This window comes from Anabrus simplex, chromosome 2 (genome assembly GCF_040414725.1).
Source record: "Anabrus simplex isolate iqAnaSimp1 chromosome 2, ASM4041472v1, whole genome shotgun sequence".
Taxonomy (NCBI): domain Eukaryota; kingdom Metazoa; phylum Arthropoda; class Insecta; order Orthoptera; family Tettigoniidae; genus Anabrus; species Anabrus simplex.
In genome coordinates this window covers 755,004,958-755,077,046 of record NC_090266.1, presented here as the reverse complement: position 1 = coordinate 755,077,046, position 72,089 = coordinate 755,004,958, and positions in this window count along the sequence as shown.

Here is a 72,089-nt window from a genome sequence, read left to right as displayed (position 1 = left end):
CATCAGATATCATTAGAAAATTGATGGCAGGGGCATCTCATCATCCGAGAAGAAAGTTTTAGGAAGTTCTTAGAAGTATGTGTTCACTGACATAGATGGCCATAGAAAAGGCGCGCATTTTAAATAGCCGGAGAAGGTGTACCCCTGGTATAATAATAATCATAATAATAATAATAATAATAATAATAATAATAATAATAATAATTCCTCTACGTCCCACTAACTACTTTTACGGTTTAAGGAGACGCCGAGGTGCCGGAACCATCATTTGAACCATCATTTCAAAATTCCGCATGCATTGGCCAGTATTCAGACTATAGGCATCTTAATGAGAAGAAATGGTACTCATCTATCATGCCACAGAAGATTTTCTAGCAAATTATTATTATTATTATTATTATTATTATTATTATTATTATTATTATTATTATTATTATTATTATTATTATTATTATTATTATTATTATACTTTTCTTTTATCCTCTACAGGGTCAACCTTCCTGGTAGTAAATCAAGAAACACATGGGACAATTACACCAACTCAGAAGGGTCATTTTCTGGTAAAGGCTTGTGATTTAATTTCCCCGAGCTATTTTAATGAATTCTATTTTTCGCTCTAGTCGTTGAGTGTACTTGGGCTAAAGCCTAACAGACGCTCATTGGCAACTACATGTAGACTAAAAATAAATTGAACATTTTCACTTGGAGATCGCGTGGGCACTAAGAATTCTAGACAGCAAGCCAGGATCTACAAAATACAAACGGAATGACGCATCATATTCTTGTTCTTACGGCCGACAGAGAGAATGTGAGATATACTTGACATCTTGCTTAAACACCAGGATCATGAGCCTTCTTTTTATAGTTCATTCAACTTCGGAGTCTGTTCCCGTGTATTTTAGCTTGTAGAAACTGTTCGAGTAACAGACGAAGCAGTTTACGACGTTTGGAGTACAGGTAGCGTCTCTTCCTTAGCACCAGGTTTGATTTGAAGCTCGGGAAAGTGAGGTTAGTAGAGGAGATTTCTGATATGGGATAAAACCAAGAAAACTAAGTACAGTACCAGCATTTGAGGGGCTGCCTGGACGAGGCGATAAAGGCGTGCTCGGTTCACCCGGAAGGACGTGGGTACGATTCCCCGCCAGGAAGACGAAAAATTTAAGAAACGAGATTTCCACTTCTGGAGGTGCATATGGTCCTGAGGTTCACTCAGCTTACACCAAAAATGAGTACCAGGTTAATTCCTGGGAGCAAAGGCGGCCGGGCGTAGAGCTAACCACTCTACCCCATCAAGTGCCGAGATAACGGATAGTGGAAGCCTTTATCTTCCACCCCTCCACGGAGCTTCATGACCTGACCAGCATTTGCCTGGTGTGAAAATGGGGAACCCGTAAAACCATCTTCAGGAGTGCCGACAGTGGAGTTCGAACCCACTATCTCCCGGGTGCAAGCTCACAGCTGCGCGACCCTAACCGCATGGCCAACTCGCCTGGTGGTTACAAAAGGTAGTCTTATACAATAATATACGAGGGTTGGGGCAAAAGTCATAGCAACATGTTTTTCTTGCAGATATGTGAGCGGATCAAAAACTGCTATTTGTCGCGTGGAAGCTATGCATCTATGTATTCATAATAACAGATGGCTCTGTGATTGCTGGTCGTAGCACAGAGAGAGCTTTGAAATCTCTTGTGTGGCGAGCGACATGCAATATGGAAGTAACCCGTGTTGAGCAGCGGGCATACATAAAAATAGTCGTTTTTCGAGGGGAGAAATGCGAGAAATTTTCACTGTGAATTGGTGGAAGCCCTTGGGAATAATGGCTTCCCATACCGTACAACAGGAAAGTTTCATCAAGGACGTGTGGCAACCAGTGATCACCAACGCTCGGGACAACCCCTCAGTGTGCGGACCGACGTGGCACGAGCCGTCATCGAGCAGCTCCTGAAGGAAGACGATGGACGGTACAGGAGTTAGAGAGAAAATTGCATTGAGAAACGCACCATCCACCGGATATTGCGGACAGATTTGCAACTACGCAAAATCGCATCGCGTTGGGTAACTCATGCACTGACGGTGGATGCGATATGCAACATGCACCGACAATCTGCAACGCTTGCAACGGGACGGTGACCACTTCCTTTCACGAATAATCGCCATCGCTGAACTCTGGGCCAGGGCATATGAACCAGAACTTAAATGTCAGTCGTTGGCAGCGTGTGGTGAACGTTGCAGAGGACTACTTTGAGGGCCTATACTCCCGGTTTTGTCATGTCAAATGTATGTGTGATCTGCTATGGTGTAGGAGGTGTGCTGGGCTGTAATTATTTTGCACCATGAAAGCAGTTTTGTCCTGTAGACTACCGTAATAAATACGTGAGGCACTATGTTCGCGTGTTCTTCAATGTTCACACATGTAGTTCCCACCTCGTCCTTTCATCTGTATATACTGTATCTCATTTTCCAACCGGGCTGGTATCCGCCAGAAAGGAAATGGTTGCAATGACTTTTGCCCCAACCCTCATATATTATCCCATTCCTGCCTAACGAAACAATGGACCTTGTGGCTACAAAGTACCATATGTTTTTCATTAGGCTTACTATATTAGAGCATCTAATCATTGTTTCGGCAGTTTTCTCTCACGATAGTTATAATCACTCCGTAAGAAGCAAACAATACTTAATAGCTCAGAAGTAGTTATACTTTTAACCACTCTCCCGAAATATAGCCAATAAAAGAATTATAAAATAGCATCTTAAACGATTCAAACTGTTGAATTAATTCATTTGGACGTAATTACTGTACAGTAGTACAGTAGTACCGAGTTAGTCTGCTGCGCTGTTGGGGTCAGGTAGTTGCGAGCTTGCATTAGGGAGATAGTGGGTCCGAAACCCACTGCCAACAATGCTGAAGGTGTTTTTCATTGTCTCCTTTTCACACCAGGCAGGCTGTACCGCTTCCTTCCCAGTTTTTATTTGTTTTTGTTTTTGTGCGTTTTTGTCGGTGGTTTTTCGTTTCACTAACACATCAAGCGACAGAAGGCTGGGAAAGTGCTAGGATTGGGAAGGTAGCGTTCGTGGTCTTAATTGAAGTACAGCCCCGCATTTGCCTGGTGTGAAAATGGGAAAACACGGAAAACCATCGTCATGGCTGCCGACGGTGGGATTCGAATTCAATATCTCCCGAGTGCAAGCTCACAGCTGCGCGACTCTAACCGCACGACCAACTCGCTCGGTCTTCCCAGTCCTAGCCTTACCGGGCGAGTTGGCCATGCGGTTTGGGGCGCGCGGCTGTGAGCTTGCATCTGGGAGATAGTGGGTTCGACCCCCACTGTCGGCAGCCCTGAAGATGGCTTTCCGTGGTTTTCCATTTTCACACCAGGCAAATAGTGGGGCGTACCTTAATTAAGGTCATTGCCGATTCCTTCCAACTCCTAGCCATTCCTATCCCATGGTCATCATAAGACCTATCTGTGTCGGTGCGACATAAAGCCACTAGCAAAAAAGGTCCTAGCCTTGTCCTAACCCACTGTCGTCATAAGACCAAAAACCAATAGCAAATGGAAAGCAGTTTTGAATAATATATACAACGGGAGCTCGTCAGTGGATTTATTGACATGTAAAAGAACTCCTTTGGGACAAAATTACAGCATCTCGGCGCCGCTCAAAACCATCAAAGTATTCACTGGGACGTATAACCATTAGGGTTACTGTAACAACGGTACGGCCTCTCCCTAGTTGTAGGCATCCCTTATAACGTCGGTAAATACTGAAGTCACATGGAGACAGACTGAACTGAATGATGTTTACCTAAATTTCATGCTCATTAAAAGATGTCACTACTATTATTGCTGAATGGCACCGTGGATCGTGGATTGTCTTCAATTAAGTTGAGAATTGCTCCTGTTTTGGATTTGGCACATACTGGCTTGAGTCATTTATTACAAAGTTTCCCCCCATTGTCTGTTCATTTCTAATCCAACCTGTCAGCACCCAGCTCGTCCCAATAAATAGCTTAACCTTGACGCTTATGTATCTATCTGGATCTGGGACTAGGCGACGTGAAGTGAGGTTCTCCTTCCAAGGAGGCGAAGAACGAGGCTTGGGCAGCAATAAGGTAGGCAGTAATTTAACCTAAAATGTGAACTTATCTGCGTGCGGCGAGGGGAATATATCAGCGTTCCCCTCTAGGATGTAACAGTTAGGGCGTGCTGCGATTACCTATAGTTTCTATATACGGTTCCTTGTTTTATTATGCAGATTCCTAGGCTGTCTGAGGACGGAGTGTAAACTCCTCGTTGGTAGTATATAATTTAAGGACGTACGAGTGAATACCCTCGCTTCCTTTGTACACTTTTGCTTTCTGGTGACTAAGTATTTCTAATCTCTAAATTTCTATCCCATTTACAGACTTTAACTTTCTTTCTGGTCTTAGTCACCACGTAGAATGGCTTATCCTTTGTGACACCGGGCCTTCTGCCCCATTAGGTTTAATAATGTTATTGCTTTTACGTCCCACTAACTACGTTTGGCAGTTTTCGGAGACGCCAAGGCACCGGAGTTTTCTCCCGCAGGAGTTCTTTTACGTGCCAGTAAATGTACCGACAAAAGGCTGGCGTACTTGAGCACCTTTAAATACCACCGGACTGAATCAGAATCGAGCCTGCCAAGTTTGGGTCAGAAGGCGAGTGCCTCAACCCTTTAGTTTTTATGACGAGTCATGTCACGAGATCGCTTGAGGTGTTCAGCATCCCATTTCATTTTGTTCTCGGCCTTTCGATCTAGTATGAGCATCGGCTCCTCCTTATCTGGATCCTTCGTTAATATCTTCTATTGCTTCACGTAAGTCAGAAGTCTTGCAGTGTCGATAAATTTGCAGAGCGTCAGCATAGAGTTGGTGTGTGTTGTTTCCTATCACAGATGTTTCGTCATTAATATCAACATAGAAATGCAAAGGGGCTATAATACTACTATGTGGGGCACCACTAATTTTGATGAGTTTTGTGAAATGTACATGTGTTTGTGAAAAGTGAATAGCCGAACGGACCAAGAATTTATATCAGGTACCTGTAATTCAGTAAACATTCCTTTTGAGCCATACCAAATTTCATCATTTTAAGCTTCATAGTTTTGTAGGAAAATACTTTTAAATATGGACAATTTAACATTGCCAAGATAGGGTGTACCACCTCCCCTTAGAGATCACTAGCACTTATACCACGTGGCATACGCTGCCCTTATATAATAGGGGACCCAAACACAAAATACGGACTGCTACATATGAAAAAAGAACTCTGATTAATAATTTACGTAATTACAATGAGTAAAATGCTGAAGAAATATATTTATTATGTGGTTGTACACTCATTTTAAAATAGAATTAATTTTAAGGTTACACTCGACTTTATGGTAGGAACTATAAAACACAATTTCTTATCTTTTGATTTTGCGAACAATCTGTAAGATGGAGCATTCTTTTCAAAAATGTTCCCTCTGTCAAAAATCAGGAATCATTGGATTCCCCCTTCGTTTCTTACGATTGTAACTACAAAATCTCTCGTTTTATGCGCTATTAAGGTGAGAAAAATTAATTTCATAGCAGCAGCTATTTCATACCATAAAGTCCATATTATGTACGGCCAAATGTGGGACTATGCCATCTTTAAGGATCAAGACCACTCTCTTCGCGTTCCCTGTTGAATTCCTACTGCTTTCCCGGTGTCCACAAAGTTCTCATTGGTCTTAGTGGATGAGGTAACATTCTCCCATTTCTGCCGCTTTTGCCATGCCATGCGTATTTCTGAGTTTGGTGTAGTGTTTGTGTGTGAATGATGAAGTGTGTATTAAACCGAAAACAAACAGCCAGGCCTCGAGTCAGAGGAATTAACCAGACGCGATTGAAATCCTCGGCGTGGCCAGGAATCAAACCCGCGATCCTCCGAATTCAAGGGCTCAGTACTGAGCATTTAACCAAGGAGCCGGTTAGTGAATGATGGGCTACAAACTGCACATCGTTCTGAAATCTGTCCGCAATCGAAAGTATGTGCTGTAAGTTGCTCGTCAGAGGTCACCGGTGAAAGGATGCCTTGGATGATTTAACGAAGAAGAAGAAAAGAAGACGTACTTCTACAGTAAACAAACTGAAAAAAGTAATTGTTTTCTAGTTATTTAATAATAATGGTATTGACTTTACGTCCCACTAACTAGTCTTACGGATTCCGGAGACGCCAAGGTGCCGGAATTTAGACCCGCACGAGTTATTTTACGTGCCAGTGTCTCTAACGACACGAGGCTGACGTATTTGAGCACCTTCAAATACCACCGGACTGAGCCAGGATCGAACCTGACAAGTTGGGTTCAGAAGGCCAGCGATCCAACCGTCTGAGTCACTCAGCTCGGATTTTCTAGTCGTTTAACGTCGCACTAATTCAGATATGTTTTCGGCGACGTTCGAATGGAAAAAGGCTTGGGTTGAGGAGGAAGCAGTCGTGAACTTAATGAAGGGTCGGTCCCAGCTTTTGCTGATGTGAAAATCGGAAACCATGGAAAACGATAACCAAAAAATATGGCTTCTGATTGACATAGCTAAAAATAAAATTCAGGAAACTCAATCGTCAAAAATCAGCAGTTGAGCCCAAGCCGCACTGTGGGCGAAACACTGGTAATTTTTGACGATTGAGTTTCCTGAATTTTATTCATGGAAATCGATATTCAGGGTTGCCGATAGTGGGACTCGAACCCACCATCTCCCGAATGCAGGAATACAGCTATGTGGCCCATACCATCCAGCCAACTCACTCGGTAAAATACTGTGAATTTGAATAAAGGTCACGAAAAACCTTATCTGAATAATGCCCGGCTGAGTGGCTCAGACGGTTGAGGCGCTGGCCTTCTGAACCCAATTTGACGGGTCCCATCGTGTCTCAGTCTGGTGGTATTTGGAGATGCTCAGATATGTCAGCCTCGTGTCAGTAGACTTGCTGGCACGTAAAGGAACTCCTGCGGGACTATATTCAGGCACCTCGGCATCTCCGAAAAGCCGTAAAAGTAGTTAGCGGGACGTAAGGTGAGTAACATTATAAATAACATAATACCTAATAGTAATAATAATGGCAAGGACGTTAATTTTTTGGATTATGGATATTTCTGTTGTACTTTATTACATTAATGGAATCGTTGTCCTCCCGATAACCTGCGTAAAAAGGAGCACAAAATACGGCTTTTTGTGAAGTCCGTGACTCTGTAATGCTGGTGGATAGAAGCGAGCCACACCTATGACATGAATATACTCATAAAAGGGAACTAAAATGAATTGCAGCATGTTTAAAGAGTGGAATTGCACGTGTGTAGAGCCGGTGACGTTGTGGTAATTATCATTCATATCTTCTTCCATAAGAACAAGATGAACTGCAGGTATTTCACCTAGCTTCATGTTTTTGTAGCCTTTGTAAATTACCTGAATATAGCAACGTGTTTTTGGTAAGAAGTCAGCTCAATTATTAAGCCGAAAACAATTGTAGGAAAGGACATTGTAGGGCAGCAAGCTGGGCGAGCAGGATTTATGTGTGGCTTAGGTAAGATTTGGCGTGCTGGTGTGTGGCCGTTGGTAGCAGTCATTACACTCCACCCGGTGTAAATAACTAGGATAGCTTTTGGAAACGGAAATTACAGTCAAGTTGGTGGACGCGAGCTTTGGGCGCGGAGATGTATACGTGGTCCAAACAACTCGTTTGATTAAACTGATCTCCCTACCCCCTCCTCAACCACCAAACAAGAGCAGCAGTATGATACAGAATGCGAGAACATTGCGCCACGATATATCGTCGCCATGTGCCTTGACAAATACAACGGGGCTCAGCACCCCCACCCCACTGCGCTCAGCTCGTATCCCTGCAGTCACCCGCCACCAGCCCTAAGTGAATTACACGCTTTCAGCCGCAATTAAAACGAAGGCACTTGTCACCGTAGAGTAGCCAGCTCTCTCTCCTCCACCAGCAACCCTTCCTGAGGACACCCTTAATCAGCTTGGATTTCAAACTGTGTTCACTCTTTTCTTTGTCAACAACAAATGAACATTTTTTACATTTCCATGACCTAAGAAATATGATCAATTTCGTTTCCAATGTAAAGTGACTGACGTACTACACACTGTAAGTCGTAAAGGTAAATTTACAATTTTCTATGATGCTATGATACTAAAACTACTTGAAGGGTGATCCAATTAAACAGATTTTCAAATACGAAACTTTTATCTTACCTAAGAATGAAGATCCATTTGGATCTTGGCGTCTACACCAGGTCTTTTTCTCTTTATGCTGCTACGCGTCACGAGATCGCCTTCCGAGTGTTCCCGGCGAAGATTGAAATCAGGTGAAAGAACTCGTGTATCTAAGACAGTGACAACCCACTAGCAAACAATTTCAAAATGGCCAAGTATAAATAACAATTTATCCAGCTTCACTGACAGGCGTACCGAAAAACATATTATGAGAGACAAAGTTTGTTAGTTCAGTTTTAAGACACAATGAGTTTCACACGACGTCGTGTTGTAGTTTCTCTTTCGATTCCTTCCTCACATATGAAGTAAATGCTTTGGTATTTCCACTTTTCCAAATCCCTGGAACTTTTTTTCAAATTTTAGCGCTATAAATTAAAAATACCACCTCCAAATTTATGCCGGTCGTGTCACTAGATGCACAAAACTTAATAAGACATCCGGAATGATAAACAATATATCCATAACCCTCACATTAAATAGTAATAAGTATTAAGGACAAATAAGAAAATAAGGAAATAAGAAAATGAAGAAATTAACAATTTTCTCTACGTCGTACCGGAACAGATATTGTCCCCGTACTAGGTCTGCCGGTGAACAAGAGACGCCCCAGGGGTGCTCAGTTCGACAGGACTTAATAAATGCAAGTGGCAGGATTGGCATAAGGTTCGGAAAATGAGAATGTTTTAAGTATAGAAAACATATCACACTTTTATTCAAATAAAATAAAATATTTGCTATCCTGACATCTATGATGATGAAAATGATCGCTACGTTACGCTAATTTACTACTGATCTTCATGTGAGAAAAAAAATACTAACAAATGGGATGGTACACGCAACTTAGTTTTCTCTACTATTCTAACAGAGTGTTCAATATAACATTATTTTTTCCTGTTTGAAAATCTTCATTTAGTAACTTAAAATTTAATATATTTGAAAAATGAGTCCTTGCGTAGAATTCCTCGAACAATCTGGAAAAGTGCATTAAATTTGAATGAAGTGTATAATAGAAAATATTCAAGATTAGCAAGTTTACTACTTTAACAAAATATTAGTGAAATTCTGTTCATCAAAATTTTATTAACATCTAAATGAAAATTTGAATTTGCCTTTGTTTTCTGAAAGTTAATTCGAGACGTCGAGTATATCTGTTCACGTCTTCCCACTTATCTCCTCGTGAGAACTAACAACAAAACTTATTGTCGTTTGGTCATTATAAGAACAAAAAATTAGCATCTAGACTCCTCGGAAAAATCAATAAATAGGAAAAAATATTTCCTCAACGTAGAAATCCTGTCCACACAATGAATTAACACCATCAAAGTGTCACACAACACCACAACAAAAATGCACAGAAAATAAATGTCTTAACACTAGAAAATCTATAAATCTACGACTAGCTACAGGAATATACCAAAGAAATAATATTTACAATATCTACAAGTCACATTCGGGTACTAATCAGTATCACCACTCTCCCATTAGCTCGTTTCAAAATATTAAAAGGTAAAGTCTCTACGTGAGTACGAAATATGACATCGAAAAGTGAGCTTGCCTGGTTCCGAACTGTAACCTTATTAGGATATTCAATTGAGGATCTATTTTCCATACCTAAGGCCCTCCAGTAAGATTGACACGTACCTTAAACATAGAATTCCTGACTTCCTTGAGCATTATTAGGATATTATCCTGAATTATGGAGTACATAGATCAACATGGACTTATCCTTATCATCAGAAGACATTACTACATTAACTACACCTTGTATAATCTCGAAGATGCATTATTTCCATCATACCGTGATCAATATCATGTATAAAAACATCACTACATTAACACGTGAAAATTCAATATCAAAAAGACTCATATCGGACGTACCAATTCCACATAAATAACACGTACAGTACAACATCATAATAACGACAATAACTCATCGTAACCACTTATCGTGCAATGTGTAGTCAGGAAAATTATAAGAACCTGTCATCGTCCCAAAGCAAGTCTTATCCTCATTCAATTTGTCTCGATGATTAAATAATCAATTTGTAATCATATACCACAACACCTGTACTCTAAATAAATCCATACACTCGATTCGAAATTAATATCCTGATGACATGCTATCGTAACCACGAGGTCCGGGTATCAGTCCAATTTATCATGAAAATGTTAAAAATATTGGAAAAATATCACCTCGATAAATTCACCTAACACAGATTAACTCACTATCATAATGAAATTCGTACTGTGAGAAAAGATGGTTCTGATAACACATGGATAACTTCAACTGATCCATCATCTTCGAACTCAACAACACGTGGTCATGAATCAAGCAAGTATGTAAATTAAGCTACAAGTCCTATCTCACATATAAGACATAACCAGTGGAATACCGTGAAAAATAAATCGACCAAATATTATTGACCAAATCTAAAGAAAGATTAAGAGTAGAAATAAAGAGCTACATAGAACAGATATAAATAAGACATTGTCGACTTAACGTATTTTGTTGTCTTCATGTCGAAGTTCTGGGGTCCTCAATCACACATTCTAAGGCTGAAGTCTTTACATTTCCCCGCTGCCGACGCTGGTCGACGAGCTTAGAATCTCATGATGGAATGTGTGGAGTCTCTGGCACGAACTTCCATCTTATGGCGATGATAATGTAGAGGTCCTCTTCCACGTTTACACTCTCGGAAGATTGCTGAAACTTGTATCAAATGAATTAAGAGAAATCCTGAGCACACTTGCAATTTACGATGAAAAGAAAACGTACATTTAAGATTTATCTGCTATTTCGACGTCTGTTTGTTGCACTAATTCAGGTCGTAGGTTTGCACAATCCGAAGAAAGCGTCGAACACAGGTATGAGTCCACTATCCCTGGTGATAGTATCCCCACTGACGTTCTGCGTTGATATCCAGCTAGCGAAGTGAACGAAGTGACTGCAGAGAGTAAACCATGAATATGTGAGAGCTTGTACTCTTATGACTTGCCTTAAATATCGTCGCGTAGCACTCGTTGTAGGAAGTGAAGTCAAACCAAGTACTGAATTCTTATGGGGTTTGATTTAATAATATCACCTTAATTTCTGCCGAAATACAATTGAAATCAAGTAAAAATTCAGTTATTAATTTTTATAATTCACACGTGACATTATTAACACGGTCCAGTCAAATATAATTCATGTGTACCTTCTTAATTATGCATATCACGCCACCAAAGATGTTATAAATATTTCCTTTATTATAAATCGATGTGATGCAGACGAACATATTCTGGCTATTTTCATCTCTCGCCCACTTTTTTTATATTTCCAGTCAGCCAGCTACCCCATCAAGTCAGAAACAGGTTATCACCTGGCCAAGGCCACGCGCGCCACGCCGACAAAGCTAGCCCAGTAACACACTGACGCATATTCACTCAGCCGAGACCTGTATACGGTCACAATATGTTTTGTGGCGACGATGGGATAGGAAAGGGCAAGGAATGGGAAGGAAGCGGCCGTTGCCTTAATTAAGGTACAGCTGCAGCATTTGCCTGGTGTGAAAATGGGAAACCATAGAAAACCATCTTCATGGTTGCCGACAGTGGGGTTCGAACCCACTATCTCCCAAATGCAAGCTCACGGCTGCGCGACCTGACCGTATGGCCAAATCGCTCGGTGAAGAAACTGACAAAGCCCACAAGTTCATTTCTTCAGGAGACATTAAGATATTGGGGAGACCATTTTGTCCTAGTGGCCAATGGATAAACTGGAAAGTAGAACGCGACATATTCTGGATATTTGTTTCAAGAAATTAGGGCCCCGACAGTGTTGTTCCTCAACCGAACTTCGTAATTTCGGCAGCTAATTCCTCGTATCATATTTAAAACCATGTGGTATGAGAAAAGTTAGAGATTGATATGGATTACATGTTTTCAAAGGATACTTATGGTATCTGATAATAAGAACTTTGTAATAATTGTCATAAATCATTACGATATACTTAATGGTAGTGTTCAGAAATATAGGTAAATGTATATTTGTAATACAGCCACATATTTCAATAAAAAATAATTACTTTTTATGCTAAATTAAGACAGGTGATGCACGCATTTTGTGCATATAGCCTATAAACAGATTTTGGACGCCTGTGCAAATTTCGATGTTAACAGCATATTTGCAATTTACTGACGTAAATATCCTTTTCAGGTTGTCTGAGCTTCGGTAAAACACATAAAATCTAGCGGATTATCTTTAATTGTAAGGCAGTAATATCGTGGTAATGTTTGAAGGGTCCAGGGGAATAACCATCATTTTACATATTTTACAGGAGAAGAAGGGCAGCATTTCACATGCCTTAGTATACTGGCAAATTAACGTAAATGCCTTTTAAACTAATAATTTTCTGGGTTGATACGTTGATTACATGTTTTCAAAGGATGCTTATGGTATCTAATAATAGTGTTGTAATAATGGTAATAAAAGCTTCAGTACATAATTTTCAATGGAAGAAGCATGTTAACTCCTAGACTTATACACAAGTTCTCCCATTTAAATCGATACTATTCGGAGTTCCACGGATACTTTGTGCAAGTGACTTGTGCCAGCTTCTATTCCGTGTGTGATGTATGGTATAATTATCGATGTTGACCACGGGGGAAGGATGCTGGCCCCACAGGAATTCGATTCCGGGATCTCTGTATTTCCGGCCGAGTGTTCCCACCACTAAGCTATGAAGCCAGGATATTTTACTCTGCTTAGTTAAGGTACTTGACACAGAGACAACAATGCCGTCTAGCTTCGAGTCCCGGTGGGATCGACATTGTTCCTCTGTGGTCGGCATTGAACCTGCTACACACGGAATAAAGAGTGGCACAGGTTATTTGTACGAGGTCTTCCTTTGTAGATTAAAGTTAATGCAAAGAAAATGCAATTTTTCTCCCATACGCACTGACCGGTAATCGAACCATGATCGCAGAGGTGAAAATTCACTTCACTGCCTCGTCACAAAAAGTTAATTGTTACCAATGTACGGTACATTATGAAACCCAATTATGGTATTTGTCACACCGTCGTTACATCCTAATGTGGAATCAGCTGCTCGGACGCTGCAGTGGTCTTTCAAACTCAGATGATCTTTGAATTTCTCAGAAGACACCGGCAATAAACCTGCAAGGGAGAAACATTATAATGAAGTAAAGGGTGAGATTTTTCCTAGAGACGTATATAAATAAGTAAAATAATGTAACAAAAGTTATATACAAATATATTATCCTACCAGCATCCAATGGTTCAGGTAAAGTGAAATGATCTTCTTGTAGCTCCGATCTCTACATCCTCTTACTTTTCGGTTGTAGTAATGTTGCTTCCAGCCATCCACCAATGGAAGTGGTTCAGAAGTAAAACACAGCAGTGTGTTGCAGCATTACTTCATGTTCTTTCAAGGTCTGGCTGGATATGAACGTGTCCAGCTGTCAATCATCTCTTGGGTTATTTCTTCAACATGAAAAAGAGAAGGTTTTTTACGTAAATTGCTAAACACACCCGTCCAGTCTCCTGGTATTTCTTCTATAGATTTCTTATCCATCAAATGGCGGGGAAATCTAAGTATAGTAATGTTTTTGTTTTATTCTCCATATGAGTCACAAAAGACTTCCGGTTCTGAAATATTTTGGTCCAAATAGTTATAAACAAAATGGTGCAAAAACGATGACACCTCATCACCCTCCACCCTTTTTACCTACAGTCTCGGGATGCATGTAAAAGTCACTATAACCACTGAATAAAGCATGTACATTTAAAGCATAAACATAAAATTGTCTTTTGTAATAAGCGTTATTGGTTGTTACGTTTTAACATGAGGTGATTTTAGTAAAATCGATATGCTGGGCATAGCTTCTTTACTTCCCCTCCGTCGGCTACTTCTCTTGGCAGATGTTTTTCTGTCGTAAAATGTCTTCGCTCTCCATGGATGTATTTCATGATATATATCAATGCTATGAAGACATTTCGGTACTTCTATCTTATTTCCATCATTTCCTTTCCCTGCAGTACGTACTTCCAGGTTCTTCTGCTGGACTGTAGGCTATATATATATTTGTTACATCAACTGCAAGAATGACTTTCCGGATATCCGAAGGAAATTGTGAAATCGCAATTGAAAATTGTGCGATAAGCTATGTTTCGTAACTAATACGTAGGTCGAGACATAAGTCATGGCAACCATTTCTTTTCTCGCGAACAGGAGACAACAAGGAAAATCTAAGATATGCATTTGGAAACGTATGGGTATGATGCCACTAGATGGTGTATGTAAACAACAGTGTGGGTCTAAGCATGCCCCCAAGTTCAGTGTGTGAGTGAGAGCGTCATAAAATGGAAGTCAACAAGCAGGAGCAACGGTCGTATATTAAAATAGCAGTTCTTCGCAGCATAAATGCACGCCAATGCCATGCAGAGCTGCGGGAAGCATTAGGTGTGCATGCCATGCCCTATAGAACAGTGGCGAGGTGGGTGGAGACGTTCAAACGGGGTAGAGTATCAACTGCCAATTTGCCTCGCCCACACATGCAGCGAATGGTATTCAGCGCCTGCCCACCGTTGGCAACGCACAGTGGAAACCATGGGTGATTATTTCGAAGTCTGTAACCAGTGGAGACCTGTCCTTTGTACGTAGTCTTGTGTATTTGCTGTCTATACCACAATAAAACAATGTTTACCGATGGCCTGTGTTCTGTCACTTTCCTACGAGGATCTCCTGAAGTCAGATTTTGTATTCAGGCACTATGCATACGTACATGCCCTGTATTTCCAAATGCATATCTTAGATTTTCCGTGTTGTCTCCTGTTCGCGAGAAAAAAATAGTTGCCATGACTTACGACTTGACCCTCGTATTATGGTCATATGGGTAGACTTCCTTAAAAATATGGAACCTTTTTTTAAATGTTTTGTTCATATGGTACCTGCATACACCCCAGCGTCAGGGGTAGGGTCTGACACATCCCACTCTGAAGAGTCTAGTGTCAGACCTAAGTCGAAGCGCTGGTTAATAGAGCAAACGCCTGAAAAGCCATACATCTAATTCTTGATCTGATTTATGGCAAGTATACTTCATTGTAATCGTTTAGGCTGTAGTGATTTCCATGACCATATGAACAGAATTTAGTGTTTCGTAACTTAACTTATGAGGTAGATTACGACCCTTACTTCTTCCATCGACAAGAGTTTGACCTGTACTTTTCGTTGCAGATAAAATATAATCAACTTCACCGCTACATCGATATGAAAGCAACTTTGAACACTTGCACTTCTGCTGTACTTACATCACGAACAAAACGGTTCCGATAAAAATAATTTTAATTCCTGAACTTTGCTTCGTCCTCATTTTTGATCCTTCTACGATTCACCGGTTGTATAGAAATAAGACCCGTTAAATATAAATTGAGTTCGTCATTAGTGATCATTCCATTTTATTTAAGGATTTCATTCCTGTCATTTTCAGCAACAGTTTTAAATCATTTCCTTAATCATTTAAACGAAACCCCCTGCTCTCGATTTTATAGATTTACCTTCTTCCTAACATAACTTAAAAGGCTCTGCTTTTTCTCTTCTTTGAAGTGGGCATAGTTGGAAGGTTATTCACTTCCTCATTGGACAATTGTTCGTTGAACATAGTGATGAAACAACACCAAACTATTAACGGGATTGCACTGTAATACAACTTGTCACTGAAGAAACACACACACTACAACATACAAGCAGCAGGTAAAGAAAGCAAACTGGCGGGCTACCGACTCAGTCAGCGATACCGTCGGGCACGAAGTAAAGGTATGAACAGAGTTATCCCATGCTGCATAGCAAGCTGTTGCGTTTACATCCACATAAAAGAAGCAAATGTACTGTTCCACCTCTGTCAATGCATAAACAAAGAAAGTAAGTACAGTAGAACTGTGGCACCGCGTAACACTAGTATTCTTAACTGAGCCAGCATCTATACAATAAAATAAAAATTTAAATAATATGAGTCTAATAATCCATGTCTCCAGGGATGGGACATACACTGGCCATTCCATTCACCAAAACATCCATAAATTTGTATCAACAATATTTCAATAAATAATGTAATATTTTAAACGTGCTTATACCAAAACTCCATAATATGAAACATTTGTCCAATAAAGTCCTATATACTGACTCCTACCTTTACCTTTATTAAGTAACTAGCAAGATACCTGTGCTTGGCTTTAAAATGAAAGTTACTATTCATAGTTTGACATTTTGGAGAGTCCACTGTCAACTGAGCCTGTAAAATACGTCCTCAGTTTTGGGGGAATGAGTATTTATTTTATAATCTACCACTAACTTGAACCTTGTATGGAAGAATTTGAATGTTTTAAACCATATCCGATTCAACATCTAGGATGTAAAAGCGACCGACCTGTAAAATTTTTATTTTGTACGTCGAACATTAATGGAGGAATGAATCCTTTTTTAAGCGGTAAATGCCTTTAAATATTTATGAACATCTAAGATATAGAAAACCACCGTTCGTAAAAAATGGCATGTTCGAACCTAAAACAGTTTCAGAAGAATGGATATTGTGTTTTTGAGAGTCAACTAATATCTAAACTTCTTAGGGGAGAAATGTTTTGAAGTATACGGTAGTTTACACCTAGAACATAAAAGAAGACCCTTCTCGTAAAATTACAACTTTGTACGCCGAACGGTTTTGGAGGAATGAATAATTTAGTTTACGGAGCTAACCGCATTTGACACTTTCGCGGTGGAGCGTTTAAAATATGTCCTATTTCACGCCTATGGTTTAAAACATATACGGCTATTTGTAATTATGTCTTCGTACGTTAAACCATTTCGGAGGAAGGAATTAATATATTCGTTTTCGGATCATAACCGCCATTTAAGTATCTTAGGAGTTAAATTTGTCTCGAACCTTCTGTTATTTAACAACTAGGATATCATTTCATGTTTCTACTTCGTAATTCATACGGTTTCATATAAACGTATATTCTTGTCCTCATTCCTCATCCCCCAGTCAAAATCCCTTAGTGGTGTATTGTTTTAAGTCCACTTTGTATTGTATCCTCATAAAAAAAATTCAACTCCTTTTATAACCACCTTAATTTGATTCCTTACACCCCACTCCCAACCACCACCAACAAACAATGCATGTCTCTTTTTAAGGAGATTCGAAATATCAATTTTAACGTCCGTAACATCCTTCTTTTATGTGATATAAGTATCCTCATACAAAGAATTAAACTAATTCTTCAACTCATTTACCCACTCTTAATTGGATTTTCCGAAAACAAAAGAATGCACGCTTCTTTATTTTTAAAGATAATCCAAACACAAATTTTCATGTCTGTAACATCATCAGTTTTGGAGATATAATTATCCTCATAAAAAGAATTCAGCCCTTTTCAGCCTTTTTATACCCCCTTTAAGTGGATTTTACGAAGAAAAATAGTACGTGTTTCTTTATTTTTAAGGTAGAGCCCAATTACTTATTTTCACATCTGTAATATCTTCAGATTTTGAGATACCAGTATCCTAATATAAATAAGTCTGTAACATGTTCCGTTTCTGAGATGTACTCATTTTAAAATTTCACCCCCTTTGTCAGTCCTGTTCACCAACACCCCCCCTCCCAACTAGGTTTTACAAAAACAAAAAGCAAATACGTGTTCTTTATTTCTAAAGGAGATTCCAAATAAAACTTTTCATGGCTGTAACATCTTCAGTTTTTGAGATATAAGTACACTCGAAAAGGAATTCAACTACTTTCCCACCTTTTTTCGCCCCCTTTAGAGGATTCTTCAGAAAACAAAAATACGTGTTTCCTTATTTTTAAAGAGGATTCCAAATACCATTTTTCACGTCTGTAACATCTTCAGTATTTGATGTATGAGTATCCACATAAAAATAATTCAACCCCTTCTTTCAGTCCTTTTAAAACGCCCTCCCCACTGAAGTGGTTGTTTTCGAAAAAGAAAAATACATGTTACGAGTACTATGATTTTAAAAAGTGATTAAAATTCCAATGTTCACGTCTGTAACGTGTTAAGTTTTTTATGCATACTCATTTTAATAATTTAAACCATTTGTCACCCCTGTTCACGACTCCTTAAGTAGATTTTCCAAAAACAAGGAATGCATGTTTCTTTATTCTTAAAGGAGATTCCAAATACCAATTTTCATGACTGTAACGTCTTCAGTTTTTGAGATATAAGTATCCACATAAAAGGCGTTCAATGCATTTTTCACATTTTTATACTCCGTTAATGGGATTTTCCGAAAACCAAAAAATAATTGTTTCCTTATTTTTAAAGGAGGTTCCAGGTACCAATGTTCATGTCATTAAACTGTTCAGTTTTCGAGATATAGATAGACTCATTTTAAAAATTCAACCCCTTTTTTACCATCTTAGTGACGGAATATCCAAAAATCCACCCTTAGTGAGCACCTTCATTATATTATGAATGTATCCCCAAAATTTTATTTCTTTATGTCCAGTAGTTTCGGCTCGGCGATGATGAATCAGTCAGTCAGTCAGTCAGGACAAGTTATTTTGTATATATAGACTAGCAGTTTCCCGCTGCTTCGCTCACATCGATTACGTAATTTGATAAAATTAATCGTTCCTCGGCACTGTAATAACAATAAGATATTATATGAAAATACCTAAAGTATAAAAACTCGCCGAAAAATAGAGTTTCATTTACCCCAGAAACTCTTTGTATATTACGTTTGAGGTATTGCTTTTTGGGGTTAAGGCGACCATGCGACACAGAACTGTACATGTGAGAAACAGTCTTGTTTGAAGTCGAAAAAATACACGTTTCTTTATTTTTAAAGGAGATAATTTTCATTTTTTGAGATATAAGTATCCTCATAAAAAAATAATTCAAATCACTTTTCAACTTCCTTTCACCCCTGTTAAGTGCCTTTTCGGAAAATAAAAACGTACCTGTTCCTATATTTTTAAAGGACTTCCCAAATACCAAGTTTTTTGTCTCTCGCATGTTAAGTTCTTGACATATTCTGTAGTTATACCGATACTTATTTTAAAAATTTACCCGCTTATTCAATTCATTTCAACCCCTTAAATGGATTTTCCGAAAGCAAAAAGGTACGCGTTTCATTATTTGTAAAGGAGATTCCAAATACCAGTTCTCACGTCTGTACGTCAGTAACACCTTCAGTATTTGAGATGTAAGTACTCTCATGAAAAGAAATCAAATTCTTCTTCACTTATTTCAAACCCTCTCCCCACTTAGGTGAACTTTTCGAAAACAAAAAGTACGTGTTTCCTTATTTTTAAAGGAAATTCAAAATACCCAACTATCACTGAATGACGGCTTCTGTGTTTAAGATATAAGTATCCTCATGCACGGAATTCAACTCCTTCTTTACTTATTTTCAAACCCCCCCCAGTCGATTTTCGAAAAACTATAAAACCGTGTTCCTTTATTTTTAAAGGAGATTCCAAATACCAATTTTCACGTCTGTAACATCGTTAGTTTTTGAGATATAAGTATACTCATACAAAGAAATCAACTCATTTCTTAATTCATTCACGCCCTCCCCCCGTAAGTGGATTTTTCGAAGACAAAAGAATAGGTACTTCTTTACTTTGAAGAAAGATTTCAAATACAGATTTTCATGTCTGTAACATCTTCTGTTTTTAATATGTAAGTATACTCATAAAAATAATCCAACTCTTTTTCATCCGCCCTCACCCTCGCCCGTTAATTTGATCAAACCCCTCCGCACTCAAAAATGAGTGTTTTCTTTATTTTTACAGGAAATTCTAAATACCACTTTTCACGTCTGTAACCTTCAATTTTGAGATAAGTTTCTCCATAAAAATACAGTAATTCAATTTCTTCACTTCATTTCATTCTTCCACTTAAGTGAATTTTCCGAAAACAAAAATATGTGTTCCTTTTAGGAGTTTCCAAATACCAATTATCACGGCTGTAACATCTTCAGTTTTTGAGATATATGTATCCTCATAAAAAGTACTGAACTCCTCTTTCAATCCCCCCCCCCCCCAAAAAAATTGATTTCCGCCACCTCTCAAAATGCGTGATTCTTTATCTTTAAAGGAGATTCCAAATACCAATTTTCACGTCTGTAACATTTTAGTTCTTGAGATATAAGCATCCTCATAAAAAGAATACAATTCATTTTCACCCCACCCCCGGCCGTTAACTTCACCCCCCACCCCCACAAAAATACGTGTTTCTTCATTTTTAAAGGAGATTCCAAATACCGATTTACATATCTGTAACCTTCAGTTTTTGAGATATAAATTTCTCCATAAAAGAATTAAGCGTTTTTCACTTCCTTTCACATTGCCCCTCCAGCGAATTTTCTGAAAACAAAAAATTCGTGTTTCTTTATTTATAAAGGATCTTCCAAATACCATTCATCACGACTGTAACATCTTCAGTTTTTGAGATATATTTATCCTCATAAAAATAATTCAACTCCTCCCCACCTCCCAAATTGATTGTCCACCAAAAATGGGTGATTCTTTATTTTTAAAAGATATTCCACTTACCTGTTTTAACGTCAGTAATACCGTATCTTCAGTTTTTAGATATAAGTACTCTCATACAAATAATTCAATTAATTTTTAAATTCTTTCCCCCCCTTAAGTGGACTTTCCGAAAACAAAACAATCCATCTTGTCTTTTTTATTTTTAAGGAGATTCCAAATACCAGTTATCACTTCTGCAACACCTTTAATTATTGAGATATAAGCATCCTGACACAAAGAATTCAACTCATTCTACAATTCCTTCGCCCCCTTTAAGTGGATTTTTTTTTTTTTGTCCGACTCGTTGGCTGAATGGTTAGCGTACTGGCCTTCGGTTCAGAGGGTCCCGGGTTCGATTCCCGGCCGGGTCGGGGATTTTAACCTTCATTGGTTAAGTCCAATGGCCCGGGGGCTGGGTGTTTGTGCCGTCTCCAACATCCCTGCAACTCACACACCACACATAACACTATCCTCCACCACAATAACACACAGTTACCTAAGCATGGCAGATGCCGCCCACCCTCATCGGAGGGTCTGCCTTACAAGGGCTGCACTCGGCTAGAAATAGCCACACGAAATTATTATAGTGGATTTTTTGAAAAAAAAAAAAAGAAATACGTATTTATTTATTTTTCAAGAAGACTCCAAATACCAATTTTTACGTCTGTAACATCTTCAGTTTTGAGATATCACTATCCTAATAAAAACATTCAACCCTATTTTCAGTCCTTTTTACCCCTTCCCCTTACGTGGTTTCTTACGAAAACCAAAAAATATATGTTGCATTATCTTTAAAAGATTAAAAATACCAATTTTCACAGCTGTAACATGTTAACCTTTTAAGATGTTCTGTAGATATGCCCATTTTAACAATTCACCCCCTTTTTCGGTTTCCCTTTAAGTGGATTTTCCGAAAACAAATTATCTATGTTTCCTTACTTTTACAGGAGATTCCATGTACCAGTTTTCAAGTCTGTAACATGTTAAGTGTCTGCGATATATTGTAGGCCTAGATATATATATTTTTTAAACTCCACACCCGTTGTCACTCTAGTTCACCCCCTATTCATTGGAGTTTCCCAAAACAGAAAAATACGTGTTTATTTTAAAGGAGATTACAAATACCAATTTTCATGTCTGTAACATCTTCAGTTTTTGACATATAAGTATCCTCATAAAAGGTATTGAACCAATTTTCCCCCTTTTTCACCCCCCCCCCCCCTTAATGGGATTTTGCGAAAACAAAAAAACACAACCTGGAAGGCACTGAATCGTTTGAGCAGTGGAGTAGGTAAATCCAAGGATAACCTAAAAAATGGGGTTATCTGAAAGATCAGTCAGACTTATGAGATTGTGGGGAGCAACAAACTACCCAACACCTGTATGGCTGTCAGTCCTGCCCTGTTCGTTGTACACTTCAAGACTTGATTCAATCCACCGAAGAGGGAATTTCTGTTGCCCATTTCTGGGCAGATATTGTGTGAAACATGTTTTGTGACATGTATTTTGTTTTATTTGTATATAATACCTTAATTATATTTTTATGTTTCTCAACACTCTGACACGAAATAAATAAATTAAAAAATTTCAGCCTCCTTTTCACCCCATTAGCAACTGAGTAACCGAAAATTCTTTCTTAGTGAGCACCTACACCCTAATATAAATGTATCCTAAAACTTTCATTTCTTTATGTCCAGTAGTTTTGGCTCGGCGATGATGAATCAGTCAGTCAGTCAGGACATGTTACTATATATATATGTGTGTGTGTGTGTGTGTATTCTCATACAAATAATTCAACTAATTTTTCAATTCTTTCGCCCCCCACCCCCCGTTAAAATTTTTTTTCCGAAAACCAAACATTACGTGTTTCCTTATTTTTAAAGGAGATTCCAAATACCAATTTTCACGTCTGCAACAGGTTAAGTTTTTGAGATATACTGTAGATACGCTAATTTAAAAATTCACCCCCCCTCTTTCAGTTCCCCTTAAGTGGATTTTCAGAAAAAGGTATGTATGTTTCTTTACTTTTACAGCAAATTCCAAATACCAGTTTTCATATCTATATTATGTAACGTGTCTGAGATAATTTTCAGATATAGTCTTTTTCAAAATTCACCCCGTTCGTCACTCCTATTCACCCCCTATTCACAGGATTATCCAAAAACTCAAAAATACGTGTTTCTTTATTTTCAAAGGAGATGCCAAGTACCAATTTTCATGTCTGTAACATCTTCAGTTTCTGAGATATGTCTCCTCATAAAAGGTGTTCAACCCCTTTTCCCCATTTTTCTCCCCCTTAATAGGAATTTCCAAAAACAAAAAATACGTATTTCTTTATTTTAAAGGGATTCCAAATACCAATTTTTACGTCTGTAAACTTTTAAGTTTTTGTGATATAGATATCCTAATTTTAAAAATTCACCCACCTTTTCACCCCCTTAGCGATAGAATATCCAAAAATCATCCCTTAGTGATCATCTACACCCTAGTATAAATGTATTACCAGAATTTCATTTCTTTATGTCCAGTAGTTTTGGCTCGGCGATGATGAGTCATTCAGTCAGTCAGTCAGCCAGTCAGTCAGTCAGTGCATGTTCTTTTATAGATACTAGTGCCTTCTTGAAATTTAGCAAGTAAAGGGTCTAGGGTGTGCTCGCGGAATCAGTCTGGAATATTATCGGAAGATGCAGCTTTTTCATTTTGTTACCAAATAGAAGGTTTCATGAACCTTGAAGTCATTTTTATATAAAACAAACTTATATGTTAAATCTCCATTTAGTTTAAGTGCTGATGTAGTCATGATCATGATATTACTTGATCTGAAAACACGTTATAACATGAATTTAGAAAAGGTTCTGGATCATTTATGTTCATATGATGCAACATATGATACGTGTAGAAAAACGTGTCTTATTGTTTCCGAGTCAGACCCCATGGAAAAAAATAAACCAAGAGTTATGTCAAAATGCTATGATTATTTAAAATCTGTAATATACTGAAAGCAAATGCTGCGGTCGATCAATCTATATCATACTCTACAACGTATTTAATTACTGTCTATATCCACGTTATAAGCACGCGTAATTTAACAGTTAGGCCTGAGAAATAAGGCAAAACTCTTATACCTCATCCAAACAGACATTACACGAATTGTTTTGCATACCGAGATATTTCATACACATGCTACGCTTGTCTAAATCTTCTCTTTTCTATCTGAAATTAAATTGAATCGTGTAGGTAGGAGCACTTTTAAATTTTCACAAGTAGACATACGTATTAATCGTCTGCCAAATCTTGGAGATATCCTATAGAACGACCATTAGCGTTAAATGCATCCATGCAAAAAATTTCCGTCAACAGTCATAGATACACAGAAAAACAAACAGACAAAGTATACTTGATGACTAATCATTTAAACACACCTTGCCTGTATTGTAGATTTTTAGTTGGCGTAGTAGCTTTCGGTTCAGTGTGTCGCAACTAAACTTTGAAGCAAAATTTCCAGGAAAGTGTTTTAGACTCGAACTGCTGACTACAATAGAGAATCGAACTGCTGTCTGCGCTACCCTTGTGCGTGCTGTAGATGGGTCAGAGTGCTTTGTGTCTAAAAACGTCAGTGCTTACTTAACTAAAAATTCTATAATTTAGTCGAGCTACAATTCATGTATAACTTACATTAAATGAGAATGAGCGCCGTTAGATGATAAGGGCTATCCCAGATAATCGAACCTCTGACTACGCTGGAATGTCGAACGGCTGTTTGCACTGTTTTGTCATGCTGAGCTAAAGCTAAAATGAAATAACACAGTCATGTAATTCATATATACAGTATAGTCCATTAATAATAATAATAATAATAATAATAATAATAATAATAATAATATGCCTTATGGCGTGTTGCGACGGCTTTCTGATAGTAATGAGAGAGACACTGTAGAACTCACGGCTTTAAATAAATATCCAGAGGTTCAAATGTTGTACTAAGCATTCTTACACGTCTATGCTATAGTAAGCAGTCCGGATGTTACACGCAGACGTAATCATCTTGTACTGATCTGAGAACACCTGGCTGAATTATTCTAATGATTGTATCATATGACAAATAAAATTGCTATCTTTTTAATAAAACTGAAGTTCATCACATCACAACACACACGCAACCATATTTAGATTGCATTGTGTGGCGATAGGAGACGAGAGAACTAAATAGGAACAAGGTACCTGGAACTGATGACATACGCTCAAAATTTCTGACTGCCTTTGGAGAAACCAGCATAATGATGTTATTCCATTTAGTGTGTAAGATGGATGATACAGGAAAATGCCATACGATTTCAGGCAGAATGTGGTTATACCTATTCCCAAGAATGCAGGTGCTACAAGTGTAAAAAATACCGCACCATTAGTTTAGCATCTCACGCCTGCAAAATTTTAATACATATTATTTACAGAAGAATGGAAAGAAAATTTCAAACTGAGCTGGGAGAAAACTAGTTTGGCCTCAGAAGAAATACAGGAACACGTGAAGCAATCCCGACTTTATATCTAATCTTAGACGACCGAATATAGGACAAGCCCACATGCATGGCGTTCGTAAATCTAGAAAAGTCATTCGATAATGTTGATTGGAGGAAGCTATTTGAGATTCTGAAGGTGATCGGGAACAGATACCGGAAAAGAAGAATTATCTAAAATCTGCACAAAAATCAGTCTGCAGTGATAAGAATCGAGCGCTTCGAGACAGAAGCAGGAATCCAGAAAGGAGTGAGACAAGACTGCAATTTGTCCCCCTCCTTTTCAATGTCTGTATAGAACAAGCGGCAAGGGAAATCAAAGAGTAATTTGGAAACGTAAACACAACCCAAGGAGAGGAAATCAAAACTGTGAGATTTGCCAATGATATTGTTATTTTATCTGTCAGCGAAAGATCTGGAGAAATTGCTGAATGGTATGGACAGAGTCTTGAGTAAGGAGTACAAGGTGAAAAAGTAAGTCCAAAGAAAAGTTATGGAGTTCAGTCGAACGCAGTCAGGTGTTGCAGGAAATATTAGATTATGAAATGAAGTCTTAAATGAGGTAGATGAATATTGTTACTTGGGTAGTAAAATAACTAACCATGGGAGATGGAACGAGGATATAAAATGCAGACTAGCACAAGCAAGAAAGGCCTTTCTTAAGAAAATATATTTGCTCACTTCGAATAGGAAGGAATATAGAAATTAAAAAGAGCGTCTTTGAAGACTTTCGTCTGGCGTGTGACAGTGTATGGAAACGAAATATGGACGATAACTAGCTCAGAAAGAACGAGAATAGAAGAGTTTGAATTGTGTGTTACAGAAGAATGCTGAAGGTGAGATTGGTAGATTAAATCACGAATGAAGGGATAATGAATCGAATTGGTGAAAAGAGATCGGTTTGGATAAATTTGACAAGAAGAGATAGAATGATAGGACACATCTTGAGACACCCAGGACTTGTTCAGTTGTCTTTTGTGGGAAGTGTAAGCGGTAAGAATGGTAGGTGTTGAAGATTATGACCATGTACAAATTAGAGAAATTTACTTTTGTATGTTGACAGTTGATATAGATAATGACGAAACAGTTGACAGTAGATTATTATATTGTATGTTCACGAGACGTAATAAAAAATCACGATCAGCTAGTTTTGTAATAAACACGCTTTCAATTAACACCCGTAAAACATATCATGGTGCCGAAACCCGGGAATACGGAATACAGGAGAAAATAACATACAACAATCTTTAATCTTGTGTAATACGTAATAAGGTGTTGATTGAAAAACTTGTGAAACTGTATCTATCGGCCCCTTCGTCAACCTACGTTTCACTACGACAAGGGAACAGATAAGTACTTACACGGTTTTAATACTATTTTGAATGTTGTTAGAGCACTAAAAACTTGCTTTTATACACGGTTGAGTGCTCCTTGATTTTCAATCATCTCAAAATACTATATTTGATTGCAATATATTTTAGCCGCCATGTTGTTGTCATATAACCTGCAAAGAGGTCATAATCTCTAGGAGACTCTAACAACGACAGGGTGACAACTAGCGCTATCTCCTGAGCATTTCTGTAACTACGAAAGAAAACACATTGTCAGACACGTCACGAGAAAATTCACGGAACATTATTACACTAACCGACTAACAAGAAAGAATGTCTCAGTCCTCGCTTGACAAGCTAAAAAGGAAACGCACTACTCAGCGTTCCAACGTTACACGTTTTACTAAACAGATAAATGATTTCAGCGATACTGCGGCGCTGGACGATGTAGAACACTGCTTGGAACGCCTTAAAGACACTTTTGAGAGCTTAATCGTTCTAGATGATGCTATACACGATCTGATTGAGAACGACGACTATGACGAGGATATACAAGTCTGTGAAAATTACATAGACAGTGCTAAACGTGCAATGCGGAAGGCTAATAAACTTATAAAGGCAAAGAATTCACAAGACGCACATGCTTGCTCAGCTACTATTACGTCACCCATAGCTACTTCCGAAGTTAAGCTTCCTACTATTAGAATAGAGACCTTTTCAGGAGACATAGAATCATGGCCACGGTTCTGGGAGCAATTTCAGGCTTCGGTGGACAAGAACTCAGCGGTATCGGTGATAAACAAACATGTATTCCTTCGAGGATATCTCGACGGTGAACCCAAATATCTGGTGGATGGAATATCAGTAACGGCCGATACTTACGAACAGGTGAAGAAGATTCTGGAGTCCCGTTATGGGGATAAAAACAGAATTATTCAATCCCACCTGGATTTTTTGGAGCATCTGCAACCTGCACATTCCGACAGTCCTGAGATTCTCAATGCCACGTATATTGAGTGCCACCGACGGATTCAAGCGCTGACAGCACTAGGTGAAGATGTAGACGTCTATGGAAAACTGCTAGCCCCTAAAATTCTTCGCGCATTTCCTGACGATCTTTGTCGCCGATGGCTACTTAACGCCAAGAGGTTGGAAATACCAGAAAGCAGTATCTCGCGTCTAATGCAGTTTTTGAACGAAGAGGTGGAGTGTGCCTTGACTACGCAGAAGATACGTTGCGACCGGCCATTTTCGACTACTTATACTCCGACGGCAGCGGCTCTCCATGTTAACACCAGACCTAACAAGCCGAAGAGAAAGAATATCAAACAAGTCACAGAACCGTATTGCGTTTTTTGTGAGAATCGAGGTCATTGGGGTCAAGATTGTCAAACAATAACGAACAACCAGGAGAGAACTGAAAAACTGAAGAAAGCGAACAGATGCTTCCTTTGTCTTAGACGAGGCCATCACTCTAAAGACTGTGCGAAGAAGAATAAGGTATCATATTCCATATGCAAGAAGACACACCACGTGTCAATTTGTGGAGGAGATGAGAGAGAAGCTGTAGCGGTGGGCAAGATAGATGTAAACACGCCCTCCAACTTCACGTATCTTCAAACTGCTCGCGTTTGGATAACTGGCCCGACTGGACTGACCAAACTTACACGGTGTATTTTAGATGCTGGAAGTCAGTCCAGTTTTATCGAAACAAGCCTCGTGGATCAGCTCAAGCTTACTGTTGTCGAAAAAAGGAAACTGTCTGTTACGGCATTTGAGTGTGATCGACACACGGTTACAACACGTAGGGCTGTCCAGTTTAACATCAGTGGCGTGTGGTCGAAAACTAATATAATGATAACAGCTTTCGAGAGCGAAAACAAGTATTCCCCGCATCCTGCTGTTCCACACGATGTCTATTCTTTATCATGCGCCGGAACGTTGCAATTAGCAGACCCCAAGGACAATAAAAGCGACCTCCCTATTGAACTTCTCATAGGTGGTGATCACTACTGGAAGGTGATCCGAGATGGCCAACCAATACGCCTTTCTGAGTCCATAGTACTTCTCCCATCTAACTTGGATTGGGTTCTTAGGGGAAACAAGTCAGGAATCACAGTCCATCATGTCGCTATAAATCATGTTCACACAAGTCAAGAATTTGAACCTAAAGACGACAGCATGCGACAATTCTGGGATTTAGAGACCATGGGAATAAGAGAGCAGCAAGGTAGAACACTTTCTAGGAAGGACGCTACCATTCTTCAACAGTTTCACGATTCATTTCGTATGAAAGAGGGGCGGAGAGTAGTGTCTCTACCCAGAAAACAGGAAGTTATCTTGCCATCAAACCGCGTCAACGCCAAGAATCGCTTTAGATCACTTGAAAGGAAACTTCACGACAATGCTGAGTTTCGAGAAATGTACTGTTCACAAATGACTGACTATATTGAGAAGGGTCATGTTGAAATGACTGCTGCAGAAGATAATCTAAGCGATGTTTTCTACCTACCACACCACGCTGTCAAGAAAGAGAGGAATGGAGCTATTAAATGGAGGATTGTTTTCGACGCTTCGTCACACGAGAGAGACTCGCCATCTCTTAACAACGCTCTGGAAGCAGGACCAAACCTCCTTCCTGAAATTCTGTCAACACTAATCCGCTTTCGTACATATCGAAAAGCAATAGTCTGGGATGGAACTCAAGCCTTTTTGCAACTGTACCTAGATGAAAAAGACAGAGACTTAACCAGATTTTTCTGGTATCACGTCCAGAAGGGGGAAGATGGTAACTGGCAAACAGCAGATGAAATTGTCACGTACAGGTTCACGCGGCTACCGTTTGGTATTACATGCAGTTCTTTCATTCTATCTACGACACTATGTGAACTGGCTTCAAGGTGCAGTAACACATACCCCACAGCAGCAGAACTCTTAGATCAGAGCACATTTATGGACGACTTCGTTGCTGGTGCTGACGACTACAATGGGGTCATAAGCTTATATTACGAAGTAAGCTCCATGCTCAGGCACATACGACTACCAATGGATAAATGGGCAACGAACTCAGAAACACTTAAGAGCGTATGGCAGTCTGAGAGACGAGATATCAAACAAGAAACTGGAGTATTAGGTATCAGGTGGAACACAGAATTGGACTGTATCCTTTTCGATCATCGAGAAATTACTGAAAAGCTAGCTCACATTCCTACCACGAAACGTCAGCTCTTACAAGGAACAGCAAGATTTTACGATCCGCTGGGGTTATTCTCACCCGTCTCAATTGTTGGAAAGTTAATCTTCCAAGATACTTGGTGTCGAGGCATAGAGTGGGATGAGATTCTTCCACAGGATATAGCCTTAAAATGGCAACTTTGGATCTCGAGCATCAAACAGCTGTCACTTATAAACGTCCCGAGGTGGACTGGAATGTGTAAACAGATGCCAAACGCTACGCATATCCATGTGTTTTGTGACGCTTCTGAGAGAGCATATGGAGCCGCATTGTACACTAGAACGGTAACAGACGATAATATATCAATACACTTGGCCTGCAGTAAAAGCAGATTGTCTCCAGTTAAAAGGATTACACTCCCACGACTAGAACTTCTGGCTACCTTGATAGGTTCCCGCCTCTTGAAATATTTTTGCCAGTCAACAGGATTTGACAGCACGCGAGCTACCCTATGGTCGGACTCTATGGTGGCCCTCGGTTGGATACGGAGTGACCCAAATCGCTGGAAGACATTCGTATGCAACCGCGTGACAGAAATTCAAGACTATCTGTCGCCGGTTCAGTGTCAATATTGTCCCAGTGAAGACAACCCCGCAGACCTTCTGACGCGTGGAATGTTAGCGACAGATCTAAATTCCTCTTCATTATGGTGGAATGGACCAAAATGGCTTGCTGAGGCTCCCACTTCTTGGCCACAGGAAATCTCACGTCAGAAGGTATCACTACCCGAATCCAAGGAGGCAAACCCTCAAGTCCTTGTAATCAGTGCCAATGAATCACTGATAGATATTTTACGATATAGTTCGTATTGGAAGGTAATACATATCACCTGTTGGATTTTACGTTTCGTGGAGGTGACACGGAGAAGAGTGGAGTATCCACGCCATTTGACAACCACAGAATTAGAAGCTGCAAGGCTCTACTGGATACGCCGAGTTCAGGAGGAATGTTTCTGTACAGAGTTTACTGCCCTGACACGAAAGGAACCGGTACCGGCTACATCCAAGATTGCACGATTCCATCCACTTCTAGAAGACAATCTGATTCGACTTGGTGGTAGGCTCCAGTTTGCAGATCTTTCCGAGAATGAGCGAAACCCCCTACTTCTTGATGGCTCTCATCATTTCACTAAATTATTGATAAAAGAAACGCACGTAAGACTTCATCACATGGGAGTTCGTGTTGTGTTATCAGAATTGCGTCGTGAATTCTGGATTTTGAAAGCTAGGCAAGTAATCAAGAAGGTCATTTACTCATGCCTTCCCTGCAAAATAACACACGCCAAGAGATGTGAACAGATAGAAGCTCCTTTGCCAATGGACCGTGTTAAGTTTCAACGGCCATTCACCGTTTGTGGTATAGATTTTGCAGGCCCGTTGTTCGTGAAGGCTGGAGCTGCAGAGAAGAGACGCTACATCGTGTTGTTTACCTGCGCAACGACAAGAGCCATTCATCTCGAGCTTACTACTGACTTGTCAACTGATAAATTCCTACTTGCCTTTCAGCGCTTCGTAGGAAGACGTGGACTTCCGAACACCATGTATTCAGACAATGCTCGAACGTTTCACGCCGCCAACAAAGAAATATCCGAACTCCAGGAATTATTAGAAGATTCAAGAGTACAAACTCACTTGTCACACCACCATGTTACATGGAAATTTATAGTACCAAGAGCCGCATGGTGGGGAGGCTTCTGGGAAAGGATGGTAGGGTCCACTAAGATGTGCCTCAAGAAGATACTCGGACGAGCTCAAGTAGACGAGGAAGGGCTAAATACTATTTTGGTGGGGATCGCGGCCACTCTAAACTCGCGCCCTATTACCGTAGATGACAGTAACTCTGATATCCTGACACCTTCACACTTCCTCATAGGAGAAAGGCTGATATCTCTTCCAAGTACAGCAGATACTTCCATCTATCAAGATTTGACTAGGGTGTACAGACAGAGACAAAAGCTAATCTTACACTTTGAGCAAAGATGGAAAAGGGAAAACCTCCTTCAATTAAGGAGTTACCACGAAGTGAAGCAGATCAAAAAAGAAACCGAACTACGGATAGGTGATGTAGTACTTTTACAAGAGGATCTGAAGCCTAGACTGGCGTGGAAACGAGGCCGAATTTGTGAACTGCACCGAGGACGAGATGACAGAATCCGAACAGTCATTCTTCAGCTCCCGGATCGCTCAATGGTCACAAGACCAGTGCAGCTGGTCGTTCCCTTAGAAATCGACCGACCAGGGTGGGGAGGAAATGATATGTTTTACGGGTGTTAATTGAAAGCGTGTTTATTACAAAACTAGCTGATCGTGATTTTTTATTACGTCTCGTGAACATACAATATAATAATCTACTGTCAACTGTTTCGTCATTATCTATATCAACTGTCAACATACAAAAGTAAAATTCTCTAATTTGTACATGGTCATAATCTTCAACAGTAGGTGTAGACCAAGGTAATGAATATGACAAGCAGCATAGGGCAGATGTAGGATTTAGTAGTTACGTAGAAATGAAAATGTTAGCACAGGATAGGATTGCATAGAGCGCTGCATCAACCCAGTCTCTGGACTGATGAGTTAGACAACAACGACAACAGCAGCAGCAGCAGAAGGTGACCTACTTCATTTTATATTAGCACTATGCCTTCCCAATGGAAAGATGAATGATGTTAGCACAGCTCTTACGGCTGACTGAGAAGCAAAGACTTTACATAGAACACGTCTGCCTAAGGGTCAAGAAAAAGTAGCTGCTCCTATGTGCGTGAATGCTAGCTGGAACATACAGTAGAGTTTGTACCCCCTCGGGTTAGGTTGCTGTAGAAGAAAAGAAATGTACCCTCTCACGGCTTGCAACCTGCTCTCCATAGGCATAAGTATATTCTCTATTCTTAGTTTAATGTGTATCGTAAGATATAAATTACAGAATAATGTCCAACAGCAAAAGGAAAACAGCTGATTATTGCTATAACTAAATAATAATCTACGTTTAATTTTTTTATTTTTGCAAGGCTTAGTGACTCAGACAGTTGATGTGCTCAAATACTTCAACCCTGAGTTGGTAGATTTACTAGCACGTAAATGAACGCCAAGCTGAGTAGCTCAAGTGTTAGAGCGCTAGCATTCTGAAATCAAGTTGGCAGGTTCGATCCCAGCTCAGGTGCTCAAATGCGTCAGCCTCATGTCAGTAGATTTATCAATGAATTCTTGCAAGACAAAATTCTGATACATTGGCTTCCCTGAAAGCTGCATTATTACGTAAAGGAACTCTAGCACCTCGGCGTCTCTGAAATAAATGACTCAAGTATGATGAGACTGGGTACAGTCTATGCGTCACCTCCTAGAAGCCTGAGGTTCGTATCCTAGGCTGAGACTTTCATCTCAAAATTCATGTGGCGTCAGGAAGGGCATCTGACCTGAAACACCCAATACCTTAGATATGCAGCACATCAGTGTGTGTGAACCTGATGCACTGCAATGCTCTCAGGCATACGCAGGGACTGATGTGCTCTGAACTTTAAACGTTTGGCATGTTTTATTCTTGCAGAAAAAGAATAAAATCTCTAGAAAACAGGGGTAAGTGGCTAGCTGCAAAGATTACCTGGCTCATAATAGGTGACACCAGCAATGCTCTTGTGCTTGCATTTTACTCGGGGACTGGGTTGTTCTAAACGTAAGCATATGTTATATTTCATCATTAGCAGTTGTATGTGTGTGTGCGTACGTGTGTGTGCGTTTTACACGCGTTTATGCCTGTAGCCGGCCTCGTTTGGTTCCTAACTGGGAATACAGATTCTTAGCCATGAAGCAGCTGTTTATTTATTTATTCTGCGGTTGAGTCTGAACTCAGAGCCCTAGCTTTCTGACATGAAGTTCACAGGATCGATACCGTGTGAGCTCTTGAGAGAGCTCCTCCAGGAGCTCCTCCTTCTTTGATCTATGCTTTGTTACTGACCCCCTGTTGGAGAGTCGCTAGAATGTTGATGTCTTCATACATGTATAAATGGTTTGTAAACAACGGAACCCCGGTGTAATTATATACGTGTGTACGTAATTCGTGTTCTCAGTGTTGTATTGAACTCAATAAATAGTAACACTGGGTCGAGGATAGGTGACCCTTCAGCAATTTCACGTCTCGTCGGCTCCTCTCACTCCAGCCTCGGCTTCGCTTGTGCTATCCACTTACACTCGCCCGGCCCTTTGCCTACGTAAGGCTGGGCCGAACAACAGATACACAGGAGATTGTTTTCTGGATATCTCACACGCCTTCGACAAGTTCTAGCATGAAGGACTAATTTATACGATGAAACATTTCGGATTTCCATCCCACTTGACCACTCTTATCACGAACTACCTCCCAGAGAGGAAATTCAAAATTTCTGTCAAAAACGCGCTGTCCTCCGCCCGCACTATCACGACCGATGTTCCCCAGTGCAGCATGATAGCATCCTGTCTTTTCACACTATTTATTTCCGACATCCCTAAACCTCCGAAGGCTAAAGTCTACTTTTATGCTGACGATACGGCAATCTCCGCTGTCTCATGGCAGGCCCCCAGAGTTGAACGCTATCTTCAGGACCGCCTCTCCACTCTTGAACCCTGGTTCAAACAGTGGAGAATCAAAGTTAATTTCAATAAGCGTCGCGTGACCCTTTTTACTAAACGTTCTTCGAGACTTGAGGGCGGTCTGAACATCTTTGGCGAAGTTATCAGATGGTTAAGTGCCTGGGAGTCACCCTGGATCGACGAACGACGGTTCGTCAGCATATCAAACAATTTCGGCCATATCCCACATAAGAGTATCTGAATTATTCCCGTTACTGAACGCTAACATTAGCATGGCCGCAAAAAAAAAAAAAATATTATCCTACCGTTTGTCACTATGATTAGGTTGTTACCCGGATATGCCTGTACTATATGGGGTATTGCCGCCCTCATCCACTTTCATAAGATGCAAGTCGTCCAAAACCGGGCACTTCGCCTTATTACAGGGGCTGAGTGGTTCACTAGAAATAGCGACACTCACGGCGAATGTCATATCACCACCTTGAAGGAAATACGGAGGCTCATGGCTAATAAATTACACAAGAGACTGCCTAACGTAGGCAACCCGCTAGTCACCCGAGTAGGAAACTGCGAGACCGACGGCTCCAAATACAAGAGGCCAAAGGTCATCTTGTTTTAGCACCAGCGCATAGCTCCAGGCCACACACTGGCCAGCTGAACCCATTTCACCAACAAATAATGCAAGGCGGGGAACTAACTAATTAAGATAGTGCTCTCAAAACCAGTACCGGTTGACAGGCCACGCCACGCCACAAAACCTACAACAGAACTGGGTGGGTAGTGGTGAGTGGCTCAGGAATAGGTCGAGGTTGTATGCGAGGGGAGCGGAAACAACAGCTTGGTCAGAGCAAATTCAGCCCAGGTCGAATATGTACAAATGCGATACCTTTGTAGATTTACGTAAAAGAACTCCTGCAGGACAAAATTCTCACACCTCGATATCATGGCACGCTGGATTTTTAAGCTCAAGTTATCAGGTTCAATCCTAGCACAGTTGAAAGTTCTCAAATAATGTAGCCCTATAGATATACACAAACGAACTCCTGTGGGACAAATTTCTGGCACCTCGAAATCTCGAAACGCTAGCTTTTCGAACTCAAAGTAGCAGCATCGATCCTAGCTCTGTTGAAGGGTATCAGATAAGTTACCCTCGAGGATTTACATAATAGAACTCCTGCGGGACAAAATTCTGACACCTCGACGTTTCGAAGCCACTTAAGATAAACACAAACACCCATGAGACTTTCTGAGCTGGAAGCTACTAGCCTTGTCATTCTGTGACAGAGACGCTGGTTTCAATTCTTAGTTCACGTTGACTACACATCACCCTGTAATCTCCAGGTCTTTGAGCTGAGGAGTCAAATGGCTACATATCACCTCATAAATTCTCATCGTTTTCGATTATTCACATCGTCATGATCAATAAATGGTAAATAAGTTAATCTGGCAAGGATAGCTGAACCATAAAGTGACGGAACCAACTACAGGTAAACATATTTTAGACATGATGCTGATAAAACCAGATAAGTTCAGGGATTCAATATGTTGTATCGTAGTTAAAAATAAATGCGATAGATAGAAAGAAAGTTTGTAAACGTAGGACCCTTAGACAACAGGTGGATCACCTATAATGTCCAGGAAGAGGAGGTTACTAATACTGGCGAAGTACTAAAGCTTACCTGTCATAATAAAGATATTTACAAAATGATACAAAAATTGAAATATAGAAAAGCAGCTGGGATTGATAAGATTTCTGGCGATGTACGAAAGGTAATGGGATGAGATATAGTGCCATATACGAAATATTTATTTGATTACTGTTTGCAGGAAGGAGCTATAACAAATGAATGGAGAGTTGCTATAGTAGCCCCAGTTTAAAAGCGAAAGGGGGATAAACATAAAGTGGATAATTACAGGCCAGTCAGCTTTATGTATGCTGCATGTAAACTCTGGAAAGGCATTGCAACTGACTATATTAGACATGTTTGCGAAATTACTAACTGGTTTGGCAGAACGCATTTCGGGTTTCGGAAAGGTTATTCTAATGAGGTGCAGCTTGTGGGATTCCAGCTAGATTCAGCAGATATTTTAGATGTAGGAGGTCAAATGGACTGTATCGCTATTATTTGATGGGTGCTTGTTCTATTGAATCATGCACCTGTTCATCAACAGCTGATTCCTAATTCAGCAGACATTCAAAATGCTCTTTCCATATTTTTATGATGGATAACTGATCTTTTAGAAGTGTACTCCTATCACTGGACCAGAGTGGATTTCTACCAAAGGTGGTAGGACCATAAAATGCTTTCGTGGCTTGGAAGAATTGTCGCGAATCGTTGTCTGCTAGATATTGCAGCTCCTTTGCTTTGGTTCTCCATCATGCATTCTTGCGCACACGGTTTCTTCTTTGGACATTTGCTTTAGCCAGACAAAAGGCTTCTTTCTTTGCGAGGCAGCTCCAGTCCTTTCGTCACGCTTGCAAGGCTTTTCTCTTCTTTGATATCAATACTTCAATCTCTTCATCATGTTCATCAAACCTATCTGGATCTTTCCTGGTTTTATAACCCATCGTTTCTTTGCAAGCATCCCGAATAGTGGTCATCAGGCTATCCCAGTGTTGTGTTATATCCTGATGATACTCCTCCGACAGTGTCTAATGAAGCAGTTCTTATATTGTGAGGCATATTCTGCAATACCGACTTTCACGGTAACCAAAACGTGTTTACAGTTCTTCCGTTGTTTTCTCCTCTGAGGGGATAGTGACAAATTCATAACTGATATAATAAGTCGGTGATCTGTCCAACAGTCGTCCGCTCCTGTCATTGCTTTAGTGATAAAAACGTCGCGAATATCTTTCTTGCGGAAAATTATATAATAAATGAGATGCCATTGCTTCTATCTAGGATGCTGCCATGAAGTTTAAAAGCGGTTATTTTAGAGAAAATGGTGTCAGTGATTGTTAAATTATGTTCAGCACATTTTGAGAGGAGTCGAATACCATCAGAGTTTTCACTGTCAATCCATCTTTGCCAATTACATCATTCCATACAATCTTGTCCTTGCCCACTCTGGCAACCTGTCACTGACCTGACTGATGGGCTCTTACATGGAGCTGGTGAGGTTAGGTCAGGACTGTTAGGTTTGTGTTTAGGTTATGACGTCATGATGAGATCATACTTCATTAACCCTGATGGAGTTTGCACCGATCAAAAATGCTGACTCAGCATAAACCGTGGGAAAATGTTGATTCAGCTCCCACTGTGTTTGAACCGGCTTTGCTCTAATGCTCACATATATACAGGTAACTCTAGAAGTCTACGGGGAAAAAAATAGTGATTGATTGATTGATTGATTGATTGATTGATTGATTGATTGATTGATTGATTGATTGATTGATTGATTGATTGATTGATTGATTGATTGATTGATTGATTGATTGATTGATTGATTGATTGATTGATTGATTGATTGATTGATTGATTGATTGATTGATTGATTGATTGATTGATTGATTGATTGATTGATTATTTAGATACGGGACACGTTACTCTGCTCCATGCGGGAAATACTTCAGTTAGTGACTCAAGCCCCTTATACTCGAAATAATGCGATGTTCATGGAAGCATCAACAGAGCGCAGTGCTATTACTAGAGTACCGAATTAATGACTATGTGAACAACCAATAATCCTGTGCAACAATGATCTCGTTTCTCTTAGCAGAAGTAGTGGTACTATATACCAGTAACACGGCAATTTATAAAATTATGAGGATCTGAAAATAATATAAAATTACTGGCAATAGTATTGTAGCATATACATTTGCAAATTCATGCCATGCAAGTCAGGGCACAGTTGAATGTAATATTGGGAATACAAAACTGGAACAGGTAGCATTTAGGATGTGTATTCTCCCGGGATGGTAGTGTAGTAAGCGAGATTGAATCAAGATTCAGCAAAGATAATGCAGTGAGTTCGCAGTTACGATCAGCAGTCTTCAGTAAGAAGGAAGTCAGCTACAGGACGAAGTTATCTTAACACGGGTCTGCTTTCCGACAGCTTTTGCTGTACAGGAGTGAAATCTAGGTAATCTGAGTATATCTTATTCGTAAATTGGAAGTAAGAGTGAGGAAAGTAGCGAGAATGATCGGTGTACAGGCAGGGGAATAGTGGCAAGATAGTACTGGAAATTAGGAGTACAGGCTAAGTTAGGAATGAATTCTATAGATGAACCTGTACGCATAAGCAGGCTTCTGTGGTGGGGTCACATGTGGCTAATATAGGAGGATAATGGACTCCGTCATGGAGTTTAAGAGAAGAAGAGGGAGGCAAAGACGACGATGGTTAGACTCAGTTTGCCATGATTTAAAGATAAGAAGTATGGAAGTAGACAAGGCCACAGGTAAGTTACAAATAGAGGATTGGGGAGGCGCTTAGTAAATTCACAGACGCTTGCAGACTGGATTTTGAAAGGAATAACAGGCTATAATTAAGATGTATGATAATGCAAGTAGGTATGTGCGTAAAACCCTTCCCGTTTGTACACCTGCAGTACATACTGTACCTTACCCTGTGCCCTAAATTTTGGCCCAGCTCAGCGGAGAATCTGCATGGGACGTTAGGGTCAAAATGGGTCGCAAGGTCTATCTAAAATCAACTTAAATCAACAGGACAGGTCTTAAAATACATATTTCGTAAATGAGAAGTCGTGGAAATGATAGGTGGAAAAATCTACTGGTAAAATCGCAAGAGAAAGCATGATGAATTCCCAAAATAAAATAACAAATGTTAAATTACAAAATTTACATAGAAAATCGTCGTCACAAATGCAAATCGATACACGGGTCCTGAACCCAAATTATAAAATTCGTGTGTGGAAATACTTTTTTATTTAGGAGGGGGCCCGAAGTCCGCTCCCCTCGCGTGACCATCGAATCAATTTACATGGCCTCCGACATGCTATTATTTCTAAGAAGAAGAAAGAGATAGCAGGGAGGAGTGGGAAGGTGATACAAGGAGTATCTGCCGGTTTCCATGTCAGACACGCTACCACGGCAAGAGTTTGTGTTAGGTAAGGTGGTGTTGATGTATGGTATTGAAGGGTCAGGGAAAAACCACATAGGTAGAAAGAAGAAAGAGCCTACATGTAAAACCTGACATCTTTTGATAGCACATGCAAGGATGTGGGCTGGAAAAAGACCAGAGGTTGTGTTAGTTAGGAACAGGTAACATGCACAAGTCATAAACCCATTCCTAGCCATTCCGTCTGCCAGGGGATCAGTCCGTCTGGGCACTGCTGTGACTAGCGCGGTCCTTGCCGGCTGCGGAGCCATGCGTCGAGTACCACTAGGGCCTGCTGCACGGATCCACCTCCTTGGGGTACCTCGTACCCAGTCTCCGATCCTGGAGAATGAGGCCAAGCCCGCCGAGGCGGGGGCCTCCTGGAAGGGGGTGGGTCATGGCGCCGGGCCTCCTTCCTCTCTGCCCGCGCCATGGCCCGGAAGACAGGGCAACTGCGATGGGAGGCCGGGTGGCCCCCCGAGCAGTTGGCGCACACCGGCGCCTCCCTAAGTGCTGCGCAGGCCATGTAGTGGTGATCACCACCACAGCGGTTGCACCTCACTTCGAGCCCACAGCTGACCTGACGGTGGCCCCACCTCAGACAGCGGAAACACTGCAAGAGCTGCTGAGGGGGACGTTTTACTCTCACCTGACTGCCGCTACCCGCTGAGGTCCTCTCCTGCTTGGCTCCTCGGTTGACTGCTGTCCTGGGAGCAGGCTTGGGTTGCGGCTGGGCGGCCCTCTCCTGATAGGCCGGCGTCGCCTTCTGCTTCCTGGTCCGGCGTCGTCTTCTTTCCGGGGGTTTCTTCTCGGCAGGGGAAGAGGCCTCGTCCTCGTGGCCCTCCTCCCGGCCTGGTGACCCCGGGGTAGCTAGTGGCTCCGCTGCGTCGCCGTCTTCTTCCTTCTCCTGGCTGGCGGTGGCGGCGTCGGTCGGTGCTAGCACTCGACTGCGTTCCCGGTCCTGTTGGGCGCACATCGAGGTCTGCAGCTCGACAGACATGCTGGCAGGTTGGGCCTGGACAGCAGCCTCAGAACGCCAGGGGGCGTCCTGCTCCTCTGTTGTGCTGCAGTCCATCTTCGCGGGCGCTTTCCTGGATTGCGCCCGGTTAACAGGCCCTTCCTGGTAGGCCTGCGTCTGCGACCACTTCGTGAAGGTGGTCCTTGGAGGAGCGGTCTGCGTCCACTTCGCAGTTCCGAGCCGCTCGGCCTGGGTCGCACAGTCGCGGCGCCAGGGGGCAGCATGCTCCACCTCCGTGGTGGCGTCGCTGGTCTCCGGCGTGGACGGGAGGACTAAGTCGGTATTAATCGCCTTATTGCTCATCCATAGGTCCCTCCTGTCCGTCTGGATGGCGGCCGTGCTGGTAAAGCGCCTCCATAAGTAGGCGTCGAACATCTCTGGAGTGTCGTCTCTGCCTGGCAGCCAGATGACCTGGTATATCTGAGAGAGATCCCTCGCGATATTATCCAGGCGCTCCTGCCTCTGATCCCTGATGATTAAGCCTCCAGAGAGGAAGCTCTCGACGTGCTACGTAGGGAAGATCCTGGCCCCCTTGGACACGGGATGGCGCATCATGTGCAGGACCATGTCCCGCTCAGTGGCTGCGTCCTTCCCCGGCCTGTAGTACACAAGGAGAGCCTGGTCCACCGGGGTGGCGGAGCTCTCTCGGAACACGAAGCCGTCAGGGGGGTCGCCCCGTCCCTGTAGGCGTCCCAGTCCGTCTCGTTGTCCGCCGTAGTCATCCTGGTCCTCCTGTAATAAACTCTGAAAGAGAAAGAGCGAGCACTGAGAAGTGCTCAGCTCAGACAAATGCTCTTCCGAAGTCGTACTAATAAGTACAGCTTCCTGGTTAGCACTTGAGAAGTACTGAGCGCCTGGCAAGGAGAGAGATAGCGGAGCGAGAGGCACGCACGTCCTTCCGCTACGACTCTCAGCTCGTCCTTGGGTCGTGTGGAAATACGGTGGTATCATTGTATTTTTCGGAGTGTACAGATGAGTTAAATCTACGGGTGGCACAATGCCTCGAATTAAATCGTCACTGCGCGTGTCATACAATTATAGACTTGCACATCTCAGCCTAGTTAAAGAAATCCGATCTAGTTGGTAAACAAATATCATAACAATGACTTGGGACTGACACGTATGCCCCCAAAAGAACACTGAATTTAATATCACGGGATCCGCCCGGATAAGCAGAAGAGGGTGGAACCTCACAACGAAAAATCCAGCTCGCGCTGTAACCCCATTATACAACGCTGCAGACAATAACAAAGGACAATAAACATACAAACAAATAATACAAGGTGCAATAGGACACTTCCTGAAAAAGAGAACACATGAATCCAATTGACGTCGTCGTCTGATATCCTGGTCTCGAACACGGGCCCTCCATGGCTTTGGATATCACCAGCTGTATTCTGCGCACATGGCAGGTGTTCGCCGTATAGGATTGGCAATTTCAGCTCAGCTGTGGGAGAAAGTGGCCAGCGGATGTAACTTAAAATGCGAACAGACCCGCTTTACCTCAGTCAGAACATAACGGGACTGCGTATAGGCCCATTAATTTACTACATCTCGAGCAGCCGACATGGAAACTACCTGCGTCCCTTGCATACCTTTATCCACCTGGTTTACGGAACGATCTTCATCTACATCATATTGACACAAAAAGCGACACAAGCAAGCCCTCTTTGCATTCCAAAAACTTGCGTCACAATATACGCCACGTCAGAGCTCACATTAACCCTTACTTCACACGTATACTTATTAGGGCTTCTCGCGCCTCGCATCTCGAATGTACAAGTTCGAATCTTGGCTCGCTCTCAGCCCATTATCTAAGCCTTCTCAAGGCTAATTCCATTAATATCTCGGCTCTCTCTCGGCCTGTTATCTAAGCCTTCACACGGCTATTTCCACTATTATCTCACGGCTGTAATGCACACACTCACACACACACATATATATACAACTAAATTTAGGCTCATTCTGGGCTCGGATCTACCATCTCTGGGTTCAAATCTCACACTCGGCTTCGGGTCAGTCTGTTGCATATGATTTTAAAAGATCCTTGCTCATTTACAACAGTGGAAATGCCTCACTGGTCTCGCTCCAAGCTGAAAAACATGCTCCAAGCATGCACATCCTGACAATATTAACTATATGGTAATCGATACCGGGTTCCCCGTTTGAAACTCTAGAGGTGAGCTGACCTCCAAATCTGTCTGAAGACAATGACATCACTAACCCTAGAGTCCCCTAATGGCGCTTAAGGAACTACATATAAAACACGTGAAAAACCATAAAACTACTATTACGTTCATACCATTTTAAGCAAAAAACAGATCAGATGTAGGGCTTTTCAGGCGTTTGCTCTATTAACCAGCGTTTCGTCTTAGGTCTGACACTAGACTCATCAGAGTGGGATGTGTCCGACCCTACCCACTGATGCTGGGGTGTATGCAGGTCAACTTATCAGAAGCCCTATATAAGAGGCACAGTCTGATAACTGCATAGGGGAGATAAAACTCCACAATGGAATTATTGCCCGCCTAGCAATTCCATCTTAAGCAAAGTTAATAAAACACATGGCTGGAGCGTATCGTCAACCCCAAGTTGAATTATTTAATCTATCCAAGAAATGAACATGCTTAAGGCATTAAACTTACGTAATTAACTATTTGCATAATTGAAAAAGAAAAGGCCCTGAGTCGAGTCTACAGCTATAAGTCATGCTTAAAATTGCAGTTTAACTCGTGTGATATCCTCCGCCATTGCCTCAGCCCACCATCCAGGGCTTCGTTGTAGAGTTAGCCCATCCTAGTGCTGCGGACGTTGAATCTATAAGCCTGGGACTCGACTCCCGGGAACGCCATCACTGTTGCCGTCCTTTTCTCTCTTGCTCCACTGCAAGCCCTGGAAACTAGGCGAGATTGTTTAGATAAATCTCCTACTTATTATATAAGTCCGATCACGAGTAGAGCCTATTATGGTATGAAAACCTGGTCATCTCAAGTCCATTAGGCAGCTACCTTTCCGCGAACCGCACTAAAATAACGAACTTGATCTAGTTCAGATATCAGCTACTCAAAGTACACGCTCGGGCGAGCTAGTTTATTTCCTATTAAAAACTTTATAATTGATTTGTTTAAGGCACTGTGTTATAGGCACACTTCTCGAGATTCGATATGAGCGACACGCACTCAGCGCCGGTCTTTCAATCACAAGGCTCCTCGACTGGCTCCTCTTTATAGTAACAGTCCGTGTCCGGTAGGGTCGGTGCATCCCCGTTCTCTCTACAGACTGTCATTGTGTACCGGCCGTTTGAATTTGAGTCAGGAAACATTTACGTTGCTTGCTTGTCACCGCAATGGTGCAAGTAGCTCTTCATAAATTAAATCAATATGTTTTAGTGTTCAACAAATGATGGAACTGGCACTCGTATTGAAATAACTTGATCTAATAGCTTGCTGCCAGGCCTGAAATGATCATATTTGGCTACGTGTAGTTGGCACTACTTGGCTCACGTGACAAATTCAAACATCTCTGTCCCCCATTCGCGATCTCCTTTCTCTCACTCTCCCTGGCTTGGTTACGCTATCTACGGGGTCTTCACGAGTAAATTTGAAATAAATCTTGCTTCCCGTTCGGGGTCTCCACAAGTAATTGCAAGGACTGGAGCTTGCACTATGGGGTCGTCTCCTACTAAAGCACAGAATTCGTGCTCTGTATGGTGCTATATTTGAATGTACTGATTATATAAAATTATGGTATTTGGACCGTGATCTGGTGATAAGGTACAATACTTCTTGAATTTGTCTTCTTTCTTTCTTTCTTTCTTTCACCATTTTCCTCCTTCTTTATTACTTTCCTTCCTTTCTTTCTTTCTTTCTTTCTTTCTTTCTTTCTTTCTTTCTTTCTTTCTTTCTTTTTTCTATCATTATTACCACACCTTGTTTGGGTCGTGGGTGCGATCAGTGCCAAACACGTAGACTCGACTCTGTTTTTCTGCCGGATACTCTTCCTGGTGCCAACGTTTTACGGAGAGATGTGTTCTATTCTTACGTGTTTCTGTTTGGTAGGTAGTGTGGCGGTTTTTTATGGAAATAAAGATAAACACAAGCATCTATTCCCCGAACTAGATGAAATAACCACACGTATCTTAAATCCCCGATGTGCTTGGGAAACGAACTAGACACTCTACACCGAAGACCAATTGGTTTCTCCTTCAGTCAAGGAGAATGACACATTCTGAATTTGTCTAAATGTTTCTGTAATATCACTTATAGTCTTCTTTCTGAGCTAGAAATTACACCAAACAAAATCGTCACATTCCAGGAGAACTGTAAAATCGAAGTCCCATTGGTGAAAGATGTCCATCACGACTTACAAAAATGTGGAATCAAGGCTGAAGGCGTAGAAAATAGGAAAGCGTTGATGATGATGATGATGATGCTAGTTGTTATTTAAAGGAGCCTAACATCGAGTTCACTGTCCCAGGAAAGTGTTATGTAAGACAGTTGCCAAAGTGAGGGATCTCTCCAAGGAGATATAAAAACCGTGGGAGTTGTGCAATCGTAGCCCACAGATGACTGAAAGGAGTGCCAGAAAAAAATGCAGTTGGAGATATGCTGGCGGCCATGTCTGCTTACAGTAGTGTAACAAAGAAACTGAACGAAATCATAAATTGCATATCCAAGCTATCGCACAAAGCTAGATATTGAAAGAATTTGCATCAAAACAAAATATTTCACGTCAATGGAAGAAGAATAAGAAGAAACCCAGACCGCATGGCGCCACAGTCCTAATGGGCCTTGGCCTACCCTACCAATCGAACACTACTCAGCCCGGAGGTCTGCAGACCACGAGGTGACGCGCGGTTAGCGTGACAGATCCTCTCAGCCGTTATTCTTGGCTTTCTAGACCGTGGCCTCCATCTCACGGTCAGATAGCTCCTCAAATGTAATCACCTAGGCTGAGTAGACCTTGAATCATCCCTCAGATACAGGTAACAATCCCTGACCTAGTCAGGAATTGAACCCGGGACCTTCAAGCAAGAGGCAGGTTTGCTACACCTAGACCTCGGTGAATGTTGCAAGAAGAAGAGTTGCAAATAAATGCATGAATGAAGAAAAATGCAGGACAGTTAAAAATTACCTACGAGCGTTATAACATAATAATAGCAATCAAACACATTGGAATTCATAGGAACGTTACAGAAAATATTTTAAAACATTATTTGGCATCAATCATAATTACAACACTGTAACTCGGATACTTACTAAAGGTTTACAAAGTATAACTTATACTATACTTTCTACGTCCGACAGTCCCTGTCTATTTTTTTTTTTTTTTTTTTTTTTTTGCTAGTTGCTTTACGTCGCACCGACACAGATAGGTCTTATGGCGACGATGGGACAGGGAAGGGCTAGGAGTGGGAAGGAAGCGGCCGTGGCCTTAATTAAGGTACAGCCCCAGCAGTCCCTGTCTAGATAATGATTCTTTATTTATTTATTTATTTCTTCCTTAATTTGTTACCCTCCAGGGTTGGTTTTTCCCTCGGACTCAGCGAGGAATCCCACCCCTACCGCCTCAAGGGCAGTGTCCTGGAACGTGAGACTTTGGGTCGAGGATGAAACTGGAGAGGAGGACCAGCACCTCGCCCAGGCGGCATCACCTTCTATGCTGAACAGGGGCCTTCTGGGAGGGGGGAAGATCACAATGGATAGAAAAGTATGAGAAAGGCAACGGCCATGGCCTTAAGTTAGGTACCAAATAATAATTATGTTATTTGCTTTACATCCTACTAACTATTTCTTCGGTTTTTTGACACGCCGGGATGCCAAAATTTAGCCCCGCAGGAGATATTTTACGTGCCAGTAAATCTACCAACACGAGGCTGATGTATTTGAGCACCTTGTAATACCACCGGACTGAACCAGGATCGAACCTGACAAGTTAGGGTCAAAAGGCCAGCGCCTCATCCGTTTGAGCCACTCAGCCCGGCTAGAAGTTAGGTACCTTTCCGGCATTTTCCTAGAGGAGAAGTGGGAAATCGCGGAAAACCCCTTCGAGTGTGGCTGAGGTGGGAATCGAAACCCCTCTACTCAGTCGACCCGTCGAGGCTGAGTAAACTCCGTTATAGCCCTCGTATCACTTTTCAAATTTCGTGGCAAAACCGGGAATCGAACGCGGACCTCTGGGGGTGGCAGCTAATACACGAACCTCTACACCACAGTGGCGGACGATAATGTTCCTGATACATGTAAATATTCCGGTTTGACCATCGCAGTATAGTGTCTGAATTTGGCCCGGTAATGTCAGGATTTTGACTTGTAAGTCACTTGGCACATTCCGAAGGCCATCTGCATTTTCTGTGCTTACAGCAGAACGAGAAGAAGGATCTTTTGTCATCACTCCCTCCCTCAAGCGCGGTGGTTAGCACGTCAACTTTAGTTAGCGTTGCACCGGGCGAGTTGGCCGTGAGGTTAGGGGCGCGAAACTGTGAGCTCGCATCCGGGAGATGGGTTCGAATCCCACTGTCGGCAGCCCTGAAGATGGTTTTCCGTGGTTTCCCATTTTCACACCAGGCAAATGCTGGGGCTGTGCCTTAATTAAGGCCACGGCCGCTCCCTTCCCATTCCTAGGCCTTTCCTATCCCATCGTCGCCAAAAGACCTGTCTGCGTTGGTGCGACGTAAAGCAAAAAGCAAAACAAAAGAAAAAAGAAAAAAGTTAGCGCTGCGACGGATATTCGCGATTGCCAAACACGTATTTTCATCCCCGGGAGATACACGAAATGCAATGGGTGAAGTACGTACAACCGTATCGAAAGAGAGTGTCAGTAAAGTTCCCTGTGTGTGATATCAAGCAGAAAGAGTGATATAAGTGTTTGTTTAGTAATAAGTATACTGTTCTGTTTCGTTCTGGGTTGTAGATCGGATTAAATGAAATGCCCGGCGTTAGGAATTTGTTTGCTAGTGGCTTTACGTCGCACCGACACAGATAGGTCTTTTGGTGACGATGGGATAGGAAAGGGCTAGGAGCTGGAAATAAGCGGCCGTGACCTTAATTAAGGTACAGCCCCAGCATTTACCTGGTGTAGAAATGGAAAACTACGGAAAACCATCTTCAAGGCTGCCAACAGTGTGATTCTAACCAACTATCTCCCGGATGTAAGCTCACAGCTGCGCACCCCTAACCGTACAGCCAACTCGCCCGGTTAGGATTTTTTCAGCTCGGCATAACAAAATGATATGCTCAAGAAATGTTATAAAAGACTCGGTTCATCAACTTTGATGTGGCGCGATATCTTGTACGACTGTCTAGATTCGACTGATAGAATTTCAGTTGAGCCGACATTGCACTGAGCACACAAGGGATTTCATCCCAAAAGTGGTATTTCATCACATCAAGTGTCCGACTCCATGGCTAAATGGTTAGCGTGCTGGTCGATGGTCACTGGGGTCCCGGGTTCGATTCCCGGAAGGGTCGACAATTTTAACCATGATTGTTTAATTCTGCTGGCACGGGTGCTGGATGTATGTGTCGTCTTCATTATCATTTCATCCTCATCGCGACGCGCAGATCGCCTACGGGTGTCAACTCAAAAGACCTGCATCTGGCCAGCCGGACTTGTCCTCGGCCACACCCGGCACTAAAAGCCATATTTCCTTTCATGTTATCACTCTTCTTCAAGGCAAAGGACACCCGGAGAGTCTTTCAAGCTCAGAAATCTGCTAAGACTGCTTGCAAATTTTCAAAAATAGTGGACACCTGCTGATGGTGGATATTTTATTTTAATTCAGTATTTTTAAGCAGATATGTCCACCTCTGTGGTGTAGTGGTTAGCGTGATTAGCTGCCACCCCCGGAGGCCCGGGTTCGATTCCCGGCTCTGCCACGAAATTTGAAAAGTGGTACGAGGGCTGGAACGGGGTCCACTCAGCCTCGGGAGGTCAACTGAGTAGAGGTGGGTTCGATTCCCACCTCAGCCATCCTGGAAGTGGTTTTCCGTGGTTTCCCACTTCTCCTCCAGGCGAATGCCGGGATGGTACCTAACTTAAGGCCACGGCCGCTTCCTTCCCTCTTCCTTGCCTATCCTTTCCAATCTTCCCATCCCTCCACAAGGCCCCTGTTCAGCATAGCAGGTGAGGCCGCCTGGGCGAGGTCCTGGTCATTCTCCCCAGTTGTATCCCCCGACCAAGAGTCTGAAGCTCCAGGACACTGCCCCCGAGGCGGTAGAGGTGGGATCCCTCGCTGAGTCCGAGGGAAAAGCCGAACCGGGAGGGTAAACAGATGATGATGATTTTTAAGCAGATATGCCGCTTCTGTGGTGTAGTGGTTAGCGTGATTAGCTGCCACCCCCGGAGGTCCGGGTTCGATTCCCGGCTCTGCCACGAAATTTGAAAAGTGGTACGAGGGCTGGAACGGGGTCCACTCAGCCTCGGGAGGTCAACTGAGTAGAGGCGGGTTCGATTCCCACCTCAGCCATCCTCGAAGTGGTTTTCCGTGGTTTCCCACTTCACCTCTAGGCAAATGCCGGGATGGTACCTATCTTAAGGCCACGGCCGCTTCCTTCCCTCATCCTTGCCTATCCCTTCCAATCTTCCCATCCCCCTACTAGGCCCCTGTTCACTATAGCAGGTGAGGCCGCCTGGGCGAGGTACTGGTCATACTCCCCAGTTGTATCCCCCGACCAAGAGTCTGAAGCTCCAGGACACTGCCCTTGAGGCGGTAGAGGTGGGATCCCTCGCTCAGTCCGAGGGAAAAGCCGAACCTGGAGGGTAAACAGATGATGATGATGATTTTTAAGCAGATTATGTTGTTCTATTCTATTCGTAAAGTTCTGAACACGTCATTGTTCGTAATTTCCATCTTCTAGTGTATTCCTTTTTGGAAGCCGTTAAGTGAAAGTCAGGGGTGATGTGAAATGTTCGTTATGATTCCTAAGAAATTCCGTGAATTCGGTAATTAAGCATTTAATGTACAAGCGTCACCCTTAAACTCAATGAGTGAGGCACTAATTTAGGGGTTGTGTTAAGGATGTAAGGGAGAGGCCATATAAGTCTCTGGTAAGACCCCAACTGGAGTATGGTTCCAGTGTATGGGACCCTCAACAGGATTACTTGATTCAAGAACTGGAAAAAATCCAAAGAAAAGCAGCTCGATTTGTTCTGGGTGATTTCCGACAAAAGAGTAGCGTTACAAAAATGTTGCACAGTTTGGGCTGGGAAGACTTGGGAGAAAGGAGACGAGCTGTTCGATTAAGTGGTATGTTCCGAGCTGTCAGTGGAGAGATGGCGTGGGAGGACATCAGTAGACGAATAAGTTTGAGTGGTGTCTTTAAAAGTAGGAAAGATCACAATATGAAGATAAAGTTGGAATTCAACAGGACAAATTGGGGCAAATATTCTTTTATAGGAAGGGGAGTTAGGGATTGGAATAACTTACCAAGGGAAATGTTCAATAATTTTTCCAATTTCTTTGCGATCATTTAAGAAAAGGCTAGGAAAACAACAGATAGGGAATCTGCCACCTGGGCGACTGCCCTGAATGCAGATCAGTAGTGATTGATTGATTGATTGATTGATTGATTGATTGATTGATTGATTGATTGATTGATTGATTGATTGATTGATTGATTGATTGATTGATTGATTGATTGATTGATTGATTGATTGATTGATTGATTGATTGATTGATTGATTGATAATTCTTCTACTCATTCTGTTTGCAGTGTATTTTATAATAATAACAACAACAACAACAATAAATAAAACTGATTCCGTTATCGAAAATTCGAGTGATAAAGATTCGACTCTATCAGTAACGTTCAATAATATCGTCGTCTGGCAGTACAAGTTTCACCAATTTCCTTGTTTGTCTAAGTTCTTAGCGCAGGCCTGATGTGAGTCTTTACACCACATCGTATTCAGCTTTCAGAATGCTCATTTCCCCACCACAGACCGCAGACAATCATTAGGGGGGAGAAAGGAAGGAAGAAAATGCATTACAAGTTTGTGTATCCGATTGCATCTCTATTTCATAGCCCGTGTGTCCCCTACACTGTGTTAGCTGAACACGTCATTTGCAAGCCGATACGACCCCCTCCCCCCTCCTCGTCACCTCCTCCAAGTCTCAGGTGAACACGCACGCAGCCCTTGATATCTCCCGCACTCGTAAACACTCTAGCGTCGACATAATGGCACATACCCCGCCCTTCTGCCATAAGGCTGACTGGGACAAATATTTATGGTCTGAAATGTTTACATGAGCATGACTTCCTTACGTCTAAACCACTCAGCTTTTTGTTGCCGGCTCAGCACATGCACTGGAATGAACTTAGGGATTACAAAAGCGATGACAAAACACTGCTCCTTCATAAATTTCCGATTTAATCCAACGAATTAAATACGGTCCGCCTCTGTGGTGTAGTGGTTAGTGTGATTAGCTGTCACACCCGGACGCCCGGATTCAATTCCCGGTTCTGTCACGAAATTTGAAAAAGTGGTAGGAGGGCTCGAACCGGGTCCGTTCAGCCTCGGGAGGTCAGCTGAGTATAAGGAGATTCGATTCCCACCTCAGCCATCCTCGAAGTGCTTTTCCGTGGTTTACCACTTCTCCAGGCAAATGTCGGGCCACTTACGACCACGGCCGCTTCCTTCCCTCTTCCTTGCCTATCCCTTCCGACCTTCCCGTCGCCCCAGAAGGCCCCTATTCAGTATAGCAGGTGAGGACGCCTGGGCGAGGTACTGGTCATCATCTACTGTTGTATCACTGGCCCAAAGTCTTACGCTCCACAACACTGTCAATGAGGCGGTAGAGGTGGGATCCTTCACTAAGTCCGAGGGAAAAGCTAACCTTGGAGTGTAAATAGATTAAGAAAGAAAGAAAGAAAGAAAGAACGAGTTTACCTCGTTTCAGAAAAGAAATGCCTTATGATTCAAAAAGAACATTATTATTATTATTATTATTATTATTATTATTATTATTATTATTATTATTATTATTAAAGTAATTTCTGTACAGGCACTGGGGACGCCTGAAGGAGCGAAAGAATTCCTCTATCTATAACTTTTGCAGTGAGTGGGCTGTTAGATCTATATCTATTCACCTTTGACCGCAAAAGTAAATCTGAAAGTCATTTCTGCTATAGTTCTGGTTTCGTGCCTGAATGGTCAGTATTGAGGCTTTCGGCTCAGATGGTCCCAGGTTCGATTCCCAGCCGGGTAGGGGATTTTGTCTATGTCTGATTAATGCCTCTAGTTAGGGCACTGAGTGTTTATGTTTGTCCCAATAGACGCCTCTTCATACTCACACAACACACCACACTACCAATCACCGCAGTAGCACATAATAATGAAACCATCCCTCCACGTAGGTCTGCCTCAGAAAGAGCATCTGGCCGTAAAACTGTGTAATATAACACGCGCTCGTTACTTCATCAAGGCGTGGAAAAACCTGCGGAGAAAGAAGTAATTCTTGTGTAGGAGGATGTATTCGCTATTGCGTGTTTCTGTGGAGGTTTGTAGCGTGATTCTTCTAGTTCGTTGACTGAGTATTTATGGCCATGTGTCCCTTCTGAGATGAAATCTCACTTTTAAATATATCAGCTTCCTAATGCGAAGTCGAGCATGTGTCTTCAGGGCCGCATAAATCACTACAAGAAACTTCTCCTTACTAAATGTCGAACCCCTAATGAAGTTAAACCTATGCCCTTCCAGGAAATCCAAGCAAGCATAAACGTCCTCGATTAGGTCGCGCCGATAATAATAATAATAATAATAATAATAATAATAATAATAATAATAATAATAATAATAATAATAATAATAATAATAATAATAATAATAATAATAATCTTTCTCCGCTTCTTCCGACCCCTTGAGGTCAGCACCATATGTGGATTAAGCCCAGATTTAAGGCCAGTTGCCTTTCCTGACGCCAGACCTGTGTAGGGGGATGTATTCGCTATTGCGTGTTTCTGTGGTGGTTTGTAGCGTGATTCTTCTAGTTCGTTGGCTGAGTATTTGTGTTCGCCTTAATACACATCTTCATTTATATAAAAAATAATAATATCTACCCCACCGAGCTCGATAGTTGCAGTCGCTTAAGTGCGGCCAGTATCTGGTATTCGGGAGATACTTCGTTCGAACCCCACTGTCGGCAGCCATGAGGATGGTTTTCCGTGGTTTCCCATTTTCACACCTTACTTAAGGCCACGACCGCTTCCTTCCCGCTCCTAACCCATTCCTGTCCCATCGTCACCATAAGACCTATCTGTTTCGACGCGACGTAAAACAACTTGTTGTAACGTCTACCTATCGTGACCTCTGGTAGAGATACGATGAACTCTCCATTAATATGAACTTCTGAAGCCTACCTATAGATGGCACAATCCCATTTAATGGTGCGACTAGGAACCTATGTTTGAACTTTCCCTTAGTAGAAAATGTAATCGTTTGTGGTTGGCAACCCATTCCTTTGGTCACTTCTTAAGGTCCACGAGGTTAAAATACCGGCCCAAACGGTAATCGAACCCCGGTGCCCTCTGAACAGAAGCCCACTACGATGACTATTCTGCCAAGGAGCCAAACGACAGTAATAATAATAATAATAATAATAATAATAATAATAATAATAATAATAATAATAATAATAATAATAATAATAATAATAATAATAAAGGTTGTTCCTACAGAACTTTTTTGCTATTTTTTTTACGTCGCACCGACACAGATAGGTCTTGTGGCGACTATGGGATAGGAAAGGCCTAGAAATGGGAAGGAAGCGGCCGTGGCCTTTATTACGGGACATCCCCAGCATTTGCCTGGTGTGAAAATGGGAAACCACAGAAAACCATCTTCAGGGCTGCCGACAGTGGGGTTCGAACCCACTATCTCCGGATTACTGGATACTGGCCGCACTTAAGCGACTGCAGCTATCGAGCTCGGTCCTACCGAACTTTATTCATCCAATCATAACCCTGTCTGCCCCTATATAAGGAAGGGCCAGTTTCCTGCTAATGATCTACAATAAAACTGTCCTATGAATTTAAATGTTTTAAAAAATATTCTGGATACGTATTTATTACATTCGATCGACTTCCCCACATTGAATACATTTTGGAAGTCATTGCGGTTTTCTCTTCAAAGCTGGGGACCTTTATTTGCTATACTGAGAGTCAACTCAAGACCTTAGCGGTCCCTTTGATGTTAGTCGGACTTCTGGTCGGTGAAAAGGCTTCCGCAGCGCCAAATAGTTCCGTAGGTTTGTTACTTTTTCCTGAAGTCAGGAGATTCCTTCCGTTTGGTTAGATATTCTGGTGAACTGACTTGACGAATTAAAAAATTTTGCCCTGTATAAATATGGAAAGGATATCACAGGTTGTATGTTATTCGGGTTCGTTACCAACTCTTATATTTCATACGTAGATGGCTATGAATATTTACTGTTCTCAGTGGTGCATGTATCAAAGTAATAATTATTTAATATGAGATTGATATCTTATTGCACTGTGTACTTGGTAAGCTTTGTTCGAGTTCATTCCATTGCTGATAAGTTCGCATAATATTTGCGACGTTGAAAATGGATACAAGAAAACTGTTGGCAATACTGGCCGCAACAGCGTGTTCGTGTTCAGTATTCATAATGACTGCCAGCTGCGAGCAAGACGTGTGTGATGCTGTGGCGCTTGAGTCCCCTGTGAAATACTTTAAAGCTAACACAAGTGGAGAAAAATTATGTAGGAAATCTAAACACATTGTTTTAAACGTTTACAGTAGCCTACCGATGTGGACTGTGGAAGACGTGGTGAAAAAGACCGCGTAGCTGACCGGCGTTTCTGTGTACAGTCCTTACGCCGCTCGCGTAGAATTTAAACTCCACGGAAAATCCAAGTCTCCTGCGAAAGGTCGAAAGGGAATTCTTATGTTTTCTTGTGGTTCTATATCGTACGCCCTCCTGTGGCTGTATGTCGTGAGCCTTTTTGATGGCATGTTTCTGTAAAGTCGCTGAACATTTAGTTTTAAGAAAGTGTCTCATTATGTAAACAAGCAGTCAAGGTGATAAGGAAAATGTCATTCAACTAAGCTGTATGCTCGTTCGGTTGTTCGTCAGTAGGCCTATGTGTCAGCTCAGTTCGAACTCGCCGTAAATAAAACAGGAAGGGCCTTAACACGGTATGGGAATAGGATCCTTGGCGTATTCGATAATAATAATAATAATAATAATAATAATAATAATAATAATAATAATAATAATAATAATAATAATAATAATTTGTACTTTACTTTATATTCGTAATCGCTCCCTAACTGCAGAAATGTTGTCATGAGGGGATCATGAGTTCGTTTTTACCTTCCGAATGACGAGACTACAACACTAACAACATTCCTGGAAACATTGTATTTTGCAATCCCACTCACAGGTGGGTTTTTCAGCTTGTTGAACTGCCACTGACAGTCGTAGCACGAGAGCGCAATCGTACACTTATGCTGTAAATCCCCATGTCCCTCACACAAATTGCTTTATGAAATAAAAATAAACCTTGCTTCTCTTGCCTCGGTATTCGTCAGTAATCTGTATGTATATATTGGTCAATAAAGGAATAAATACGTATGGTACGTAATCAAAGTACAGGTATGTGAAAGGAAGTGATTTCTTTTGGTGCTTCACTATTTGAGAATGAAGTACTTGTCAGATAGACGCTCGACGTTAATAATAAGCTGGTCCTGGCGGAGATGGAGAACGGAGACGGGAAGAGGGAACAGGGGACGTGCTCACTTGCGGAAGGATACTCTTCGTAAGCTCTTGACTTGACTTTCAGTATAGTGGCTTTACGTCGCACAGACAATGATAGGTCTTACGGCGACGATGGCCTAGGAATTGGAAGGAAGCGGCCGTGGCCTTAATTAAGGTACAGCCCAGCATTTACCTGGTGTGAAAATGGGAAACCACGGAAAACCATCTTGAGGGCTGCCGACAATGGGATTCGAACCCACTATCTCCCGGATACAAGCTCGCAGCCGCGCGCCTCTAATCGCACAGCCAACTCTCCCGGTAAAGTTGGAGACCGACACATAAACAAAACTTTACCGGTTTTCCTGTAATTGTATGGAAGTGAATTTATTATTCCAGTTTTCAAAATTCGTGCCAGAATTGTATGTATCCCTACACGAAGTGCAATTTGCGTACTTCAGTTGAACACGCACTGCTTTTCTACCCACCAATGAATTGCTACGAGCTCTCAATCTCCACATGTAGTTTTTAATATTCTTTTATTCGTATATCATTCCCAGCCCTCATACATTTTAAAACACTGAGTGAGTAGTTATGCGGTTTGAGTCACGTAGATGTCAGCTTGCATTCGGGAGAGAGCGGATTCGAACCCCTCTGTTGGAAGCCTTGAAGGTAGCTTCCCGTGGTTTTCCAATTTTCAAAATGCTGAGGCTGTACCTTAAATAAGGCCATGGCCTCATCCTTCTCTTTCTTAACCTTTTCCTATTCCATCGTTAACATAACACCTGTCTGTGTCGGTGCGATGTAAAACGAATTGTAAAAGGTTCTACACTTCTCAGATCCAAGATCCGAAATATATGAGGTCCATGTAATAAATATAAACTGTAAGTTATAGTACTGTATAATCTACATATATGTATTAGAATATTCTGAGATGATGGGTAAGAAGGCATATACAGAGAAACAATTAAGTATCAACACCAGTATTTATATTGACTATACAGTGCGAGGCTTTTGCTCCTTTGAATGTAGTTTTAGGCCACACCTCACACACATGCGCATACTCCTACGGATGTTATTCATTGCATTCTGTAGAACCATGACGGCCTGTTGCCATAGATTTGGGAGTAGCAGCGCTCCTGAATGAACCCGTTAGCGATTCTCAATTGCGAAAGAAGCCTTTATACACGAGGAAGAGAGAATTAGGTCTACGCCAAGCGTACTGGATAAAGTGTCATCTTCCGATGACCGCCTGGGTCCTTCGTTAACTCAGTGGGAACCGGCAGTTAATTAGTGAGTAACCAGAGTGCGAGCTGGTTCGAGTCACCAAAAGTGCTGTTTTTATATCGCCTTACTTAGCGGGCATGTTGTCTCACGTATGTTTTTAGCGACTGCATGTTGTGTGGCCCTGAAAAGGGTCGTCTGTTGATAACTTTTGGACGGGAACACTTGACCACAAGTTTGCTAACGCTGTGTGTCCTCGAAATGGTGAGCTTCTTGGTTAATGCAGCCGATACCGTGGTGTAGGGGTAGCGTGCCTGCCTCTTACCCGGAGGCTCTGGGCTCGATTCCCGGCCAAGTCAGGGATTTTTACCTGCATCAAAGGGCTGGTTCGAGGTCCACTCAGCCTACGTGATTACAATTGAGGTGCTATCTGACGTTGAGATGGCGGCCCAGGTCTTGAAAGCCAGGAATATCGGCCGAGAGTATCTGTTGTGCTGACCACACGACACCTCGTAATCTGCAGGCCTTCGGGCTGAGCAGCGGTAGCGTGGTAGGCCATGGCTCTTCGGGGCTGTTGCGCCATGGGGTTTGGGTTTGGTTTGGTTCTGATTAATGCACATTGGAGAGGCCGTTGAACTGAGACTCTGACTTGCTGGAGCATGTTAGGTGTAACGGATCTGCAGGCCTCCATAATAAGATTTCGAAGGCTCTCAGGATATTCTGGCTGTTGTGCGTAGACTACATGTTTTAAATGGTCTCACAGAAAGAAGTCCAATGGTGTGAAATCTGGCGGGCCAGATTACCATTGACTTGGGTGTGTAGCATTCAGGAGATTGTGGACGACTGCTGAATTGTGCGGTCAAGCTCCGTCATGCTGAAACCACATGGTAACATGCTGTCCTAGAAGCACATCCTCTAACAACAGCGCCGGGATGAGTAGCTCAGACGGCTGAGGCACTGGTCTTCTCACCCCAATTTGGCAAGTTCGATTCTAGCTCAGTTCGGTGGTATTTCAAGGTGCTCAAATACTTCAGCCTCGTGTCGGTAGATTTAGTGGCATGTTAAAGAACTCCTGTGAGACTAAATTCCGGCAACTCGGCGTCTCCGAAAACCGTAAAAGTAGTTAGTGGGACCGAAAGTCAGTAACATTATTCTTCTAACAACAGCTCCGTAATCTGCCCCGTGGAGCTCCTGGTGTAGTTGTAGGGGATAAGGGTGAAAGCGATTGTCATGCACGATACCTACTACAGATGACTGGCTGATATTAGTCTGTTGTCTCACTGCTCGTGTACCCGTGTGCGCATTATCCGTGCTACCGTTCAACACAATCTCGGAAGAGTGATCCAGTTGTACTCAAACGGCGCTCGACAATACTAAAAGTAGTTGCGGACGGTTGCCGTCTGTGTGGAAGTCCCTCTTGGTAAATGCGTTGTGCTTGTAGTGCGCTCGCTATTGATTCAACGTAAATTAGGAGAATATCAACACTCATCCGTTCAACAGCCTGCAGAGCGAAGGAATGCACAGGACGGTATTTGAGTGGAGATAGTTAACATCCTTATCCTAATAAAACAGTGCCGTATTAGTCGAACCCAGCCTAATGCTGGGGCTGTACCTTAATTAAGGTTATGGTCCCTTTCTTCAAATTCTTAGCCCTTTCGTATCCCATCGTCGCAGTAAGAGCTATCTCTGTCGGTGCGACGTAACGCCAATTGAAGAAAATGTTCGAATGAGGCAAGAACAGGAATGTGTTTGATAGCCGAAGTTCCAATTGCGAAACAAAAATGTATTTCGTGAAAAGATTCGAACCATTACCGAATGCCTGTGCAGTTTAGTCAACTGAGCTACACCGACAACGCGTGTTAAACTGCTATATATCGAATCAAACTTAATGTACGTTCACCTGCGTTTCACCAACTATAACAATTTTAATACTTCTGCATCGTTGTTTTTAGCATTCCCCTCACATTTTAAAATGTAAGATCATTTGGCATGATCCGTTAACATTATCGTTTGACAGACAAACGCATTTGAAACCCCGGAAACGTACATTTTTGCAGCGATCTCTGCATTCGGGAGGTAGTAGATCGAACCCCACTGTCGGTAGCTCTGAAGGTAGTTTTTCGTGGTTTCCCAATAGGCAAATGCTGGATCTATACCTCAATTAAGGCCACAGTCGCTTCCTTCCCACTCCTAGCCCCTTCCTATCCCATCGTACCCACAAGACAAAACTGTGTCGGGGCGACGATGATAGAATGTAATAAAAACATTGTACCACAAATTATTCCTTTGACCTTCCTGATATTAACAACCAGGTTTCTAAACAGTAAACAAGAACATGATGTACCTGGAGCACTTCTTTAATAGGAAGAGCCATCACTCGAAACTATGAGTAATTACTCAATTTATTTCACATTTTATTTTTTCTCAATTAGCTTTTTCTGTCTTAGCAAATTTGGTGTATATTGGAATAAAATTAGCCAAAAAGGAAATTCATTAGAGTCCCATTAAAATTTCTACCAATTTGCTTGGCAAAAAACCCGTGTCCGCCTCTATGGTGTAGTGGTTAGTGTGATTAGCTACCACCCCCGGAGGTCCGGGTTCGATTCCCGGCTCTGCCACGAAATTTGAAAAGTGGTACGAGGGCTGGAACGGGGTACACTCAGCCTCGGGAGGTCAACTGAGTAGAGGTGGGTTCGATTCCCACCTCAGCCATCCTCGAAGTGGTTTTCCGTGGTTTCCCACTTCTCCTCCAGGCAAATGCCGGAATGATATCTAACATAAGGACACGGCCTCTTCCTTCCCTCTTCCTTGTCTATCCCTTCCAATCTTCCCATCCTACCACAAGGCCCCTGTTCAGCATAGCAGGTGAGGCTGCCTGGGCGAGGTACTGGCCATCCTCCCCAGTTGTATCCCCCGACCCAGAGTCTGAAGCTCCGGGACACTGCCCTTGAGGCGGTAGAGGTGGGATCCCTCGCTGAGTCCGAGGGAAAAACCGACCCTAGAGGGTAAACAGATTACGATACGATACGAAAAAATCCATGCAATTTACCAGATTATTGTTATTAGATACATACATACATCATCACGATAGACCGTTATGCCTTTCAGCATTCAGTCTGCAAGCCTCTGTGAATTGAATAAATGTCGCCATAAACCTCCATTTTCAAACTAGTGCTGTGGCCTCACTTAGTTCTATACCGTTCATCATTAAATCGTTAGAAATTGAGTCTAACCACCGTCATCTTGGTCTCCCTCCACTTCTCTTACCCTCTATAACAGCGTCCATTATTCTTCTGGGTAACCTATCCTCCTCCATTCTCCTCACATGACCCTACCACCGAAGCCGCCTTATGCGTACAGCTTCATCCATCGAGTTCATTCCTAACTTACCCTTTATCTCCTCATTCCGAGTACACTCCTGCCCTTGTTCCCACCTCTTTGTACAAGCGACCATCCCCGCTACTTTCATGTTTGTTACTTAAGATATCCTGAGTCCACCCAGCTTTCTCTCCCGTAAAGCAAATTTGGTCTGATAACAGACCGATGTAAAGATAGTTTCGTCCGGGAGCTGACTTCCTTCTTACAGAATACTGTCGATCGCAAATGCGAGCTCACTGCGTTAGCTTTACTGCACCTTGATTCAACATCACACGCAACCTAAATACTTGAAATTATATACCTGCTCCAGCTTTGTATCACCAATCTGACATTCAGTTCTGTTGAATTTCTTACCTACTGACATCAATTTTGTCTCCGAGAGGCTAATTTTCATACCATACTCATTGCTCTTATTTTGAAGTTTCAAGATATTAGACTGCAGGCTTTCGGCACAATCTGCCATTAAGACCAAGTCGCCAGCGTAGGCCAGATTCCTTACCATATTTCCACCTAACTGAATCCCTCCCTGCCACTTTATGCCTTTCAGCAGATGATCCATGTAAACTACGAACAACAAAGGTGAAAGATTACAGCCTTGTCCAACCCCTGTAAGTACTCTGGACGAAGAACTCCTTCTACCATCAATTCTCACTGCATCCCAGTTGTCAATATAAATGCCTTTGATTGATTTTAATAATCTACCCTTGATCCCATAGTCCCCCAGTATGGCGAACATCTTTTCCCTCGGTACCCTGTCATATGCTTTCTCTAGGTCTACGAAACATGAACACAACTGTCTATTCCTCTCGTAGCATTTTTCAGTTACCTGGAGCATACTGAAAATCTGTTCCTAACAGCTCCTCTGTGGTCTGAAACCACACTGATTTACATCCAACTTCCTCTCTACTACTGATCGCACCCTCCCTTCCAAGATGCCAGTGAATACTTTGCCTGGTATGCTAATCAATGAGATACCTCGATAGTTGTTGCAATCCTTCCTGTTCCCTTACTTATAGATAGGTACAATTACTGCATTTGTCCGATCTAAAGGTACCTTACCAACCCTCCATCTTATTATTCTATGAAGCCATTTCATCCCTGCCTTCCCACTATATTTCACCATTTCAGGTCTAATTTAATCTTTTCCTGCTGCTTATTGACAGTGGAGTTTATTTACTATCATTTCCACTTCCCCAAGAGTAATTTCACTTACATCATTTTCCTCCTCCCCATGAGCTCCGTTGTTCGCGACACCACCATGGAGATTTCCTTTTAAGTTGAGAAGATTTTCAAAATATTCCCTCCACCTTTCCAGTGATTCCCTGGGATCTATTATGCTTTGACCTTAATTGCCCAAAACACTGCTCATTTCCTTTTTCCCTCCCTTCCTAGGATTCTTTATTACTGTCCAGAAAGGTTTCCCCTTCTGCTTGACCGAGCCTTTCCAGGTAATTACCAAAATCCTCCTACGACTTCTTTTTGGATTTAAAAACGATTTGTTTCGCTCTGTTTCCTTCATCTATGTACTATTCCCTGTCTGCATCAGCCCTTGTTTGGTGCCATTTCTGTTAAGCCTCCTTTTTACGTTTACAAGCTGCTCTCATTTCATCATTCCAAGAAGAGGTTCGCTTTTTCCCATCTTTACACACAGTTGTTCCTAGGCATTCCCTTGCTGTTGCTACTACAGCATTCCTGTATTGTACCGTATCCTGTCCTAATTTCGGCCTAGCTCAGAAGTAGAAGCGCGTGGTGTGTCTGGATGTGGGTAACAAAAATATCGAACTAATACGATACAGCAAAGTATTAGGACAGGTAATACGTACATATATATCTTGTGAATGAGAACTCAAGTAATCGGATAAAATGGATGTATTAAACTAAAAACAAACTGAAATCATACTACATAAAATAATATAAATCAAATGAACAAACGACCACTGGTTGTGTCAATCAAAGAAAAGTTACACGAAAATTTACATAAATAAACATAATTTAACAAAACGTTTACAAACAAAAACGGGTAACGAACCATAGGAATTAAAATGACATTTTTGCGTTACATGCAAAATGTCTGAATTACATTTTATTTAGGTGTGTTACCTGCCTCGTTAAGTCCCTAGTTCTTTGCTCGAGGGCTCGATTTCTAAGCGTCCATGATATGCGACAGTAATGTCCGATACACTAGTAATTGGCCTAAATTACATATATACTGTACATTCCGATCACTCGGACGCAAATTAATAAACAGTTATTCAGGACTGCGTCTCAGTTACCCTTATAAAATAATCACAGATTCTAATTGCATGGGTCCGAACCCATGATCACGGAGGATAAGGTCAGAACCTTTCTTCCCAAAAGTAGCTATCGGACTATGTCTCCCCGTTAACAAAAAAAGAGAATATCGCAACAAAATACACTGGACACAATACAAATCACAAGGTAATTAAATTAACCACACCTGCAAAATAAAGCACACAGAATAAACACACTGAAGTTGATAGAGCTGTCGGGTTAAGAATCCATCATATCCGGTCACTGGACACCGCATATCTCACACATAGATACGGCATAGCAATAGCGTTTGACACGACAGGGAAGATCAGATTCACTAAGATAACGGGATTATTTGAAACGACTTTCACTTCTCATCTCTGCCCTCAGCCTACAGCTGAGTCAAGGGGGCTTTTACGTGGGAAGAACAATAGCACGTCGGCCCTGGCCAACATTCTCAGTGCTTCAGAATGGCATGCAATTCTGACCAGCAAAATAAAGCTCACAGCATTACATAATCTCGTATAAAATAGGCTGGCTCATTAACTCATTACTATCATAGCTCTAAATATAACATCATGGCTTTCACTGCCCAACTCATGTAATCTCATCCCCGGCCATTCCCTAGCATCACATATAGATAATCCTCGGTTCGCCGCCGGGTATACTCATGAAATTGCCTGCCACCACACCTAAAGACCCTATTCTACTTTCGACGTCGATAGATCTCCCGTTGCGTCTCCTCACAGCTGAAATTCAAGCATCATGAAAAAAACCATCCTAACATAATTGTCTCTAGTCTAATCCTCTTTAACATTACGACGCTGATGGCGAACAGCCCATTAGATTTTTATAAAGAATCTGCCCATACAACTCTATCTGAAATCAACACACACTGGAATAGAATACAAATAACTATAATACACACTTATACCTAACCAATTCTCTCCCTTATTCCCATCTAAATATATACAACACTTAACTCGGGAACTTGGCATGCAAACAGCCCTGAACGTATTCAACTTTACTAAAAATGAGCAAAACAAATGCCAATCTGGCTTGCATTTAAAGTTTAATTCACTTGTTTAACTGGGCCCTAAACTAGTGCAATTAGATATTACTTCACATGCTTATAAAAAGGACTTATCTTGGTAGCAACCTCTCCATCGGCGAGGAATCACATAACCGCTATGTCATGCGTGCTTAGCCCATGACTACGGTACACAACACAGGGATGAGGGTCCTCTTGTCGACTTCTGGAGACTTCATGGTTGCTGTCTCCTTGATGTGGGTCGTATCTGGAACTGTTGAGTTAAGTTAGAACCATCTACTTCTCTGCTTAGCGTGCTGTAATGCACAATTACAACCTTAGCACTGGCTATTATTTGACTATAGCCTCCGCACAGATATTAGGTCGATCCACGCGGCACTAAATTAAGGGAACTGGGCCCGGTTGCAACATGTCCTTGTTAGCGGTTATATTTTCAACGACTCGTACACGTTAATTACATCGTTCGCGTACCCGTTAGATATTATGTATAATAAATGTATATCCCCACTAGCTCTTGTGAGCTAAATCACAGCGAACCTATTTCAGTTTAACAAAACTTCACAAAGCAGTTGTCTTGTCGGCTATCAGCAAAGAGATCTGAAATCTTCCCCTCAAAAATACTATAAAAGCTGGGCGCTTTAGGGCCGGATGTCTTCTTCATTGCTCCATTTAATTGAGTGCGGCATGTCCTAACAGTGGCGGGCAGCTGGCGGCGATCGGAAGGCCCAGCAAAGCAAGATAATGGCAGAATTTTCATAACGAGTGATACTTCCTGCAGATAGCTTGAGGGGAAGGTTTCAACCTCTATTATTTCATGTAAATTTCTAAATCTTGTGGTTTGAATGAGGTATTATAGGGATCTTAAATATTTCCTAGAAATATTTAAAACCCTAAGTGGGCTTATGGCCCAATGATACAGAGGCTAAGCCTATTCTACACCGTGGTGACTAAATGAGAAACGTGAAATAAAAAATGTGTCAAGAATTTTAAAGGTTTAGAAACTTTAGTCACCCCATACCAAGTTGAATGGGAATCAACAGAGGTTGATCACTCTTTGTTCACTTACATTACATATTTCCCAGTAGGGAATAGAACAGAGTCCTCAGACTGGCCGAAAATACCTTATTCAAACCACCAGATTTAGAAATTTACATAAAATAGCCCACTTAGGGTTTTAAACATTTCTAGAAGGAGTGCAAGTGTTTTGCCTCCTAGCCTTTTGTTTATGGCCAGTAATGCTCAACCATTTCTTTTTACATTAAGGCCATTTAGTATAGGAACTCATCGCCCCTGTTCATTCGGTAATTGTTTCTGGAACAGTGTGTTACAAACTGTTGAGAAATAAATGAGCCCAAATAGGGGCATCGATGTGTAAATACTTTAATTAAGAACAACCGATAGGTTGTAAGTGCGCAATTAGAAACTGATGCCTCTATGAAGACGGACTATGGTATAGTTGGAGCGCAGACTCCCCTGTGGTGCAAAAGATAGGAGCAAAGCGTGCTCCTGTAAATTTGGTACCTGTCAAGAGCAATTCAGCTCTTTTCTGTGTAATTTATCATTCGTAATTCTCTCAAGTTTTGTACCTGATATTCGGACTTCTAAATCCAATACGTTGTTGGAGCTAACGAGCTCATTATAAGATTGTTACTGTATATTAAGATCTTCTATCTATCATGTTTTAAATTCAAAAAAGGGCAGTGGTAACAATTCAAAATGTATTGTGTTAGCTTATGCTCTAATTAATTCCCTGTCCACCCATTCACCTCAGGCGCTTTTCATAGCTCTGTAAACCACGCAAACCCCGGTTCAATTATTATTATGATTATTATCATCATTATTATTAGTCAATCACCAGCGGTCACCACAGTTCTTCATTTAAGACAATCGTCCAGATGGCGCATCCCCTATCAGTTGTGTACCTAGTGTCTTCGTAAATGATTTCAAAGAAACTGGAAATTCATCGAAGATCTCCCTTGACAAATTATTCAAATCCCTAACTTCTCTTCCTTTAAACGAATATTTGCTCCAATCTTGAATCTTCATAGTATGGTCTTTTCCACGTTTAAAAGCTTCATTCATACGCATCTCTCCACTGACAGCTGAAACATACCGCTTAATTGATCAGCTCTTCTCTTTACTCCCAAGTCTTCCCAGCCCGAAGTCTCCAACATTTTCGTAACACACTCTTTTGTCGGAAATTACCCACAACAAGTCGTGCTGCTTTTCTTTGGATTTCTTCCAGTTCTCGAATCAAGTTATCCTGGTACCGAATAAGTGGCCGTGCCGTTAGGGTCGCGCAGCTGTGAGCTTGCGTTCGGGAGATAGTGGGTTCGAACTCCACCATCGGCAGCCCTGAAGATGATTTCCCGTGGTTTCCCATTTTCACACCAGGCAAATTCTGGGGCTGTACCTTAAGTAAGGCCGCGGCCGTTTCCTTTCAACTCCTAGCTGTTTTCTACCCCATCGTCGCAGTAAGACCTATCTGTGCCGGTGCGACGTAAAGCAATCCTGGTGACGGTCTCTTACACTGGAACCGTACACTAATAAGGGGCTTAGCAGTGTATTATACGCCCTCTCCTTTATAATCAGATGAAGAGATGTGTAACGTTTCTTCACTATCCCATTAACGTGATTATCCTAATGAAGATATTTGCTTATAGTATGAAATGGCGTATGGCTTTTAGTGCCGGGAGGGTCCGAGGACAAGTTCGGCTCGCCATATGCATGTCTTTTGATTTGACTCCCGTAGGCGACCTACGCGTCGTGATGAGGATGAAATAGTGATGAAGACGACACATACACCCAGCCCCCGTGCCAGCTAAATTAACCAATTAAGGTTAAAATTCCCGACCCTCCCGGGAATCGAACCAGGGACCCCTGCGACCAAAGGCTAGCACGCTAGCCATTTAGCCATGGAACCGGACTTCCTTATAGTAACACCTAGGTACTACCCACCTTGTGACCATGATAGTTAAGGCGTCAAGTGTATACGGTCTGACACAGTGGGTAGACGTTTCGAGTGCCCTTGATGGTAAACATTTTTACCATCAAGATGTTGGTCGGCAGGGTAGAAAATGTGATGGTATACAATTTATCACTAGACTGTGTGCTGAAAGCCTCGATTCAGTACCAAACCCCTCCGTCATTTCTGTGTGGAGTGAGCGGATATGACGCTGTCGATGGTGATTCGTTTAGATTGACACGTCAAGCCTTGAGCAGACCCCTTCGTCTTATTCGACAGGAGTAGGCTATGTGCCGACACTGGACTTCACCCTCTCCATAGGTCATTATCAACATCAACCCACATTCAGACGCACAGGTCGTACCATGCATCAGGCGAGCCGAACATGTCCTCGGACATTCCCAGCAATAGAACTATACGACCTGGCGAGTTGTCCGTGTGGTTAGGGGCGTGCCGCTGTGAGCTTGCATCCGGGAGATAGTGGGTTCGAGCCCCGCTGTCGGCAGCACTCAAGATGGTTTTCATGGTTTCACATTTTCACACCAGGCAAATGCTTGGGCTGTAGCTCAATTCAGGCCATGGTCGCTTCCTTCCCACTCCTAGGCCTTTCCTATCCCGTCGTTGCCATAAGACCTATCTGTGTCGGTTGCAACGTAAACAAATTGTAACCTAAAAACATACGATATATTAATAAATAAACATAGGTACTTTAAGCGACCCCCACGACGTACTTCCAATTCATCAACACAGTAATTAAAACTGAAAGGACTTTTCCTCTTGGCGAAACTTACAATATGACTTTTCAGCCCGTTACTCTTACACCAATGCCTAGCGTACATCTTACAGCATTTTCGAGGTCTTCTTTTGCAGTTGCTCACAACCCTGTGCCTTATTTATAACTCTATTCCGTACATCATCATTCGCAAAAGGCCTTGTATGTTATTCCAGTTCCTTACTCATATCATTCACGTATATAAGAAAACATATGCAGTCGCATAAGTGCGGCCAGTATCCAGTATTCGGGAGATAGTAGGTTCGAACCACACTGTTGGCAGCCCTGAAGATGGTTTTCCGTGGTTTCCCATTTTCACACCAGACAAATGCTGGGGGCTGTACCTTAATTAAGGCCACGGCCGCTTCCTTCCCACTCCTAGCCCTTTCCTGTCCCATCGTCGCCATAAGACCTATCTTTGTCGGTGTGACGTAAAACAACTAGCAAAAAAAATTTCAATAATAATTCATCATTAGGGGATCAGATAATGCTTCACCTATTATTAATATTAGTAGTAGTAGTAGTATTTATATGGTATATAAAAAGTTTGCTATTATGTTCCTAATTTCGATTTATCTCCTTAGTCTAGGAGTTAGAATGGAAGCTTCTCTCACGGTTTGTTCAGCTTTACCACGAATTTAAGTGTGAACTGAAATACTGGAACAGTGTTCAGGCAGCTTCAGATAGTGCACTTACTAAATACGTCATAAGTTAAAAACCTGTCATAGAAGTAGTTTTCTATGTCAAAAGCTCCAAATGAACGCCACCAGCCATATACTTTTCAAACTTAGCATCGATTAATTAAGAATACATTCATCTTAACTACACAGGTAATTAAAAAGGCTTCAGACGTTATTTTCATGAGACTTTCAGCAAAGAAATCTCAAGCTCCAAGCAACATCAACAGCAACAAGTTCCTCATTTTGCATCCCTTAATTAATTCGTGAAGAAACTCTTCACACTCCAGGACACTTGAAACGGCAGAGGTGGAATCCCTCGCTGAGACCGAGGGAAAAACCAACTCTGAAGGATAAACGGATTAAGAAAGAAGGAAATAATAGACTCTTTTCAAAATAAGTAAATTTCAACAAAGCAGAAGGAGTTATGCTACACTATTTTCATAATGTACACTTTTGTGCAGAAAATCTTGTCCATACCCGTAGATCGAAACAGAGTATCTTCCGTACGTTTTCCATATTTATCTAACATTTCCTCCACCCAGCCTTTGCTGTTCCTATCTATAGCTGGCTTATAGTAAATTCGGAGAAACAAACATTAACCAATGAGCGATGTTACACTCGGTTAAGAATGAAGAGTGGGACAAAAAGAGCCTCCCTTAATAACATTTACTATGATCAGAGAAAATAAGGAGAAGTGCACCAATCCATTGTAATATGATCGTTTAGGGTGAGTTAAGCAACTTGTCGGCCATCTTGCTAGAAACATGCAAAAGGGGAAAGGAGAATGACATTGGAAAACGCGGGGCTATTCAGACATTTCCTAACCGGGCGAGTTGGCCGTGCGGTCAGGGACACGCGGCTGTGAGCTTGCATCCGGGACATAGTGGGCTCGAATCCCACTGTCGGCAGCCCTGAAGGAGTTATGCTACACTATTTCATCACGTACACTTTTTGTGCAGAAAATCTTATCCATACCCGTAAATCGAAACAGAGTACTCCTAGGCCTTTCCTATCCCATCGTCGCCATATGACCTATCTGTGTCGGTGCGACGTAAATCAAATTGCAAAGATATTTCATTACCAATCTAAATCGACATTTTTAGATGGGGTATAATTTTTGCTCGCGAATGTATTACCCTTCCCTCTCGTGCTTGGCGAGCCTTGCCCGAACACCTTTACCAACCAAACATTACTAACATGGAAAGTGGTGAAAATATCTGTCAACTCATTGACAATAATGGCCCACACGGCTGGGCTCACGCGCGTCCAGTTCCCTTCCCAGCCCGGAAACACGTAGCCGGATGTTGGGCAGTGTATCACTGAGCTCAGAATGAGGGCTGATAAGTAGTCGTATTCTCCTGTATCACCACACATAAGGGGGTGCATCATACAAGCATGTAAATACTGGAGTTTTAACACAAAAATTCTATCGTTGTTTCTCCATGTTTTAATGCAGGTGTGATATTTTGAAACAACCAATTAGGCAATACGAAATGCTGCCTTTATTACTGATAATATTTCATTTGTTCCGTCAGATTTCAATACGTACTTTGAAAGCTCTTAAAAGCGCGTTATTACCTTGTGGAATATAGTTGCCAGGAGGAATTTTGAATGTCGGTTAACTTAACCCGTTTTCACTACAATGAAGAGTACATCCGTTATCAGTGGCAAATTCATGTCGTACAACAATTCACACGGATTCAAACTAGAGATGCATTGTTATGACTTGACTTTATTCAACTGTGATTTTCTAGATTAATAATACGTTTACGGGTGCTACTGATGTGTTTACAGATCAAAATATAATCCGAAGACCATTTCTCCAAAGTATAAGTTGCTCCTAAAGTTGGCCAACTTATTTATAGAGCGTTGTTGTTGGATCATCAGTGCATAGGCTGGTTTGATGCAGCCGTCCATGCCACCGAATCCTGTGCTAACATTGTCATTTCTACGTAACTGCTGCATCCTACATCTGCTCTAATCTGCTTGTTATATTCATACATTGGTCTACTCCTGCTGGTTACATCACCTGCACTTCCCTCAAAAACGAACTACACAAGACCTGGATGTCTTAAGATGTGCCCTTTCATTCTGTCTCTTCTTCTCGTCAAATTTAGCCAAATCGATCTCCTCTCGCACAATTCGATTCAGTATCTCTTCATTCGTGAATCAATCTATCCATCTCACTTTCAGCATTCTTATGTAACACCACATTTCAAAAGCTTCTATTCTCTTTCTTTCTGAGCTAGTTATCGTCCTTGTTTTACTTCTATACAATGCCAAGCTCCACACGAAAATCTTCAAAATCATCCTTCTAATTCTTATATCAATGTTCGAAGTGAACAAATTTTTTTCTTAAGAAAAGGCTTCCTTGCTTGCGTAGTCTGCATTTTATATCCTCCTTAATTCTGCCGTTGTTAGTTATTTTACTACAGAAGTAACAATATTCATCTACTTCTTTTAAGACTTCATTTCCTTATCTACAATAATATAACCTGCGTTACCTGACTTCGTTCGACTGCACTCCATTACTTCTGTTTTGGACTTATTTATTTTCATCTGGTACTTCTTACCATAGACTCCGTCCATACCATTCAGGAATTTCACTGGATCTTTCGCAGTCTCAGATAAAATAACAATATCAACGCCAAATTCCACGGTTTTGATTTCCTCTCCTTGGATTGTGATATCCTTTCCAAATTCCTCTTTTATTTACTTTACGCCCTGTTATAGAGTAAGTGGCTATTAAGTGACATATTTTTATCATCAGAAGGAATAACAAAGTATTTGCCATTTTTTCTTGAGATTGGAGATGATGACGTCTGAGAAATATGAGATAATACGGTGAGCATTCGTTATGATTCTAATTTTATTCAAGGAAAAAGACTGAAAATTAAAGAGCCCTTGAAATTCGCACACTGATTTACCTCTCTTACGATCAACAACTTTCGGAAATATATTGCAACAATAATACGCTTCAGGTAAAGGTAAGATTTTGAAACTCAACTCTTTGGGTGGGTAAAAGTTACAATAATGATGACGGTAAAATAACCGTTATGAGTGTGATACAGTCAAATATCAACGTATCCAATAATAATAATAATAATAATAATAATAATAATAATAATAATAATAATAATAATAATAATAATAATAATAATAATAATAATAATAATAGTAATAGTAATATTCACGAAAGAATAAAATTTGAGATGATGATAATTATGCGTTCAGCAGTTAGGTAAGTGAGATTTGCGGTTTATATCGAAATCCAGTGAAGTATGATAAAGTTAGGCATTTTTGGGAAATTTAAATTTTGTGACACCGTGTAACTGTGATACAGAAAATCACGGTATGTTATTTTGCTCCTTAGGTCCGGAAACATTTCCGGGAAGTTAATTGTGAGATAATTATAAAGTTGTTTGGGTCATGGGATAGCTTGTAGTTAAAACGCTTCAAGCAAGAAGAAAATGGATTTTAATAGAAATGAAGTATTGTGAGAATAATTAGGAAGGTGTTAAAGGCAGAGTAAGCCTGTATTTTATGAGTGATATAGAATAAGCAGGAAGCCGAAGATAAGAGGCCTTGTAGTTCAACGGAGAGGAATTTTTGTGACACGGTGTTTAGGTTGAGATGTAATATTTCTGAGACAGGTTGTATGAGAGGAGCGTTGTCCTGTAGCAATCCAGAACGATTGATGAATATAAGGGTTTTCAAATTCAATGATCGCGTTGTATTTAAGTACAAATTCATGTTGTACCATGATTAGTGTTTTATGTAAGACCGTAGGTAACGGCATTTTAAGTCTAGGTGACGATTCTATTTGATACCAGTGAAGTGCATTTTGTGATAGTCTACCTCACGCACAAAATACATTCTGACATACGGTCAACATAATAGTTAATTATTGTAAATTGAATTCTATTCTGTATTTTTACTAGATGAAAACATCGCTGACTGGAAACATTGCGAGTGCGAAAAAATTAATTTTATTAGAATGAGAGTTTAGCTTGCGTAGATTGATGAGAAGTTACTTCACTAGACAGTTCACGGTGATTCATGTTTGGAGTGGTGACATGGGACGTCAGATGGAGCCTCACACTCGAGTGCCGTGAATATCGTGATGGTAGTGATTATTTTTTCATTGATATTACGTAATATCAAACGAGAGGTGAGTTCATTTTTATTTAGAGAACTTCACCGCATGTGTAATGAGTAACAGATTAAACTATTCGAACATGTTTAATTTCGATTTCATGCTTTCTTGTAGGAAATAGAGACAGAAATATTTCTAGGTTCGAGTTCATTTTTGTAGCGAATTTCACTTCATGTGTTAGAGTTTCAACGAGGATCAGATTTAAATATCTGGACATTGTGTTAGAGTTTCGATTTCGTCTGGCAGTATGAATGTTGTGTAGATATCAACGTTGGCTCTACTTCAGGATGAGTAGACACTGTAACGTTGCCTCAACGACAGGATTAAGGCG